Source organism: Scyliorhinus canicula, chromosome 4 (genome assembly GCF_902713615.1).
Source record: "Scyliorhinus canicula chromosome 4, sScyCan1.1, whole genome shotgun sequence".
Taxonomy (NCBI): Eukaryota; Metazoa; Chordata; class Chondrichthyes; order Carcharhiniformes; family Scyliorhinidae; genus Scyliorhinus; species Scyliorhinus canicula.
In genome coordinates, this window is record NC_052149.1 from 8,872,605 (window position 1) to 8,944,693 (window position 72,089).

The window sequence follows — 72,089 nt, forward strand, 5'->3', positions numbered from 1 at the left end:
AAAATGCATTAGCGATGATCTAATTGAATGATGGGAAAGCCTAGAGGGACAGAATGGCCTCCTCCAATTTCTATGTCTCCAGAAAGAAGTGGGGGGGTGGGGGGAAGCCTCAACAATCAGGATGGGCGATAGCTGTCCCTGTCAGAGCCCAGTAGCTGAGTACCAGTGTAAGCCTAACCTGGCATACTAGCTCTTCCATCCAACGGGCACTGCCCTGGACACCTCAGGGGAAGCTTTGCTCCATATTTCGTTTCACCAATTTGGCTGTTGCAGGTCTGTGCAGGACCTCGCTGCCCGCTGAACCAAGAATTACGCTTTGTCATTGCAGATGTTTTCATCGTCTTTTATGTTTGCGCCTCAGTTAACTTCGAGACTGCTGCAGGAGGCATCACCTCGTGTCTCCCAATCTGCAACGCCCAGCTGCAATAAACAGGTTACCGTAGGAATTGCAAACCAAGAGAGGACCCGGGTCCATCCAGTTCGCTTTCCGTATAATGATCAGGTTGGAAGCAGTGAATTAGCTTCCCTCTCCTCAACCTCCTTGGCTGGCTCACAATGAAAGTTAATGGGCGCGATTTTCCCCGCTTCCCCGCGACGTGTTTCGCAAAAAAACGTTGGCAGGGATTTTCAGGCCGTGGGTTCCCCAGCGGCGGGATTCTTTGACACTGCCACTGTCAATGGGGTTTCCCATTATATGCCTCCCCCCACCCACCCACCACCGGGAAAACCACGTCGGACGTTCACCGCTGGCGGTCGCAGAGGATCCCGCCAATAAGGACGGCCGGAAAAATTCCTGTTAAAAGATTTTTTTTTCTCTCGCAAGGATGTGCCTTTTCCAAATCAGAATGTAGAACATACAGTGCAGAAGGAGGCTATTCAGCCCATCAAGTCTGCACCGACCCACTTAAGCCCTCACTTCCAGCCTATCCCCGTAACCCCTCCCAACCTTTTTGGACACTAAGGGCAATTTATCATAGCCAATCCACCTAACCTGCACGTCATTGGACTGTGGGTGAAAACCGAAGCACCCGGTGGAAACCCACGCAGACACGGGGAGAACGTGCAGACTCCACACAGACAGTGACCCAGCGGGGAATCGAACTTGGGTCCCTGGCGCTGTGAAGCCACAGTGCTATCCACTTGTGCTACCGTGCTGCCCTGTGTTTAAGGATTGAAGCTGTGAGCAATAAGAAGCCAATCAATGAAGGTCTCCTTGAGTGAAAGAAAGAGTAAATTTATTAATCAGCCACTCTGAGAAAGACAATGAAAGCGTAACCTCAAGCACACACACAAACACACACGCGCCCATCCATGCACACGCAAATGAAAATGAAAATCGCTTATTGTCACAAGTAGGCTTCAAATGAAGTTACTGTGAAAAGCCCCTAATCGCCACATTCCAGCACCTGTCCGGGGAGGCTGGTTTGGGAATTGAACCGTGCTGCTGGCCTGCCTTGGTCTGCTTTAAAAGCCAACGATTTAGCCCAGTATGCATGTAGGTATTAGAAATAAGGGGCTTTGGAGTCTAATCAAAGAAGGTATAAGTATCTATGGTTACCTGTCCAGTGATTGTCCTTGAAGTGTAGATTTTAAGCATTGTAGCCAATTTAGGTTGGCTGATTTCCTGCATCCAGTCAGATATAAGAGATGTTGGAATTATTACGAGATCGCTGTTCGCTAGTAGGTTTCTGGTAGTGTTGGCTTCTCGAACCGGGTGACACACTTACTGCAAAAGAGCGATAGGGCGAAAGAGCAGTTTCCAGCTTGTTTCCTCTGATGAAGGGGTCCTTGACACCCGCTGTGTCACTGGAATCTCTCTATAGAGGTTGGTTAGGCTTGCTTTGAAGTAATTCACCGATTGTGCATTTCCAAGGGGTTTAGGGGTGTGACTGCCTGTGGCTGTTATTGTTTCAATCCCCAGGAATTTGCATTTTTAACTTCTCTTCCTCAGGCAGCTACGTGTTTTGATGGGTGCCTGGATTAGAGGAAATGTCTCTCTCTTCACACTCCCCGTGGGTGATTGTTGATTTCTCACCTGCCGCTTGCAATGTGTCCTTGCAGTTTTAAGCAGTTACCTCTGTTTCAGTTCAAATTGCAAAACTTACAGTGTGTGAGGTTTAAAAGTTATATTTTGGAAACTAAAGGGACATAGCCTCATAACAATAGTCACATAATAATAAGAATAAATAATAATAACCTTTATTGTCACAAGTAGGCTTACATTACGCTGCAATGAAGTTACTGTGAAAAGCCCTTAGTCTCCGCATTCCGGTGCCTGTTCGGGTACACGGAGGGAGAATTCAGAATGTCCAAGTTACCTAACAGCGTGTCTACAGGAGGAAACCCACGCAGACACGAGGAGAACGTGCAGACTCCGCACAGGCAGAGACCCAAGCCGGGAATCGAACCTGGGACTCTGGCGCTGAGAAGCAACATTGTGTTACCATGCCGTCCTATGACAACAGTGATAATGGCATTGTTAATTAATTATAGCAATCAATCTATTTCAAATTATTGACGGCGGATGCAACAATAAGATGGGGAAATGGACTGCGATGGGAAGCATTGGAAAGAGTCAGTTCAAAGTGACCTTTTCCTCTCCATCTTGCTATATTTCCTATCTTAAATTGCTCAAATATATCATGCCAAAGTATTATTTTCTGAAAGACATGCATCTAACCTGTATTTGAATGATCTGTTTATCCATCTACCTATAGGGATCCTGCTCCTAAGATTTACAGCTCACGCATTCACAAGAAATCATTTCCTGTAGATTAGTTTCCACCCTAACCCTCTTTCAGCACAAGCTATTTCCTCCGGTTCTATTATCCTGGACACAACCAAGCCACTGGACATGGTTTACATTATCTGGCTGTTTTATAATTCGAGAAACAGCAATCACACCACTGTCACTCATCTCGTTAGACTAAATGAAATGCAGATAATTTCCCTGACTAACCCTTTGCTCAAACATTCTGGTGGCTTATTTGCGTATCCGGTAATATCTTTTTCTTGGTGACCAGAATAGAACACCGTATTCGAAATGCCGTGGCAACAGTGATTTTTACAAAGTGACAGGATTCACTCACAACTCCAACTCCACATTAATCGTTTAATACATCCCAGAATGAAGATTTGCTTCGCTCACTTGACAAGGAGCATTGTTGTAATAGTGCTTTCAATGTGGTGTCAACCGGAACCCCTAGATCTCTTTCATTTTCTTGAATCAATCACATTAGCAGCACAGTAATAGCTTTCCAATTAACAGTTCTTTAAAAAACACTCCCTATTTACACCTGCCATGATATACTCCAATTACACATCTGAATACAGTTCAAATGCCATTTATAAATAAAGTTAGCAGTCAAGGTTACTTGCTTGTCTGTGCAGATCTTTGGACCGAGACCCTTTCAGGAATAACCTGAAAATCCTACTTGTCACAATCAATTCCAATGGCGAACTTCTATTCAACTTATTAAAATGCTACAGACAACTACAAATCTGCAGACAGACCTGGCTCATCCCATTAATTATATCAGGCTGAGTTCTTCACCCGCGACGCTTGCAATGCAGACCGTGATCAGGCAGAGAATTAGGTGTCGGGCCGAAATCGATATTCGTGCCATACACCAAACCGATCGTTCTGCACTGATCCCCTGCTGGTGGGGGATTGGGGTTCACATTCGCACACCAGCGGGAAGTTGCTGATAGATGAACATGAGCTCTAATGGCCTGTTTGCATCCATTTAGTGGGCTCAGTAATAGAATCTCCTGACGTTTGCGATTCTCCGGTCCTCCGGGTCAGGAATCATGTGAGCACTATCACTACTGGTATTTATTAGCGTGACCCTGACGTGGTGGACCTTGCGTGGTCCAAGGGGGTAACCGCTTAAACGAGTTTCCCGCAAAGGCCACCTGTGGGCCACCCTCCCCCCACAATGCACAATCTGTCCACCCCTCCCCTCTCAGACCACCCAATCGTGCCTGCCAAAGACCCCCGAAAATGTGAAACACCTCCAGAGACCCCTTAGATAGTGAGACCCCCCAGAGAGACCTCCCAGATAGGGAGACCTGCCCGAGAACCCCTGGATAAGGAGACCAGCCCCGAGACCCCCTGGATAGGGTAGCCCCCCAAAGAGACCCCCTAGATAGGGAGACCTGCCCTGAGAACCCTTGAATAGGGAGACCTGCCCCGAGCCCCCCAGGATAGGGTAGTCCCCCCAAAAAGACCCCCTAGATAGGGGGACCACCCACAGAGTCCTGACATATAGGGGAACACCCTAAGCCCCCTGGGTAAGGGGACCCATGACACCCCCTGGATAGGGGGACCCCCCTGATACCACCTGGATAGGGAGACCTTCCCAAAGACCCCCTGAGTAGGGTGAATAGGGGTCTCCCACAGAGATAAAAGCAAATTACTGCGGATGCTGGAATCTGAAGCCAAAAGAGAAAATGCTGGAAAATCTCAGCAGGTTTGGCAGCATCTGTAGGGAGAGAAAAGAGCTATCGTTTCAAGTCCAGGTGACATTTTGTCAAAGCTAAAAAACAGAGAAAGTGGGAGATATTTATACGGTGGGGTGAGAGAATGAAAGATGAGTCATAGCCACGGAAACCAAGGCAAAAAGAGCGTGAATGGCAGTCCCCAGAGAGAATAAAAGGTGCAAGAGACAAAACAGCAGGGAAACTAATGTCAGAGAGTAAACTGTGACAGATGTAGATGTGGGGAGGGGGGGGGGGGGGAGGGGGAAGCAAGGGGCAGACACGGTAAGGAGAGGGGGATACGATAGGGGGGGGGGGAAATATATGTATAAAGAAAGACAAGAAAGAAATAAAAGGTAAAAGACAGTTGAAATGAAATGGGATGAAAACAAAGGGGTCGAGGTGGGGTAGAGCTAATCATCTGAAGTTGTTGAATTCGATGTTGAGACCGGCAGGCTGTAGCGTGCCTCACCAGTTTGCGTTGACCTTCACTGGAACATTGCAACAGACCCTCACAGACACCCTGGAATTGGGAGACCCTCAAGGAGACCCATCAATAGGGGGCCCCCACAGAGACCCCCTGAATAAGGGGATCCACCACAGAGGCGTGCTGAATAGGGGGATCCCACACAGAGACCCGTAATAGTGGGTCTCCAAGACCATCTAACTAAAGGGACTCCCCAGAGACCCCCAAAATAAAGGTACCCCAAGAGACTCCCGAACTAAAGTAGCGTCTAACCAAAAGGATTCCCCAGAGGCCCTGAATGAAAGGACCCCCCTCACAGAGAAATCCTAAATAAAGGGATGCCTCCAGAGTCCCCCTAGCTAAAGGAACCCATCCCCCACCCACAGATCCCCGAGAAGCTAGAGAGAAGTCCCTAAAGGGGCAGTGAAAGAAATTGCTGTTGCAACACTCAACTCGGCAATACACCTGCTGGCTCAGACAGAGGAAGCATCACCTGTCTATTGTTGGAAAGAAAAAATCAGTGACCTGTGTTTATACCCCTCAGATTGTTTAGCTGCAAGCTGCCAGCCATTCATTAATTTCTTCCAGTGAACTATGATTGACAGCTTCTGGAAACACAGGTATCAGCCTTGTATCATTCATCTACCTTAATGGATGAGTACCTCTAGGTGCTGTAACCACAATGTTTACAAACATCAACCACATCAAATTGAGTTAAATGCATTCCAACCACCTTCCTTCATGTTTCAGTGATTTTGAAGTGCTGAGCACAAAATTGACAGCACTTAGCTCTCTTTGAAGTGGTTTATATTTATAAGTGGGGTGGTTACAGCACTTAGAGTTACCCAACCATGATGGAAATTCCTTCTCATCTCACTTTTCAGTAAGGAAAGAACGATTTGTACTTTTAAGCATCTTTCTCATCCTCAGGCCATTCAAAGTGAAGACTGGGGTGACGGTAGCATAGTGGTAATGTCGCTGGACTGGGAATCTAAGGGCCCAAAGTGATCACTCTGTGGAAACAGGTTCAAATCCCACCAGGACACCTGGTCGATTTAAATGTCATTAATAAATCTGCAATTGAAAGCTAGTTTCAGCCATCATTGATTGATGTAAAAACCCATCAGTTCACTAATCAGTCACCCTTATCTGCTGTGGCCTACATGTGACTCTAGATCAACAGCAATGTGGTTGGCTCTTCACTGCCCTCTGAAATGGCCTGGCATGCCACTCAGTTAAATGGCAATTAGGGATGGACAACAAATTCCGGCTTTGCTACGATGCTGACATTCCATGAAATAATTTTAAAAAGCCTAGTCATTGTTTAATGTGAGAACCCATACAGCTATTGGAATCTCCCCAAACAGCTGTCCCCCTGAGGAAACATAGTTTGATCGACAGCTTAGGCTCTCTGATCTCTGTGGTCAATTTCACAATGTTTGTTAACTCAAGTTAAGTGGTTTCAAGGTATTGTGGTTCATGGTTTTTGACCTTCAAGGGCCTGAATGATTGACATTTTTATTAGCTTGCACTCCAGACTTTATCTACAAGCATAGGAGAATATTATCAATGGATTACTTTTTCAAAGCTTCTTTTTATACATACAACCATACACTATGGTGTCTGTTGGTTACAGAATGTTTACAGTGGATCAATGTGTATGGAAATACCATAGCGTAGGACAAGGCTCATGAAGGGCAATAAGGGGTAGATAGAAGGACATAGGGGGCATGACGGGCCTGAGGGAGTGGATGGAAGGGTAGAGCTTGGCACAGGAAATACAAGGTACCATATAGAATGGATGTGGCATGAGCTGACATGGAAGGGGCATGGGGAATGTTTGAAGAGTGAAGGGGATGCGAAGGGTGAGTGCCTGAATGGTCTTTGTGTTGTTACCTCTCACTGAAGCGGGCCTTCTAAATTGCCTGTTTGCAACCGGCAGCCTCTGTGGCTGTCCCCCACCACCTTCCCAGGTTGGCTGGCTTGCCCAGTTTGTGTCTAGCGCCCAATAATAAGGATCCCGCCTTTTCAGGCACTTCCCCCCCTGAGCAAGCGATCTGAGCCAGGGATTTTCCTGGCTCCCCCATATCTGCCTCAAATACGAAAGTCCAGGCCATGATCTGATTGAAACATATATGAGTCTGAGGACGTTTGGCAGGATAGATGCTGAAAAGATGTTTCCCCTGTTGGGGAAATCTAGAACTGGTGAATACAATTTAATAATAATAATAATCTTTATTGTCACAAGTAGGCTTACATTAACACTGCAATTAAGTTACTGCGAAAAGATCCTAGTCGCCACATTCCGGCGCCTGTTCGGGTACACGGAGAGAGAATTCAGAATGTCCAATTCACCTAACAAGCACGTCTTTCGGGACTTGTGGGCGGAAACCGGAGCACCCGGAGGAAATCCACGCAGACACGGAGAGAACGTGCAGGCTCCGCACAGACAGTGACCCAAGCTGGGAATCGAACCTGGGACCCTGCGTAAAGTCATCCATTTAAGATGGAGATGAGGAGGAATTTCTTTCCTCAAGAGGGTCGCTGGTGTTTGCAATTTTCATCCCCAAGGAGTATTGGAGGTCGGACCATTGAATAATATTGAATATTAGACAAACTTTTTTGTCTGAAGGAGTCAACGATTATGGATGGGGAGGGGGGGGGGAGGGGGGAAGAGAGTCAGAAAATTTGAGATCACAATCAGATCAGCCACGATCTTATTAAAGGGTGGAGCAGGCTCAAGGGCCAAATGGTCCTCTCTTGCGACTATTTCTTCTGCTCTCATTGACTAAGAAGCGAAGAATAATAGGCGTGAGTCTGTGATGCCAAATGTCAGTTCATCAAAACCTATTGGCATTATCGGTTAAGGCTTTGTTAACACAGTGGGATTGAGGCTGGATGTTGGTCTTGGGCCCACTGCCTGTATTAACCATTTCCACACCATCCAATCATCTCCGGAGCAGCATCGACATGAGAACCTGCTCCATCTGATCTTCACGCCGGAAATAATATAATTGGAAAAAGTTTGAATTTATCCCCAAAACCGCCAGTTGGAAATCAGCGCTCCTTATTGCAAATAGCCTACTCCATTAAGACAATAACGATCTTTTATTCCATTAAGTCTTATTTTGTGTACTGGAAGCAGCAACTGTAATGATGATAATTTTGCTACAGATGATTATAATGATAGCACAGCAGTTAGTTTAACAACAGCCCTAACCTCCGCTGAATAGATAATAATGCTGGCAACCATCCTATTTCTGCAGATGTCTCTGGAGCTGTTCAGCTCTGCTTGGCAATACGTAATTACACTAAAGATTGATAACGTGGCACTGACTAAACATTTTGAGAAGTGAAAAAAGCATTCACAAATTCAATCTGGGCTGATTGTGCTTCCCTGATAATTGGCCTTTCAAAAGGTCTCGTTTCTTCATCTCCTTTGAGAAAATACTGAACGTTTTCATGTCAGATTTCACACAAGGACGCATTCCAGATGACAAACTCCGAAAGAACTATTAAGCGAGAAGTTAATTTGGACACATGTGCTGTTGAAAAGGCCATTTCACGTACAGATGAAGCCATGTAGGTTACAGCTGAATCCTTCTTCTTATTCACGTCCAATTATTCAATCCTTCGAACTCCCACGCTCTGCATCAACAATGATGATTTCACCGGAGATTAAAAGCCCTCCATACTCAACGGAAATCAAGTTCACCTCCTTTGAAGTGAAGGGTTTGTTGAAATCTCTTTTTTCTTTGTTGCAAGATGCCTTCCTTATCCTTTTTAACAGATTCAGAAAGCAAGAGAGGACAATGCATCTGACAATTAACTTTATTTATTAATGTTTCAAACTTTATACTTCGAGCTTCATACAATGGAGTTTACACTTGCCGTACGTGGAGTGAATTTATCTGGAATCGTGGAAGTGGCTTATCTAAGCCTGGTCACGTTATTTCCTCGTGAGTGCACTCAAAATTCCTATTGAGTGAAACTTTTGAATCTGTTTTTTTAAAACATATTTTTCTTTCATTGTTCGATTCTTGATGGGTTTGATTCTACTGTGTGTTTTATGACCCATAGATCATTGAACATGTTGCTAGACAATTACTGGAGGGGAGGGGGGGGTCTAATGTTCTGTTTAGCACTGTGGCTGTTTAGCACTGGGCTAAATCGCTGGCTTTGGAGGCAGACCAAGTAGGCCAGCAGCACAGTTCGATTCCCATAACAGCCTTCCTGAACAGGCGCCGGAATGTGGCAACTAGGGGCTTTTCACTGTAACTTCATTTGAAGCCGACTCGTGACAATAAGCCATTTTAATTTTCATTTCATGTTCTGTTATCTACGCTTCCTATCTTTGTTATTGCCAAATTAAAGCTTTTGTTGAACAAACATTTGACCTCTTATCGCTTGCAATCTCTATAATAAAAAGGAACATTACTTATAGCCAGTCATTTCCTCTTTTTACACTCTTGCTACTGCGATGAAAAGCCTGTCATTTAGAAGCCTTTGTTTCAACCTAACAATGAAGTGAAATCAACCTTATATTGTTCATGTGAACCAGCTTATTTATCTTATAATCTACAGTATGTCAGTCCTCAAAGAATGCGTTATCTTTGGCCCTCACATTTATTTTCTCTGCTGTTAGCAATGCCATTGAAGGTAAGTAGCAGACTTTGCCACCACGCTGTTCAAACCAATTCTGTTTATATTGGCAGTTCAGCCCTTGTCCTGCATTGGAGTAATGTGACAAAGAAATCTATGTTCCTACATTCCTTGCTCCGCAAAGAAAAAAAATCGATAGCCTCCTCCAGGCAGCGAATTGAGAATTTGGAAAGGGAGGGCAGTATTTCCTGCTGGACTTTCCATGTGGCAGGTTTGCCAAAGGCACAAGGCCTCTTTGATGATGCCCAACGTGGTCATTTGGGTCCTTTGTAGCAATGTGATGGATTGCAAGAGAGGGTCCCGTATAATTGCTGCACAGGAGCGCTTCCTCCATCAGAACTGAATGAAAATGGGCCATATTAAGAGAAGCCATGAGGTGGAGGTGCCGGCTGTGGACTGGGGCGGGCAAAGTAAGAAATCTTGCGACACCAGGTTAAAGTCCAACAGGTTATGTTTGGAATCACTAGCTTTTGGGGCGCAGCTCCTTAGTCAGGTGAGTGAAGAGGTGGGTTCCACAAACACATATGCAGACAAAGTCAATGATGCAAGATGATACTTTGAATGCGAGACTTTGCAGGTCATTAAGTCTTTACAGGTCCAGATGGTGCGACTGGATAAAGAGGTAATCACAGGTTAAAGAGATGTGAATTGCCATGAGGAATGAGTATGGTCACAACCGGGACCTTGGATTCATGTCACACTATATTCACCCCCCACCACCTGGCCTGGGATTGCGAAATCCTACCAACTGACCTGGGTTGAGACAATTAATTCCTCTTTAATCTGTGATTATCCCTCTCTCCAATTGCACCATCTGAACCTGTGAAGGCTTAATTATCTTCAGAGACTCGCATTCAATGTTTGGTTTTATTTGATTTGATTTATTATTGTCACATATATTAGTATACAGTGAAAAGTATTGTTTCTTGCATGCTGTATAAACAATAGATACCATACATAGGGAAGGAAGGAGAGATTGCAGAATATAATGTTACATTTATAGCAAGGTGCAGAGAAAAGATTAGCTGAATACGAGGTAGGTCCATTCAAAAGTCTGATGGCAGTAGGGAAGAAGCTGTTGTTGAGTCGGTCGGTACGTGACCTCAAACTTTGGTATATTTTTCCTGACGGAAGGAGGTGGAAGAGAGTATGTACGGGGTGCGTGGAGTCCCATATTATGCTGGCTGCCTTTCTGAGGCAGCGGGAATTGTAGACCGAGTCAATGGATGGGCGGCTGGTTTGCGTGATGGATTGGGCTACATCACGACCTTTTGTAGTTTCTTGCAGTCTTGGGCAGAGCAGGCTCCATACCAAGCTGTGATACAACCAGAAAAAATGCTTTCTGTGGTGCATCTGTAGAAGTTGGTGAGAGTCATAGCTGACATGCCAAATTTCCTTAGTCTTCTGAGAAAGCAGAGTCGTTGGTGGGCTTTCTTAACTATAGTGTCAGCATGGGAGGGACCAGGACAGGCTGTTGGTGATCTGGACACCTAAAAACATGAAGCTCTCGACCCTTTCTACTTTGTTCCCATTGATGTAGACAGGGACATGTACTCCACTACGCTTCCTGAAGTCGATGACAATCTCCTTCATTTTGTTGACATTGAGGGAGAAATTGTTGTGGTCGCACCAGTTCACCAGATTCTCTATCTCATTCCTATACTCTGTCTCGGCACTGTTTGAAATCCGACCCACTACGGTGGTGTCATCAGCAGTTGTTTATTTCACACTATAAATATAATGGTTTTCGACTCATAAGTCAGAGAGCTTTTTGCAGCTGGTGCAGTTCTCTCTCCACAAATGCATTTGTGTTAATAAATTTCCTTAAATCGAACCTCGAGGAATTTGTCTTTATTATGATTTCCATGACAAGGGGAATTTGGCCACACAGTCATAGATGTATAAGGAGTATAGTAGGGGGCTGTGGACACAGCCTTGTGGGGCACCAGTGTTGAGGATGATCGTGGAGGTGGTGTTGCCTATCCTTACTGATTGTGGTCTGTGGGTTAGAAAGTTCAGGATCCAGTCGCAGAGGGAGGAGCTGAGGACAAGGCCACCGAGTTTGGAGATAAGTTTCGTAGAAATGATGGTGTTGAAGGCTGAGCTGAAGTCGATAATGTATCACCTTACATCATTTACTTTGTCTATATATGTATTTATGGAATCCGCCTCTTCACTCACCTGATGAAGGAGATACATTCTGAAAGCTAGTGATTCCAAACAAACCTGTTGGAATTTAACCTGGTGTTGGAAGACTTCTTACTGTGCCCATATTAAGAGGAGCCATCACTTGTGACAGTCTGAGGTGCCAGCATTATTTGAACCAATAGGGTCCTTGGCATGTGGCTGGTTAACGGGTGAGGGTTGCCCACTGCAGCTGTGACTAAAGACCCTTTGGAAGACCAGCATACAGAGGCAGTGAGGCTCATATTTGCCCCCGAGCTCCAGTGGACCGGACCATTGATGGATAGAAATCCAGGAAGATCAATGGTGGCGATGTGGTGAGGTTGTAGGTGTGGAATGCCTTACAGCTCAAACAAGGTCTCGCAAGGGACCTCCATTTGCTACAGATAGGACAATTTCACCAGCAGCGATAAGTAACCATGGAATACAAAAACCAGGAGACTTCCCTCAGCAAAGGAGGTAGATATGAAGGGGGAGCAGGGAGAATGGTTGAAGGAGATATGTGGTTGTGGTATATTTTATATCTCAGATCAATACAAAGATGACACTAGTTTCTATGTGTCCAACAAGTATTAATTACAGTGATTCAAAATGTCCTTCTCATGCTCTTAGTGCTTTCTACAGTTTTGTTCACTTTTCTCTGAGTCCACACACAAGCTTAACCAATCAAGCACAGTAAGCATCAATAGCAAACAGAGTCACCTAATCAAACACAGAACAATCCAACATTATTGTAGCCATGGGGATTTGAACATTGATTATAAATGGACAGGGCTTTCACCTCTGTCTGCAAGGTGACCCCTGCAAGCATCATCATAATTAATTCATCAGAATACAGTGACCCTCCATTGCAACCATCAACATACCATAACCATTTGCCTCCTGCCATAAAATGCCACTCCTGGAAGAATATTTGGGATCATATTGAAGTAAATTAGAACCAGTTTATCTCCCCACCAACATTATACATTTCAACTATTTCCCGATTGCTTTGCCTCAGTGGCTGTTTGCCCACTGTATCTGTATGCGCGTGTGCTGTATCTGCGTGTGTTTGCGCATGTGTGTATCTGTATATGTGTATCTGTGTATGTGCGTCTTTGTATCTGCGTGTGCATGTGTGTATGTGTGCATGTTTATATCTGTGTGTTTGTATCTGTGTTCATGTGTGTATTTGTGTGTCTGTATCTGTATATATGTGCATGAGTGTACCTGTGTGTGCATATCTGTTTGTGTGTATAGCTGTGTGTGTATATCTGTGTATGTGGATCTGTATTAGGGGCTAGTTTAGCTCACTCGGCTAAATCGGTGGCTTTTAAAGCAGACCAAGTAGGCCAGCAGCACGGTTCGATTCCCGTACCAGCCTCCCCGGACAGGCACCGGAATGTGGCGACTAGGGGCTTTTCACAGTAACTTCATTGAAGCCTACTAGTGACAATAAGCGATTTTCATTTCATTTCATCTGTGTGGGTGTACATCTGTGTGTATGTTTATTTGTGCCAGTGTATGTTTGTATTTGTGTGTGTATGTGTGTGCATGTTTGTATCTGTATGTGTTTGTGCATGTGTGTGTATCAGGCTGTTTGTGCATTTGTCCATGTGCTTGAATCTGTGTGTGTATCTGTGCATTTGTGTGTGCATGCATGCTTGTACCAGTGTGCATGTTGTATCTGTGTGCATGTTTCTATCTGTGTGCGTATATGTGTCTGTGGGTGTGCATATATGTGTGTATCTGTGTGTGTGCGTTTGTATTGTGTGTGTATCTGTGCATTTGTGCGTGCACGCATGTTTGTACCTGTGTTGCTGTGTGCATGTCTATATCTGTGTGCGTGTGTGTATGCGTGTGAGTGTCTGTGGGTGTGTATATGTGTGTGTATCTGTGTGTGCGTGTGAGTATCTGTGTATGTGCATCTGTGTGTGGCCATGTGTGCATCTTTGTATGTGTTTATATATATTCATTTCATTTCATATCTTTGAGTGTGTGTTTGAACGTGTATATTCTATCTATGTTTGTGCATGTGCTTGTGGGTGCGTCATATCTGTGTGTCTGCGTGTGCGCGTATTTGTATCTGTGTGTTTTTGCACGTGTATGTGTAATTTGTGTATCTGTGTGTGTATCTGTGTGTGGCCGTGTGGTCTGATCATCTGGAACTAGCAGCCTCTGTTTTTCGAATCGGTGCTCCCTGCAATCATCATCAGAAGTGTTCGATCTGCAGCCTACACTGTTACCATTCGAGGAATAGTTAGAATTCTGCACGTGGTGCCACAAGTAGTTTCAATATCAATGGAATACAATGATTTACACTTTAAAACGATCTCCAAAATGACCGTTTCATGTATGCATTTGCACTTGAGAATGAAACCCTTGTGTGAATGCAGCATGGTCACCAGGAAGAGTCTCTTCAGAAACTCAACATTTAAAAAGTGTTACCTTCCGTGTGTTTTTTTAACAAGGATACAAAAGAGCCTTCTTAACATTTGGAATCCAACATTAATTCTTGAGTCAATACTTGGTGAGCACATTTGAGGGGGAGTTTTGTAAGATTTCTGATTGAATTGATGTTGGGTTTTTGAAAATAATCTCCCTAATCTATATACATATGAATAATAGTTTCTCAATGACTGCCGATAATGCACCCTTGAGCTGGCAGAGTGTCGGATGTAATTTATCCCATTATTGTTTCTTGGACAACAAGAGAAAGCAAAGCTAAATCAGAAAAGGCTTGACACCATCCAGGGCAAAGCACCCATCCATCACCTTAAAGCTTTGTTCCATCTGATGTGTTGGGTATGCTGGGTCTGCGACGACTGCGTTTACCAGAGCAGTGAGAGAGACAGGCTACCAACACTTGTAGAAGTACAACTCTATTTTATTTAAATATGAGCTGTTAAACATACTTGCACTGTGGGTCGACGCTATGTTAGGTTGACTGAAGACCTATGGCTAACCTGACCAGACTATACTGCTAGCACATGGGAGATGTTCGTGCTACTGACTGCGGGCTCTGGCTGTCTCAGAGGCTGCATCCCGAATGAGCGGGAAAACTAGTGCCCTCTGGCTTTATAGTGGCTGTGTCCTGTCTGGTGATTGGCTGCTGTGTTCTGTGTGTTGATTGGTCTTTCAGTGTGTCAGTCAGTGTGTGTCTATGCACCACCATATACTTGTGTGTATATTATGACACCGTCCACATGGTCTTTACTGTCTATAAGCTGTGCTGCAGCAACTCACCAAGGTTCAACAAACCCACAAACTCTACAGGACGAGGGCAGCGGGCGGATGGCTACACCACAACCTTTGTTTTCTTCTTTCACAAGGTGCGGGTGGCAAAGGCGGCAATTGTTGCCCGTCCCCGATTGCTTGTTGTACTGAGTTGCTTGCAAGGTTAAATTTTCAATAATAATCTTCATTATTGTCACAAGTAGGCTTACATTAACACTGCAATGAAGTTACTGTGAAAATCCCTCAGTCGCCAGATTCCAGCGCCTGTTCGGGTACACTGGGGGAGAATTCAAAATATCCAATTCACCTAACAAATTCTTTCAGGACTTGTGGGAGGAAACCGGAGCACCCGGTGGAAACCCACGCAGACACGGGGAGCACGTGCAGACTCCACACAGGCAGTGACCCAAGTGGGAATTGAACCCGGATTTCAGAGGGCAAGTAAAAGTCAAACACAGTGCTGTAGCGTCTGAAGTCGCCTGAAGGTCAGACCAGGTAAAGACAGCAGAGTTCCTTCCCTAAAGTGGTATTAAAGTAGCTAGTGGTGTCCCTCAGGGATCAGTGTTGGGCCCACAATTGTTCACAATTTACATAGATGATTTGGAGTTGGGGACCAAGGGCAATGTGTCCAAGTTTGCAGATGACACTAAGATGAGTGGTAAACCAAAAAGTGCAGAGGATACTGGAAGTCTGCAGAGGGATTTGGATAGGTTAAGTGATGGGCTCGGGTCTGGCAGATGGAATACAATGTTGACAAATGTGAGGTTATCCATTTTGGTAGGAATAACAGCAAAAGGGATTATTATTTAAATGATAAAATATTAAAACATGCTGCTGTGCAGAGAGACCTGGGTGTGCTAGTGCATGAGTCGCAAAAAGGTGGTTTACAGGTGCACCAGGTGATTAAGAAGGCGAATGGAATTTTGTCCTTCATTGCCAGAGGGATGGAGTTTAAGACTAGGGAGGTTATGCTGCAATTGTATAAGGTGTTAGTGAGGCCACACCTGGAGTATTGTGCTCAGCTTTGGTCTCCTTACCTGAGAAAGGACGTACTGGCGCTGGAATGTGTGCAGAGGAGATTCACTAGATTAATCCCAGAGCTGAAGGGGTTGGATTATGAGGATAGGTTGAGTAGACTGGGACTGTACTCGTTGGAATTTATAAGGATGAGGGGGGATCTTATAGAAACATTTAAAATTATGAAGGGAATAGATAGGATAGATGCGGGCAGGTTGTTTCCACTGGCGGGTGACAGCAGAACTAGGGGGCATAGCCTCAAAATAAGGGGAAGTAGATTTAGGACTGAGTTTAGGAGGAACTTCTTCACCCAAAGGGTTGTGAATCTATGGAATTCCTTGCCCAGTGAAGCAGTTGAGGCTCCTTCATTAAATGTTTTTAAGATAAAGATAAATAGTTTTTTTGAAGAGTAAAGGGATTAAGGGTTATGGTGTTCGGGCCAGAAAGTGGAGCTGAGTCCACAAAAGATCAGCCATGATCTAATTGAATGGCGGAGCAGGCTCGAGGGGCCAGATGGCCGACTCCTGCTCCTAGTTCTTATGTGCTTATGTTGAATGAAGCAGATGGGCTTTTACAATCATAGTTTCACCGTCATTGATGCTGAGAATAGCTCTCAGTTCCAGATTTTTATTCATTAATTGAATTTAAGTTGCACCAACTACCAAGGTGGGATTTGAACCCATGTCCCCATAAGCCTTGACCTCTGGCTTATTAGTGCAGTGTGGAGTGCGCCCATCTCCAAGTCGCACGCATTTCTAATTCCGAACTACGGGTATGGTATTCTGGGCATTCTTGCCAGCGGGATCGCTGACAATGAACACCGCACCCCCTGCCCCCCGCCACCGCCCTCTGCGCTTTCCCAATGGCACTGGGCAAATTCAATGGGAAAACACACTGCGGGAGAGGCGTGGAACCCCCCCCCCCCCCCCCCCCCCCACACACACACACACACACACACAACACACACACACACATCAGCACTCCTTTAGCATGACTGGATCAAAATCCTGGAACTCCCTCCCTAACAGCAGTGTGGATGTACCTACACCACATGGACTGCAGCGGTTCAAGAAGGCAGCTCGCCACCACAAGGGCAGATGGGTAATTAATGTTGGCTTTGCCTGCGATGCCCCACCAATGAATGTTAACAACCTTAACTGGGGCACAGTGACGATAGCCGTTGCTACGGAATGCTCACTCACCTCCTGCAGTAATGGTTTGGATGGTGTTCTCTGTCTTTTGAGGTGCGAATCTAGATGTGAATCTGAAAACAAATAGACAGCTTCACTCAAAAAAAGAACCAAACCAGTTGCATTTCTATAGCACCTATCATAATAATAAAATCATAGAATTCCTACAGTGCAGAAAGAATCGACTCGGGCTATTGAGTCTCCATGGACCCTTCAAAGAGCACCCTACCTTGGACCACTCCACCACCCACCCTGCCTTATCCCCGTAACCTAATCTCTGGACACTAAGGGGCAATTTAGCACGGCCAATCCACCTAACCTGCCCATGTTTCGACTGTGGGAGGAAACTGGAGAACCCGGAGGAAACCCACACAGGCACGGGGAGAACGTGCAAACACCATACAGTCACCCGAAGCTAGAATCGAAGCCGCGTCCCTGGCTTAGTGAGGCAGCAGTGCCAAGCACTGTGCCAGCGTGCTGCTGTCCCGTGGTGAGTCACAATACTTTGTTGCATTGGAAGAACCGTGGCAGGTAAGTTGTGCACAGCAAGCTCCCACAAAGTGATAAAGACCAGGTAAGTTGTTTTTGAGACATTGTTTGAGGGATAGCTATTGGCCAGGGCACCAGGGATAACTCCCATGAACATTGAAACAGTGTTATGGGATCACTTACATCCACCTGAGATAGCAGACAGGGCGGCAGTTTAATACATCATCTGTAAGACAGCACTTCCGACAGTGCAGCACTGCATCAGAACTACATTGGAGTACCCTCCTCAATTGTTACGCTCAAGTCCACGAGGGGGGCCTGAACCCACAACCTTTTGATTTGGAGGCACGAGTGCTACCCGTAATGGAGTTAAAAGGTGGGTCCTCCAGCCCTGCTGTGGCACGTAGTCCAGCGGCAGAGTCGGCTCGCTATTGGCCACTGGCACGATGTTCGGGTTCCTCTGCTGTCCACGGCGATTTGTCTGGCTTGCCCGTCCTGCCCACATGGAACCTGGTGTGAGGGGAGGGGCGGGCATCCTCCGCAGGACCGGAAGGCCACGCCAGCGTGAAGGGCCAGCAAAACCCGGGCAAAGTCAGCAATGCAGTCCGGCTGGATGCTCAGCCGGGAGGATGGCAAAACATGTGCGATGTGGTGGAGCTTGAATTGTTGTTTTGTTGGATTCAACCTTGACATCTCTCTCTTCTAATGTATATCATCCTTCATTTCTTCCCTGGTGCGGCAAACAAAAACTAATCAGCAAAATAGAGGGAAAAAATTACTTGTTAAGTGCATGGGAATTTAATTGTTGGATCTTTGATGCTGCGCTTTTAACCTTTGTTTTAAATTTTTTTCATGCTGTGATTTAGCCCCACAATTCCCTCCCTTCCCCGCCTGAGCACAGCAAGAGCCTTATGAGCACGCAGGATATTCTTGAGTTCACTTAATATTTAAGGCTAAATCTGATGACACTTAATATTCAAATTACAGCATGTGTGCTGGGGCGACCGTCTCCGGAGTAATACTTTAATAGATATCAAAAATCACTGGAATTTTAAAACTTATATCCGAATCATATTGCCTCTCTTCAGTAACCGGCAAGAAATTAATAAGCGAGACACCTTTCTCCTGCTGGGTGCTCTACGGACTCATTGCTGCCAGAATCAATGAATCTTGGCAGGTGATTCAATTTTGATACGTTCAGGGCGTTTTAAAAGTTGCAACAACCACCCACAATTACAATAGAATTTCTAGACAGTAAAGACACAAAGGGGTACGGGGTTAATGCAGGAAAATGGCACCGAGGCAGAAGATTGTCATGATCTAATTAACCTAATTATCTAGATAGTCCGGTGGAGCAGGCCCGAGGGGCTGAATGGCCACTCCCGCTCCCATATTCTGTTTTCTTTGGTAAAATGTCCCAAGGGCACTTCATGGAAGCATAATCAGATAAGGTTTGAGTCCAAACCTTGTAGAGGTTTTTTTTTTGGTCACTCTTTAATGGGATGTGGGCATTGAAATGAAATGAAAATTGCTTATTGTCGCGAGTAGGCTTCATAGAACAGTGCAGCACAGAACAGGGCCTTCGGCCCTCAATGTTGTGCCGAGCCATGATCACCCTACTCAAACCCACGTATCCACCCTATTTTTTTTTTTTTTTTTAGAACAGTACAGCACAGAACAGGCCCTTCGGCCCTCAATGTTGTGCCGAGCAATGATCACCCTACTCAAACTCACGTATCCACCCTATACCCGTAACCCAACAACTCCCCCTTAACCTTACTTATTAGAACACTACGGGCAATTTAGCATGGCCAATCCACCTAACCCGCACATCTTTGGACTGTGGGAGTAAACCGGAGCACCCGGAGGAAACCCACGCACACACGGGGAGGACGTGCAGACTCCGCACAGACAGTGACCCAGCCGGGAACCGAACCTGGGACCCTGGAGCTGTGAAGCATTAATGCTAACCACTATGCTACCGTGCTGCCCTATATCCGTAACCCAACAACCCCCCCATTAACCTTACTTTTTTTAGGACACTACGGGCAATTTAGCATGGCCAATCCACCTAACGCGCACATCTTTGGACTGTGGGAGGAAACCGGAGCACCCGGAGGAAACCCACGCACACAGGGGGAGGACGTGCAGACTCCACACAGACAGTGACCCAGCCAGGAATCGAACCTGGGACCCTGGAGCTGTGAAGCATTTATGCTAACCACCATGCTACCCTGCTGCCCCTGCTTCAATGAAGTTACTGTGAAAAGCCCCTAGTCGCCACATTCCGGCGCCTGTCCGGGGAGGCTGGTACGGGAATCAAACCGTGCTGCTGGCCTGCTTGGTCTGCTTTAAAAGCCAGCGATTTAGCCCAGTGAGCTAAACCAGCCCCTATTGGTGACAATTCAAGGCCAGCATTTGTTGCCCATTGATATTTATAATAATAATCTTTATTAGTGTCACAAGCAGGCTTACATGAACGCTGCAATGAAGTTACTATGAAAAGCCCCTAGTCTCCACATTCCAGCGCCTGTTCGGGTACACAGAGGGAGAATTCAGAATGTCCAATTCGCCGAACAAGCACGTCTTTCGGGACTTGTGGGAGGAAACCGGAGCATCCGGAGAAAACCCACGCAGACACGGGGGGAGAACGTGCAGACGCTGCACAGGCAGTGACCCAAGCCGGGAATCGAACCCGGGACCCTGCTGCTGTGAAGCAACGGTGTTAACCTCTGTGCTGCCGTGCATCTGTCTGCTTGCGCTGAGTGGCTTGGGGGCATTTCAGGGGGCAGATAAGAGCCAACTTTATTGTTGTGGGCCTGGAGTCAGGTGTACCCACCAGGTAAGGATGGCAGATTTCTTTCCCTGAAGGGGATTAGTGAGCCAGCTGGGTTTGTCCAAAAATTAGTTATAGGTTTAGAACATAGAACAGTACAGCACAGAACAGGCCCTTCGGCCCTCGATGTTGTGCCGAGCAATGATCACCCTACTCAAACCCACGTATCCACCCTATACCCGTAACCCAACAACCCCCCCCACCTTACTTTTTAGGACACTACGGGCAATTTAGCATGGCCAATCCACCTACCCCGCACATCTTTGGACTGTGGGAGGAAACCGGAGCACCCGGAGGAAACCCACGCACACACGGGGAGGACGTGCAGACTCAGCACAGACAGTGACCCAGCCGGGAACTGAACCTGGGACCCTGGAGCTGTGAAGCATTTATGCTAACCACCATGCTACCCTGCTGCCCCACCATTTACGGCCACCATTACTGACACTGGCTATAAATTTATTTACAATTAATTGAATTTATATTCCACCGATTGCCATAGTGGGTTTTGAACCCATGCCCCCCAAAGCATTAGCCTGGGCCTCTGGATTTCTGCCATCTGGGTTTACACCGCCATCTCGTAAAATAGGTGGCCAGCCATTTGGCCAAAGGGATTGGTTCCTAGTAATATCTTAAAGGAAAAGAGAGACGTGTGAAGGCAGAGAGTTTAGGGAATGAATTCCAGAGGTTAGAGGCCTGACGGCTGAAGGCGTGGACATCAATGGTCGAGTGATGAAAATTGGGAATGCTCAAGTCGCCACACTGGAGGAGCGCGGAGATCATATCCTGGCGGGGCTGGAGGATGTTGGAAAGTTAGGGAAGGACGAGACCATGGTGGGATTTGTAAACAAGAATGATGATTTTATAACTCAGGAGTTTATGGACAAAGAGTTAACGGACACAGTGATGGGTGAACGGGTCTTGAGGTGTGTCAGGTTTTAAATTGAAGCGTGTCCACATGGGAACAAGACTAGATTTTCTGGCTGCACATGAAGGTTGGACAAGAGTTCTCCCAATACCTGGACCAATATTTCTCCCTCAGTTATCTTCAACAACAGCATTGAACTTGCACCTCCTTCAGTGGATCTACTGATTCACTGCTTCCGATCAGGTCTCCACTACCTCACAGAGTCGCAGAGCTCTAAGGTGGAGAAGGAGGCCATTTGGCCCATCGTGTCCGCACCGTCTCTCCAAACTAGCACCACGGCTTAGTGCCGTTCCTGCCTTTTTCCCCGCACCCTTGCAGATTGTGGAGCCGAGGCGCGGATTGGGTGACCACTTTGTGGAACTTCTTTGCCTAGTTCGCAAGCATGACCCCACACCTTCCTGTCGCTTGCTAGTTAACTCACCATCTTTCTCTCATGCCCACGTGTCTGTCCTCGGCCTGATGCAATATTCGGTGAAGCCCAACGCAGACCGGAAGAACAACACCCTGCCTTCCGATTGGGGACAATACAGTCTCTGCACTCAGCATTGAGTTCAACAACTTCAACCTTGACCTTTCTCCTCCACCTTGAGCCTTTTTTTAAATCAATCCAAAGATTATTTTTGCCCCAATGTAACTCTCCCCTCCCCACAGGACCATCTGTCACTTATTCTTAAATTTTGCTTTCACTGAGTGCTGACTGTCGTCCTCCTATGAACAAATTCCGCTATAGTACCTTTATGTTGCTCTCAGCAGCTACTATAGCCACTAACGCTGCCATTAGCACTTCATTTGACTTGTGCCCTAAGCACCTCTGTGCAATCTCTCCTAGCTCATACCTATCACTGGCCTTCTAAATCGCTCCACTCCCTATTAAAAGGTACAAAATGCGTCACATTTCTCTCCCCCCTCTTTAGCACTGAAGAAGAGTCACAAAGATTTGAAATGTTAACTCAGCTTTTCCCTCTACAGATAGTACCAGCCCCTCTCAGCTTATTTGCAGCATTTTCTGTTTTTATTTCAGCAACACAGCAATCGCTGTTTTAACACCAGATTATGCTGGTGATTTGTTGTGTCTGCTGCCCGTGGATCTTTGTTGGCGTTGCAGCATTTGCCTATAAGAAAACCTCAGGGACCACACTCTGAATTTAATTCATTGGCCATGTGCCATTTCATCGGGCATTCTGGGAACTTAAGAGATGCTCTAAAAAAGACGCATGTAAGGCAGCGTGTGCAAGGCAAAAAGCATTTATTTGAAAAATGAAATGAAAATCGCTTATTGTCGCGAGTAGGCTTCAATGAAGTTACTGTGAAAAGCCCCTAGTCGCCACATTCCGGCGCCTGTCCGGGGAGGCTGGTACGGGAATCAAACCGTGATGCTGGCCTGCTTGGTCTGCTCTAAAAGCCAGCGATTTAGCCTAGTGAGCTAAACCAGATGGGAGCTGTCTGGTTTAACCTAACACGGAGTGGAGCCGGCCAAAATGTACATTTATTTTGAGATCAAACCTGAGTGATGATCTACTTTATATGCATCTTAACAAACTGATTGCGCTTTCAGCTAACCAGCAGCTTCAGTAACAAAGAGAAAATGGGTCAAGGTCTGGTGTGAGCTCGGGATACGACAGAGACAGTGCATAATCATGACCTTTGCTACCAACTATTTAAGTGACCCTCGGGAGAATTACCTTCATACTAATAATGGAAGTCCTGCTCAACCAGTCTCCACAGACGAGGGTGATGATTTATTTATTTTTTGTTTTAGCAATGATGCATGGTTTAAAAATAATTTGGCCACAACAAACACATTTATCTTATTGACATTTTTGTACCGGAGCTTGTTACTGCACATAGATGAAACTGGACAATGAAATTCATATGCTTGTGGAGGGCCACTGTAATACTTAAGATATTTCATTTGGGCCCAGCCACAAATTTGACTCCCTCGCCATTGACTTTGTCCCTCTCGCTTGTTTAGGCTGATCCAGGCCGTTTGTAATCCCTGTGACATATTCGACCCGGAGATGAGCCTGAGGAGATTGTGGAAGCAGATGTATTAATGGCCTTCAAAAGGCATCTCGACAAATACATGGATAGGATGGGTACAGAGAGATACAGCATTAGGAAGTGCTGAGGATTTTGGGCTGGTTTAGCTCACTCAGCTAAATCGTTGGCTTTTAAAGCAGACCAAGCAGGCCAGCAGCACGGTTCGATTCCTGTATCAGCCTCCCCGGGCAGGCGCCGGAATGTGGCGACTAGGGGCTTTTCACAGTAACTTCATTGAAGCCTACTCGTGACAATAAGCGATTTTCATTTCATTTCGTTTCATTTCAAGGGTGGTATCATGACCGGTACAGGCTTGGAGGGCGGAAGGGCCGGTTCCTGTGCTGTATTGTTCTTTGTTCTTCTTTGTTTGTTCTTCCAAGCATACATTTCTGCCGTCACTGAGATCACCTGCCTCTGTCTCTGAAACATTGCCCCATTCTGTTCCTGCCCCAGCATATCTGTGGCTGAAACTTTCCCTCACACCTTTGTTACCTCAAGACTTGACTATTCCAAAGTGCTGCCAGCTGGCCTCACACCTACAAACCCCCGTGAACTTTGGGTCACCCAAAACTTTGCCACTTGCGCCTTAACTTGCGCCAAGCTCCATCCACCCATCATCCCTATGCCACTGCCTGATGGCTCCTGATAAGCAACACCTTGATTTTACAATGCTCATCCTTGCTTTCGAATCCCTCCCTAGCTCGGTAATCTCCTCCAACTGCACAGCCCTCTTGAGATACCTGCCGCATCTTCTAATTCTGGCCCCTCGAGTATAGCCCACTCTTGACCTTTTCACCACTGGTAACCAAGGCCTTTGGCTGGCTGGGCCCCAACCTCTGAAATTCCTCCTCTTACACCTTTTCACTCCTCTGTCTCCCTCGCCTTAAAATCTACCTCTTTGACCAGGTTTTGATCACTCACCCTGAAATCACCCTGGACACTAGAGGGAGAACCAGAGACATCACACACACACACTCAACCAGTAGGTCAGTAAGATAGAACATGACCAATGGGCATTCACGATACACACAGAGGTGACACTACCACAAGGGGGCATTGCACCAACCCATATATAAAGGACACAGCACACATGATCTTCCTCTTTCCAGTGGAGGCACTCAGTGAGTACAGACACAGGGTTGATTCAACATCACACCCACCACCTGGATTGTAGCAGACTGGTTCTTTTGTGGCTCTGTGCAAATTTAGGCCGATAATGCTCCTTTGATGGTCCTTGGGGCAACTTGCTGCATTAATGGTGCAAATCAAATGCAAAGCTCTTGCTGACCCTAAAAGGAAAGTAACAACACTTTACCTTCATGCCAAGAACAATGATCTTGAAATAGCGCTGGCAGTGCAGCCAGACTCTGTGAATGCCGCAGTGGGAAGTCGGGAGAGTCCCCATTCACTAACAAAGCACCGAGGTCAAATTCATACCATACCGACACCTCACCCTCTTCCCTTCGAAAAAAAGGTTTGCTGATAAAAACAGTTCCATTTCGCTGTTACGCCTGCGAAATTCTTCATTTATGTTCCCCCAGGGAAATCATCAAGGCCCTGTTCTTAAAAGTTTAAAACTTTAACATTTACATACTATGCCACAGGCAGAGAAGTAAAGTGCGAGAGTAAGCCTGGCGATACATTAACATTCATTGCATTAGAGGTGCAGTCATTTCATGCACTCATTACCGACACGTACATTAGCTGCAATTCTACCAGAGGCCAGTCCACAGATTGGCACGGGATGGTACGTCCGGGTAACTTGGGTGAGGGGGAAAAAGTCAGCAAAATACGGCTAGATGAAAGAGGGGTGAACTCTGGCGTTTGAGGATGTGAACTGGGCTGCTGAGGACGTGAGACGTGCCGGGCATTCTAACACTGAAGTGCGCGCCTCGGAATTTGAAGGAATTAATTCGGATTAAAATACCAAGTTTGCAATTAAAGAAACGTGTCAAAATACAAAAAGAGAAAGACAAATTGCTTGGTGAAACAAAGCGCCGGGCCTGGAACCGCGACCTCAGAAGGATCTTAATTATCTTAAGCAAAAAAATGTACATGAGAAAGGCAAATTGATGTGAATTGAAATTAAAAGGTAAGTGATGATATAAATATCACTAAATATCATTGGAAAGGTCAGCATTTCAAACGGGGGAATGAGCAGTGAGGTAGAAAGAGATGCACAAGATCTGTACAACTTGAGGTGTAGCTGAAGGGAAGCTGTTGGAAGGAAAAGTCAACTTATGAAATGAATTCAGTGGAAAATAATTGAAACCCTACGCACAGGGGCCAGGAGAGGATGGGGACGTGGGTGGAGCAGCGTGGTAACCGAGGGAGCATTCTGTATCAGTGCTTTGTGCCGTGATATTGGAGTGCTTTTTGAGGTAATCTTGCAGCGAATATTCCCTGGTTTGGGTGGTGTCATAATATACACCAGTATATCATGGTGCAGACACACACTGATGGACACACACAGGGACCAATCAACATGTACAAACACCGCAGCCAATCACCAGTTAGAATACACACACTCTAAAGGCAGAGGGCACCACGGTTCCCGCTCATTCTGGGTGCTGCCTCTCAGTGTAACAGGAACTCATCCAGCCCAGCACAGACCTACAACACACGCTGAGAGAATCAACTGGTTCGGACAAGGCTTAGGTCTCTAGTTCAAGTTAGCATCATTTAGACCCACAGTCATCGTGTGTTCATTAGTTGGAAGTAGTTAATAAAATTGAGTTGAACCTTCATCAGTGTTGGAAGTGTCTGTTCATCTCTCAAGTCTACACTAGCCAACACTTCATGGTACCAGGAGTTGAGGGATGCTCGCACTTCTGAGACCTATCTTTCAGTGATCTGCCTTCCACCAGTCTCACGCCATCCTACAGAATGGACTCCGTCCGCCGCCTCTCCGCATTGCAGGGAATCTGGGCTCCAACTGGAAACTTTTCAAACAGCGCTTCCAGCTGTACCTCGAAGCCAGGGACCTGGAATCTGCCTCGGACACACAGAAGATTGCTCTCTTCCTCTTCACAGCCGGTGACCACGCTCTGCACAATTACAACTCACTCACCTTCGATGAGGGGGAGGACAAATCAAAGTTCAAGACCATAATTCTGAAGTTCGACAGCCACTGCGCGGACGAGGTCAACGAGAGCTTTGAGAGATACATGTTTCAGCAGCGAATTCAGGGTAAGGACGAGCCTTTCCAGTCCTTCATTACCCACCTCCGCGTCCTTGCGCAGTCCTGCAACTATGGGTCCACCTCTGACTCCATGCTCCGTGACCAGATTGTTTTTGGTGTTCAATCTGAGCCCCTGCCCCAGCAGCTACTAACAGTAAAGCAGCTCACTCTCTCCACGGCCATTGAGACCTGTGTACTTCATGAACATGCCTCCACACGCTACTCCTGCATCCAGGCTGCTGAAACGGCGCGGCAAGCCCCTTACGAGGCAGAACGGGTCCAAATGATTAAATCTTTTCAGGCTCTGGATCTGAACGATGGCGGCCATTTTGCGCGCTTTTCGCGGAGTCCCGTGCTTACACGCAGCGAGCATGCCTACGTCACGGACCGCTTCGCGCAGGTGCTCGCTACGCTGGATTGCCCCCCCCGCATGTGCGGTGGCGCGACGAACATCCCGATGCCCCGGCATGCGGCAGCTGCGGCTCCGCCCACTTAAAGCGGCAATGTCCCGTGAAGTCCCAAAGCTGCCTGCAGTGTGGCAAACGAGGCCTCTACACTGCAATGTGCAGATATTCCCTGCCTGCTGTTTTTCGAATGTCCACCCAGCCCCACAGAGACGTAAGGGCTATCCAGCCTGCCATTAATGAACTTACTCTAGACCTCGGTTCCGACTGTTCCTGCAATGACCCACAGGTCCCGTTCCAAATCGGCTTCGTTACTACGAACAGGATGTCCCGCAAGCGTGGCACTGAACCTGTCCACATCCACAGCGTCAGCCAGGATGATGAGTGGTGTGCCACCCTTACGGTCAACCAGACTTCGTCGCCCACCTCAGAGACTGTACTTATGAACTCTGTACACATGTGGACTCTCTGAAATTTTTTTTTTCTTTTTTCCTATATCCTTTATTGTTGCATTCGTTATCCAGTGATTTGTAAATAGATTCCTTGGTTGTTCCAGTTCATGGTAGTCATCTGCACCAGGCACCTTCCTCTGTAAATAGTCTTGTTCCCTGTATATAGCTTTGTACATATGTCTTCACACCTCACACGTAGCTAGGTACATTCTCCACACACCCACACTATTTATTATCACATGCCTATATCTACATTGTTTTTATAAAAGGGGGATGTCATGATATACACCAGTATATCATGGTGCAGACACACACTGATGAACACACACAGGGACCAATCAACATGTACAAACACCGTAGCCAATCACCAGTTAGGATACACACACTATAAAGGCAGAGGGCACCACGGTTCCCGCTCATTCTGGGTGCTGCCTCTCAGTGGAACAGGAACTCATCCAGCCCAGCACAGACTCACACCACGTGCTGAGAGAATCAACTGGTTCGGACAAGGCTTAGGTCTGTAGTTTAAGTTAGCATCATTTAGACCCACGGTCATCATGTGTTAGTTAGTTAGAAGTAGTTAATAAAATTGAGTTGAACCTTCATCAGTGTTGGAAGTGTCTGTTCATCTCTCAAGTGTACACTAGCCAACACTTCAGGTGGTAGCACTCGTGTCTCCGGGTCAGAGTGCTGTGGGATCAGGATCCACTCCAGAGGCTGGGGCACAGCATTTAGGCTGACTCCCCCACTGCAGAACTGAGGGAGTGCTGCACTGCCCGAGGTGGTGTCTTTCAGATGACAAGTTACGGCGGGACTCTGCCTGAACCCTCACCTGGCTGTAAGGTACAGCACGATGCTATCTTGAAGAAGAATGCTGGAGATCTCCTGGTGTCCTGACCAATATAAATCATTTACTAAAAACAGATAATATTACCATTATCATTCGGCTTCTTTTGTGGGAACTTGCTTTGCGTTTCCTACATTACAGCAGTGTGTACACTGACAGAAAGTATTTTTGCCAGTATGGATTTTTAAGCTTCCCTTCAGCTACACCTCAAGTTATACAGATCTTGTGCATCTCTTTCTACCTCACTGCTCATTCCCCCGTTTGAAATACTGACCTTTCCAATGATATTTAGTGATATTTATATCATCACTTACCTTGACAAACATGGCTGAAGTGTTCGATTCCCGGCTTTGGTCACTGTCTGTGCGGAGTCTGCACGTTCTCCCCGTGTCTGCGTGGGTTTCCTCCGGGTGCTCCGGTTTCCTCCCGCATGCCCCGAAAGACGTGCTGTTAGGTGAATTGGACATTCTGAATTCTCCCCCAGTGTACCCGAACAGACGCCGGAATGTGGCGACTAGGGGCTTTTCACAGTAACTTCATTGCAGTGTTCATGTCAGCCTATTTGTGACAATAATAAAGATTATTATAATATTAGTAATGGACATGGGTTGCCCATGCATATTAATTATATGAACTTCCATAAGGCATTTGATAAGGATCCTCAGACAAAGACGGATAGCTGAAACTAAAGCTAATGGAATTGAAGGCTAATTATTGACTTGGATTGACCGGGATTTGCAGGTCCCGTTTCCCACAGGTGGAAAATTTGGCAGACTGCTCAAAAGTTCTTTGGTCCTTGCTGGGAATTTCTGGTCGTATTAACTGTGAGATAAGACCCCTCCCCCTCCCCACTCTCCCCCACCCCCGCCAAGATAAGGGAACTGAGCAGCAGTAGACAGGCAATGGACAGGTACTCTAATTGGCAGCATGTGACCAATGGCACCCCATTAGAGTTTTTGCTGGGCCTTGACTGTTCCCTGAGTTTGCTGGGGAGCCACTTATACAAGTTTGCCAATGACATAAAGATAGGCCGCATTATAAGCACTGGTGATGGAAGTAGGGCGGCACGGTAGCACAGTGGTTAGCACTGTTGTTTCAAATCACGCCAGAATACAGGAGGAAGATAGAGAACCTGGTGGCGTGGTGCAACAACAACAACAATCTATTCCTCGATGCCAGCAAAACTAAAGAGCTGGTCATTGACTTCAGGAAGCAAAATACTGTACACACCCCTGTCTGCATCAATGGGGCCGACTTGGAGATGGTTGAAAGCTTCATATTCCGAGGGGTGCACGTTGCCAAAAATCTGTCCTGGTCCACCCACGTCATCGTTACCACCAAGAAAGCACAACAGCGCCTATACTTCCTCAGGAAACTAAGGAAATTCGGCATGTCCACACTGACTCTCACCAACTTTTACAGATGCACCATAGAAAGCATCCTATCTGGCTGCATCACAGCCTGGTATGGCAACTGCTCGGCCCAAGATCGCAAGAATCTTCAGAGAGTCGTGAACAAAGCCCAGTGCATCACATGAACCTTCCTCCTATCCATTGACTTCATCTACACCTCCCATCTTCCTCCACCTCTCGATTCTTCCATCGGGATGGAGATACAAAAGTCTGAGAACACGCACGACCAAACTGAAAACCAGCTTCTTCCCCGCTGTTACCAGACTCCTAAATGACACTCTTATGGACTGACCTCATTAACACTGTATCCCTGTATGCTTCCCCCGATGCCGGTGTTTATGTAGTTACATTGTGTACCTTGTGTTGCCCTATTATGTATTTTCTTTTATTTCCTTTTCATGTGCTTAATGATCTGTTGAGCTGCTCCCAGAAAAATACTTTTCAGTGTACCTCGGTACACGTGACAATAAACAAAACAATACAAAACAAACATCATCTTGAAGGCCTGGTCATTGGCTATGATGTTGTACTCCGAACCTGGATCCAGTGTCGCAAAGATTTGAAGACCTTCCACCCTCAGGCAGGGGGAGTACTGCTTCCACTTGGGCCGATGTCTTTGTTAGTGACAGCACATGTAGGTGCTCAGGGATGTAAAATGCAGAACATCAGAAGCAAATCATGTGCCTTGATAGATCATGGCTGTCCTGTCATTTAATGAAATCGTGGCTGATCTGTGTCCTGCTTTTGGTCCATATTCCTTAATATCTTTGCTCAACAAAATTCTATCTCAGATCTAAAATGAATGTGGTGGCATGTTGGAGGGCGCTAATGGAACCACTTTTTCCCTGTACAGGAGAAACAGTTACATAATTCACTGGAGTGAGGATAGACTAGTGGGAGATACCAAACCTACTGATCATCAGTCGTGTGGAGGAACATGCGTGGGAAATGGCCAGGTCCACAGGTCGCAGAGAGGCAGGGCTTTTTTTTTGCTTTTTTTTTTTTTTTAATTTTTTTTAGAGTACCCAATTATTTCTTCCAATTAAGGGGCAATTTAGTGTGGCCAATTCACCTAACCTGCACATCTTTAGGGTTGTGGGGGCGAAACCCACGCAGACACGGGGAGAATGTGCAAACTCCACACGGACAGTGACCCAGGGCCGGGATTCGAACCCGGGTCCTCAGCGCCGTAGGCAGCAATGCTAACCACTGTGCCACCGTGCTGCCCAGCAGAGAGGCAGGGCTGACCGGTGAGGGTAAGAATCCAATGGAAAGGGAAGAGATTGGTTTAGTAACAAAGAGATCTGGGACTGTCGCTATGAGACCGAGATCTGGGGCGGAATTCTCCGACCCCCCGCAGGGTCGGAGAATCGCCCGGGGCCAGCGTAAATCCCGCTTCCGCCGTGGCCGGAATTCTCCGCCACCCGGGAATCGGCAGGAGCAGGGAATCAAGCTGCGCCGATCGGCGGGCCCCCCGCGCCAATCGGCTGCCCCTGGCGGCGGTTCTCCGGCCCGCGATGGGCCGAAGTCCCGCTGCTGATAGGCCTCTCCCACCGGCGGGAATTGGAGCACCTCTGGTGTCGGTGGAAGTGGCAGCGCGAGCGGGCCCCCGGGGTCCTGGGGGGGGGCACGGGGCGATCGGACACCGGGGGGTGCCCCCAAGGTGTCCTGGCCCGCGATCGGGGCCCACTGATCAGCGGGCGGACCAGTGCCGTGGGGGCACTCTTTTTCTTCCGCCGCCGCCACGGCCTCCACCATGGCGGAGGCGGAAGAGACCCCCCTACCGCGTATGCGCCGGTGGTGACGTCAGCGGCCGCTGACGCACGGCCCATGCGCGAACCGGCGAAGGCCTTTCAGCCAGCCCCGACGCCGGGCGGCGGGCATCAAAGGCCGTTGGCGCCGGTTTTGGCGCCAGTCGGCATGGCGCCAACCACTCCGCCGCGGGTCTAGCCCCTAAAGGTGCGGAATTCTCCGCACCTTTAGGGGGGAGGCCCGACGCCGGAGTGGTTGGCGCCACTCCGCTATGCCGGGACCCCCTGCCCCGCCGGGGGATTTCAGAATACCGGCCCTGAAACGCATTTATTCCTGTTGCTCGTCCATTCGAAAGCATCTGCTCATGTGTTTGTAAAAGGAAAGCAGACTGCATGCACTCAGGCTTCCTAATGATGGCCGATGCTGGCATTTTTGTTTGCTCCCTCAGATTCCTCACCATCGCGACTCCAAGGATACCTTGAGGACCGATGTTCGACCCCTGAGGAGGAACATCTGCCAGGTGTACCAGCGTCACAGCCTCCCTCTGCACCATCCATCTGCCAGGTGTACCAGCGTCACAGCCTCCCTCTGCACCATCCATCTGCCAGGTGTACCAGCGTCACAGCCTCCCTCTGCACAATCCATCTGCCAGGTGTACCAGCGTCACAGCCTCCCTCTGCACCATCCATCGGCACCGAGGCAGGCACCCTGGTGAGCATAGGTATTTCAGATCAGATGGTGGTGCACATTGGTGAAGACACCTCACACTCGTCAGAGGTGCTCACGGAGGCAGTGAGTCCACAAGGGGCTGGAGTCGGAGGAGAGCTGGCGACATGGATGACGCTGAGTCTGAGGCAGGTGATGAGCCTCTGGAGTTGCCCATCAGGTGGCAGATGCTGGCTGCCCAATGTGGGCAGGAGACTCTGGCAGTGATCCCGGAGGGTCTGCGTGCCACGGTGTCAGTCTCGGAAGAGCCCATGCGGAGTGGGAGTCCTGCGTTGACCCAGAGCTCAGAGAGCACAGCCTCTTCCATTGGGGGAGTGGCGACTATTGTGGAGATGCACCTCCAGGGCCTCAATCAGGGGTTTCTGATATTGAGTTCAGATTTGTGTGCCCACACACTGGCATGAAGCTCAGCAGGTCAATGCCAGTGTGGGAGATGGACGAGGGAGAGAGTAACTCTGCTCGTGGTGAGCAGAGAGGTTTAAACAAACCTCCTGTTGACGGATAAGCTGTAGCTCACAACAGCAGGCTCCTCTCCTGGGCTCTCGATGATGGCAGCACCTCCTCCACCCCTCGACCAGTGACCATTGCATCTGGTGGGACAGCAATGACTGAGGAGTGCCCAGCCATGGCGCTGAATTCTCCTGCCTAGACAGTGCCAACACAATGATCAGAGGTTGGCCACAAAGGTCACCCAGGTTGTTTGGACATCAGAGTCAGCAGGCAGCCTCCAATCCAACTGCCAGTGAGGGGGAAGGACAAGGGTACAGCGCACAAAAATGTATGTCTGATTCACTCGGATCCCATAAAGGGTTGTCATGGGTGATTTATGTCTCCTTGGCATTTGTGCACTGGTTAATTTCTACATTTACCGTCATCAGCAAAATTCGTCATTGGGTGGAATACCGCATAACCCACTGCGTGTTTCACTGCGGCGGGAGGCGGGCAGTCAGGGGTGAAACCTCTGGCCCCGCCATTGTCAATGGGGATTCCCCTCGCTGCTGAGAAACCCACGGCGGGGGGGTGGGGGGGGGGGGGGGCACCATCGATGGGACTGGAAGATCCTGCTGGATTAAACGACTGGAAAGTTCCAGCCGTTGGACAGGGTTTTCTGTGCCCCGTGGCACGTTCTGCGGTGATAGAGGTGGCCCGTCGGTGGGTGGCCTGTGGCGGCATCCTCTGGTCCAGCCGCTGTCAACGGGCCTTCCCGTTATCTGCATCCTCTGCTGCCAGGGAATCCGCAATGGCCTTGGTAAGCTTCAAACATTTGACAGGAAAGAGGCCTGGGAGTCACTTGTGACACACTGGAGTGTCCAAAAAGTTTACTTCAGAGGTTAGACCTTGTCTTCAGGGTGACAGAACGCTTCATCCGGAGAGGCCAAGAAGGTGGTGGACCACCTGACTCCTTGCTTTGCTCATCCAGCTGAAAGCCCTCTGGATTAAGGCCTCCCTCATAATAATAATCTTTATTATTGTCACAGCTTGCATTACTGTACTGTAATCTCTATTGTACTCCCTATACACGCATGACTGTGTGGCAAGATTTAACTCCAACTCAATCTATTGTTATGGGAGAGGTGTTTTCAGAACCCCAAAATGTATCAGGGAGTTCAACCAACCCCCACCTTTAATGGATTGTTGCTTTTGAAGCACACGGCTTGTTCCCCAGGTGTAGTATTGCAATTATGGACACGTGGTTTTTAAAACAAAACAATGTTTATTCCATGAACTCAAATTAACCTTTTAAATAAACATTGGATCTCTTAACACCCCTTACTTCAAAGATAACCCCAAAAATAATACACTACCCAATCCTGCAAACTGTTCCTTTACACATCCAAAAGACTTCACCTCCACAAAAACAGTAATACACCGGGTTACAGTTAATATATATTTTCTGTTGGATGGCAGAGATATATCAGCTTGGTTGACTTCAGCTCCAGAACCTTGCTTTTCTTCCTGCAGCTCACAGCCACAAAAACACAGTCACACCCAAGCTGCTGTCTCAAACTGAAACTAAAACTCCCAAAACTAACCTCAAAATGGCTGAACTGAGCTCAGCTCCACCCAGTCTCTGACATCGCTATTTTCTTAAAGGTACATTGCTTCAACATCCATTTCTTAAAGGTACTCTCACATGACACTGTACGTTTGCGGATGTGGTGGGCCGTATCTCAAACAACGACGAATCATACTACAGGAGGGAGATAAATCACTTGGTTGCATGGTGTACCGAAAAAAACCTCTCTCTAAATGTCGGAAAGACCAAGGAACTGATCATTGGCTTCAGGAAGCGCAGCACGACACACACTCCTGTCTACATAAATGGCTCCAAAGTGGAGATGGTCGCAAGCTTTAAGTTCCTGGGGGGTCACCATCAGCAACAGTCTGTCCTGGTTCACTCACGTTGATGCAACAGTCAAGAAAGCCCAACAATGTCTCTACTTCCTACGGAAGCTAAAGAAATTTGGCATGTCTGCATCGACTCTCACAAACTTCTACAGATGTGCGATAGAGAGCATCCTATCCAGCTGCATCACAGCTTGGTATGGCAACTGCTCGGCCCAAGATCGCAAGAAACTGCATCACACAAACTTGCCACCCCCACATTGATTCTGTATACACCACCTTAGGAAAGCAGACAGCATTATCAGAGACCCCTCCCACCCAGGCATTGCCTTCTTCCAGACCCTTCCTTCAGGCAGAAGGTACAGAAGTCTGAAGACCCGCACATCCAGACATAGAAACAGCTTCTTCCCCACAGCTACAAGACTCCTCAACGCCTCCCCCTCGGACTGATCTGTTCCCTGTAAGAACACTATTCACGACGCCCTATGCTGCTCTTGCTGATGTACTTGCTTTGTTTGGCCTCTTGTTCCACGCTGTAACCAATCACTGTTTGCCGATGTACCATTTGTCAATGTTCTCTGTTGATTATTCTTTTGTCTCCTATGTACGTACTGTGTACATTCCCTCGGCCGCAGAAAAATACTTTTCACTGTACTTCGGTACATGTGACAATAAATCAAATCAATCAATCAATCAATTAACCCTGCAATGAAGTTACTGCGAAAAGCTCCGAGTCGCCACACTCTGACACGGGGAGAACGTGCAGACTCTGCACAGACAGTGAACCAAGCCAGGAATTGAACCTGGGACCCTAGAACTGTGAAGCAACAGTGCTAACCACTGTGCTACCGTGCGGCCCTCGTCTTCCGGGGTTACTCCGGCTCGTCCTCAATCCCAGTACTTGTGAGGTCCTCTGCCACCTCTGGATAAGGATTGTTGTCTTCATCGCCCAATCGGTACCCCCTTAACAGAGCCAGATCGTGCAGTGCGCAGCAAACAACAGTTAGGTAAACGCACTCAGACTGATATTGAAGTGCTGCTCCTGAACAGGACCTCCTCTTCCCATTGTCCTCTCAGTAACTGCCCTTGTCACAAAATGCCGCAGAATCAGTGAGTGACAGAGGATGTAGGCATCATGACAGCGTCCAGGATACCTGCTGTAAACCCCTAGTATCTGACCCCTGTGGTCACACATAACCTGGACATTAATGTCGACTGTCGAAGGCACCCGACTCCCATGCTGGTGCCTTGATGTCTACATGCATGCAATCAATATCTTCCTGGATCCGGGAAATCCTGCAATTGCAGCAAAGCCTCGCGTTCATGCAGCCTGGCTGGCCTCATTGGGCCTGAAGTGAATGAAGGTGCTCACCTTTCGGAACAGACCATCATTGACCAGCTTGTTGCAACTGTGGGCAGCCAATTGCTGACGCTACATAGATCTCCCAGTGACCCTTGGGAAGAATCTGAGACTAAAAAGGTCAGGTCCAGTCACCTTCAGAGACACTGGCAAGAGTGGCCACCGACTAAAGATGGAGGCGATCCCTGGAACAATCAGCTCACGTATGGAGTTGACAACCTTGCTGGAGAGGCAGAATCTTCTTCAGTATCGAACTTCACACATGTGCAGGTAACCTGAGTGCTGCCTGTTGACCCTGATGGATAATGGCGCCTTCTTCGGAGCCTTCTCCCTTGCACTTCCTGCTAACCCTGCACCGCTCTCAGTCCATAGGTCGGTCCCACTCAGGAATGAGGCCTGCGGGAAACAGACCTCCTCTCTCTTCTGGCCCTCCCCTCCTCTACTGAGGAGGTCCCACCAGCAGAGTCCCCATTTCTCTGCAGATGTTTCTGGAAGTTCGGCATTGATTGGCCTTATTGGCAAAAAGCCTCTGGAAATGATCACAAAAAACTGAGTTCTTCTCATAGAATTTACAGTGCAGAATGAAGCCATTCGGCCCATCGAGTCTACACTGGCCCTTGGAAAAAACAACCCACTTAAGCCCACACCTCCACTCGATCCCCGTAACCCAGTAAACCCACCTAATCTTTTTGGACACTGAGGGCAATTTAGCATGACCAATTCACCTAACCCGCACATCTTTGGACTGTGGGAGGAATCCGGAGCACCCGGAGGAAACCCACGCAGACACGGGGAGAACGTGCAGACTCCACACAGACAGTGACCCAAGCTGGGAATTGAACCTGGGGCCCTGGAGCCGTTAAGCAACTGTGCTAACCGCTGCACTACCGTGCTGCCCTGAACAACATAAAAATACCAGAAACTATCTATAAACCAGGTCCAAACCGCTCACAGCCAAACTCCTAACTACTCATCTTTGGAACTGCCTGTGTTCCTTTTATCCCGCTCTGCATATAGAATCCACCCTAACCGAGTGACCTGTGCGGCGAGGGTAATGAAAATCGCAGTCAATTGCCAGTTACCCTTAATTGGCTCTTTACCTGTCAGCGGGCATGGATCTGACTTCCCCTAGTCTGCACTCCCTTTCAGTTTCTTACCAAGGTTTTGTTTACACTTCAGCCCCACGCTCCTGATCTATGGGCACCCAGTGTGGAGAGGGGCGGGGAAGGCGGAGATCCTCCTTGAGAACCTGCTCCAGGGCCTGGAGAAACTTGCCATTAACAGGTAAGCGGGCAACCGAGGAGATGGTCCGACCGGACCGTCCGCCCCTCTTCCGCACCCTCATTCGCGGCCGGGTGTCTCTGGAGAGGGAGCATGCGGTGTCCACGGGCACACTCGAGGCCTTCCGTGCTCGGTGGGCACCGCCGGGGTTGGGTTGTTTTATTGACTCTTCTTTGCACACGTTGATTTGATGTTTTTAAGTTTCCGTTTCTCTTTTGTTATTTTTGGGCTGTGCACCTACAAGGAGCAGCCCCTTTTAATTTGCCCCTTGGTTCATTTCTGTTAATCTATTCAGTTGCAATGCCCAATAACATCATGCACCCGACTTCCACATGTGCCCACCAGCTGAAATATCGCGAAGCAGCGTGATGACATCAGGGCTCCCTCCCAACGTCATAGTGCGCCACTTCATGAACGATCGGGACTGCCACGCCACATGAAATTCTGGCCATTGTCCTCCAGGAAGATAAGAGTATTGTATACAATGAAGAAGAGCACCTCCCTGAGGTGTCTCAGCTGGTGCTCCATTGATAACAGTCTCGTCTGGGAGCCAAGAGGCTGTTGGTTCATGCTCCACTTCTTCGGCACGTTACATAGGCCAACACTCCACCACAGTCCTGAGGGGGTGCTGCCTTTCAGATCAAACATCAGACTGAGGCGCTACCCGCCCTCCCTCAGCGATGCTATAAAAGCTCCTCCGGCGCTATTTTGAAGAAAATGAGCAGTGGCAGTTCTCCCTGCTGCTGTGAGAGGCACCAACCAGCATCAATAAAATAGATTTGTCGCCTCAGTGTATGCGGAATCTTGCTGTGTGCACATCGGCTGTCGCATTTCGTACACGGTAGCACAGTGGTTAGCACTGTTGCTTCACAGCTCCAGGGTCCCAGGTTCGATTCCCGCTTGGGGCACTGTCTGTGGGGAGTCTGGACGGTGTCTCGCGTGGGTTTCCTCCGGGTGCTCCGGTTTCCTCCCACAAGTCGCGAAAGACGTGCTTGACAGGTGAATTGGGCATTCTGAATTCTCCCTCTGTGTACAGTAACTTCATTGAAATGAAATGAAAATCGCTTGTTGTCACGAGTAGGCTTCAAATGAAGTTACTGTGAAAAGCCCCTAGTTGCCACATTCCGGCGCCTGTTCGGGGAGGCTGTTACGGGAATCGAACCGTGCTGCTGAATTGCCTTGGTCTGCTTTCAAAGCCAGCGATTTAGCCCTTGAGCTATACAGCCCCAGTGTTAATGTAAGCCTACTTGTGACACTAATAAAGATTATTATTATTGTTATACCAATCTTCAAAAGGTGCTGAAATGGCCGTGAAGTGCTTTGGGTTATCTGGAGGTTGTGGAAGGTGCTATGTAAATGCAAGGTCTTGATTTCCCTCTGCGGCCCTCCATTCGTTTCTGTTTAGTAGCTTCAGGGCCGCAGCACTAAAGTGGCCATAATTTGGCCTTAATTAATAGCAAACTGCTTCAAAAGTCATGACATGTGACGTGAAGAAATGCCAAGCTGGTGTGTTGAAGTTGAGCTATTGTTGGGCTTTGCTCTGTTCCTAGCCATCGTGACCTGAGAGTGTTAGATACTGAATCAAAAAGGTGCCGGAGCTGGGGAACTGTTCGATTCCCACAACATTTACATCCCTCACGTTAATGAACACATAAATTCACATCATAAAGAACAAGGAGGCAACTCTTGTGCAGGAAAATGAGTCAGTGTGCGGGCAACATTAAAATTACGGAGGGAAGTCAATGTAAAGAATTAAATGGGGGACACAGATTAAAGCTTGACAAGCCATGAATTCAACAATTACAGTGCTGCAATTTTAAAATTAATATACTGCAGAAATTGTCCAGTAAATATTAAATCCATAATATGTTTTTATAATATTAGTCGTGTAATAATGGCTCTTTAGCAGCATTCTAAATATCTAAAACACAGTAATGACTTGCTGACAAAATAACGATTAGATGTGAATAATTAAGCAATGATTTACCATCTACAAAAAACAGCTTTTGTGAGCACCGGCCCAGTAAATTGTCTATTACCTTTTATTAATGCAAGTTCTTGAAACAATTACACTTATTTTGGTAAGTCATTTACATATTGATTTAATATTCACGTCCGGTGATCAGAATGAGTAATTATTTTGTTGCCGTCGTGCAACTCCGTTTTTATAATCGCTAACAAGCCACCTTCATCAACGCTTTCTCAAATTCAGTTTAATCGCAAAGAGGGTTGCATTGAAGAGCACCTGAACACAGACGTAGGCACCACAATGTGGGATTAGCCCTTCAACTGTATCCACAGCAAGCCAGGAGGTCCTCCACATGCACGCTCGGGAGGGACAGGTAGCCGTGGAGGTCAGCGGCAGGAGTCGTAGCCCGAAAGACTTCGATGCAGTGCCTCAAGATGTTCAATGACCTTCCACGAGTGGTTGAGGTCAGCAAATGTATCTGCAACTATCGAATCCCAACAACTACACCATTAGTCTCAGCTACACCTCAATTCACCCATCACTTACTGAGCAATAATCTCGTATCAATCCTGACTCGTACCTGACATTTACAACGTTACAATTAGATATGAATAATTATGAACTAATTCACCATTTGCAAAACAGCTTTCCTGAGCACCTTCCAGCACCCACAGTACTTTGTTTTTATTTGAGGGTCGATTCACTGCGCTTTCTCTTGCAGGTATGCCTTCCTTAACATAACCTTCATTCGTGTCACAAGCAGGCTTCCATTAACACTAATGAAGTTACTGTGAAAATCCCCGAGTCGCCACACTCCGGCGCCTGTTCGGGTACACAGAGGGAGAATTCAGAATGTCCGATTCACCTAACAAGCCACGTCTTTCAGGACTTGTGGGAGGAAACCGGAGCACCCGGAGGAAATCCACACAGACACGGGGAGAACGTGCAGACTCCGTACAGACAGTAACCCAAGCCTGGAATCAAACCTGCGTCCCTGGTGCTGTGAAGCAACAGTGCTAACCACTGTGCCACCATGCCGCCCGCAGCCCCAATGATGCATCCAAGTAACTCCTCAAATACCTTTGTGTACTTTCTCAGAAGTGGTTGAAGATCATTCATTGAATCAACAAGCTGGTTCAAAATGGCCCAGTTTAGCTTAGAACATAGAACATATAACATGCAGTGCAGAAGGAGGCCATTTGGCCCATCGAGTCTGTACCGACCCACTTAAACCCTTGCTTCCATTCCTATCCTCACAACCCAATAACCCCTTCTAACGTTTTTTTGGACACTAAGGGCAATTTAGCATGGCCAACCCACCTAACCTGCACGTCTTTGGACTGTGGGAGGAAACCGGAGCACCCGGAGGAAACCCATGCAGATACGGGGAGAACGTGCTGACTCCACACAGACAGTGACCCAGTGGAGAATCAAACCTGGAACTCTGGCGCTGTGAAGCTACAGTGCTAACCACTGTTAATCTTCCTTAATCTTCCTTTACCAAGCTTAATCTTCCTTAACCAAGATCTCCCAAACAATGCTGGAATGTTTATTTGAACAATATGAAAATGCAAGTGCATTTTCTGCTCGTTAACTTTCACAGTCAACTTGATGGAACCCTTCAGCTCTATAATCTCCTCTGTATATGTCCTTAAGGCCACATCAGATGGTTGCAATTGCAGATAGCCATGGAGGTTGTGGCATAGTGGGATTGTCACTGGAATCATAAACCAGCAACTCAGAGAACTGTTCTGGGGACCCAGGTTCAAATCCCGCCACTGTAGATGGTGAATTTTGAATTCAATAAAAAAAATCTCGAATTAAAAAAGTCTAATGATGACCATGAAACCATTGTCGATTGTCGTAAAAACCCATCTGGTTCACTAATGTCCTTTAGGGAAGGAAATCTGCCGTCCTTACCTGGTCTGGCCTATATGTGATGTAGAGAGGTGTTAGACTGGGATGGGCACAGTAAGAAGTCTTACAACACCAGGTTAAAGTCCAACAGGTTTGTTGGAAGTGCAGCTCCTTCATTTGGTGAGTCTATATATGTTTACCAATACAAATATAAATACCTGAAAACTACATTTGTTTTCCTAACAGCAGGACAAGGCAGCCTACGTGATTGGCACTCCATTCACTAACATTCAATCCCCCAACCACCGATGCATATTAGCAGCCATATGTACCATCTACAAGATGCACTTCAGGAACTCAGCAAGGTTCCTTCGACAGCACCTTTGCTGTATCTCATCACACCATTAAGCTGGTTAAATTAATGTTGGTGGGGGGGGGGGGGGGGGGGGTGTGAGGGGGTGGGGGGGGAGGGGACTGGAGGATGTTGGCCGTTTGACGGGCCTCTGTTCTTGTCTTTTTGGTCAGATAGCCTTCCAAAAGGTAAAGGCAGAAGGGACGTGACCAGCCTGTTGGTTTGAGGAGTTACACAATAGGAAGTGAGGGAGTGGGAGCGCGGATGCCAATGAGGATGCCTCCCAAATGCCGCGGCTGTGCCCGTAACGGATGAGGCTTTGCAAAACAGGGCACCCGTGATGTTTCTGCCCTGTACTGTGCTCAGAAAGTGGGTACTGGGGGCAGTTTGCAGATGATGAGCCCTGGTGACAGTGCAGGCAATGACGGGTCGTACTGAGAGTGTGGATTGTGACTGGTAGCTGAGTAGCTGCTGACGGGCACCTCTAACAGTGCAGGCCAGAATGAATCAGTGACCCCCCAGATCATATGCCTAAATATGTCCTTAAAATAGCAATTTTATCGTGAAAAAAATATGGCACTGCTGTGACTTGGAATATCTGGAAACTGTTCAGCCATTTAAAGTTTGCGATGCAAAAACTTATGCATTTTAACGTGGTCACTCATGACTAACTCGGAATATATTTTTCCATTAGGTTTAAATGGGCTGAATCATTTTTGCGAGACAGAAGCTTCATGAGATTGCGCGCAGATGCTGTCATAATAATAATGATATTTCTGACAGATTGAAAATGTAATTTAAAGCATATCTTTGAAACAATTCCACAAAAAAAAAAACACATAGTTACTACAGAAATTATAGCAAAATCAGAGCACTGTTGACAAGCTGGATACGCTCAAATTGTTTCAGTGGAATTTCAGTGTTGGAGGATTACACTGCTGGGCAACGGAACACCTTCAACATTGCTCAAGCACGTTGCTATGGGATCAGTGTGATCTCAATTCCGTTGTGCATGCCAGGATTGTTCTCTCCATTAATTAAAACAAACTTGTCATTCTGTAATCTTTAAAAAAAAATTAATTTGCAGAATGTGGGAGTCACTATTTGTTGCCCAACCCATTTGAGAGTCAACCACATTGCTGTGGGTCTGCAGTCACATATAGGCCAGACCAAGTAAGGATGGCAGATTTCCTTCCTTGAAGGGACATTGGTGAACCAGATGGGTTTTTACAACAATGGCTTCATGGTCATCGTTTGACTTTTATTTCTAGATTTTTATCGAATTAAAATTTCACCCTCTGCCTTGGTGGGATTTGAACCTGGATCCCCAGATTTTGCCCGGGGTCTCTGGATTATTAGTCCACTGAAAGAAAACACCACACCACTGCCTTTCCTCTGGGTCTACAGCACTGCCTGCCTGGGGAAAGAATTAACAACCCGGATAGAGGAAAAATGTAACTTCCCTTCCCCATATATTTCTCTGCCCTACTATCTGTTGAAGCCCTCCGACCACTCAATCATTCCTTCCTCCTGCAATCTTCAGTATTTCAAAGGCTTCCTGCTTTTGAAAGAAAGAATCTGAGGCGCAATCGTGCTGGCATGTAGAATCAGAGGTAGAATGGATTCAAACCATTTGCCAGAGGGGATAGTCGGAAGCAGTTGAGAAGGTGATTAAAATGGCAGACCGAGCCCTCGGCTTCCTAAACAGAGAAATGGCGTCCAAAGGCAAGGAAGCCTTGACGACATCGATTTGGCTTCAAGTGGGGTATTGCTTCCAATTCTGGGGGTGAAAATGAAATGAAAATCACTTATTGTCATGAGTAGGCTTCAATGAAGTTACTGTGAAAAGCCCCTAGTCGCCACATTCCGGCACCTGTCCGGGGAGGCTGATACGGGAATCGAACCGTGCTGCTGGCCTGCCCTGGTCTGCTTTAAAAGCCAGCGATTTAGCCCAGTGAGCTAAACCAGCCCCTGCAATGCAGTTGGAAGGATGTGAAGGCTTCAGAGAGGGTGCCGAAAAGATTGACAATGAAGGATAGCTTTGAGAAGCTGGCATTGTTCTCCTGAGGGAAGAATAGGTCGAGAGGAACATTGAAAGAGGGGTTTAGAATCGTGAGGGGAGTTTTTTGTTTTTATTCGTTCATGGGACGTGGACGGGGCCACATTATTGTGCATCCCTAAGTTCCCTTGAGGGGGCAGTTCAGAGTCAACCACATTGCTGTGGCTCTGGAGTCACATGGAGGCCAGACCGGGTAAGGACGGCAGATTTCCTTCCCTGAAAGACATCAACGAACCAAGTGGAGTTTTACAACAATCAACAATGGTTTCATGGTCATCATTAGTCTTTTAATTCCAGATGTTTATTGAATTCAAATTTCACTATCTGTCGTGGTAGGGTCTGAACCTGGGTCTCCAGAGCATTAGCCTGGGTCTCTGGTTTACTGGTCCAGTGACAGTACCATTATGCCGCCTCCTCCTCATGTGCCACCACCTCCCCACATCTGGATCTGGGAGAGGAGGAACTATTCCCTTTGATGGAAACATTGAAATTGAGAGCACAGAGCTGGATTGGTAAAATGACGAACATGAGGGAGAAAGGGACACGAGGAAAAACATTCCTGTCGATGTGGTATATCTGGACTTCTGGAAGGCATTTGATAAGGTGCCACACAGAAGGTTAATTCACAAGGTGAGATCACATGGGATTAGGGGTGATTTATTAGTTTGGATAAAAGGCTGGCTGGCGGGCAGGAGACAGAGTCGGGACAAATGGGTCTTTTTCTGGATGACAAGATGTAACTAGTGAGGTGCCACAGGGTTCGGTCCCTGGGCCCCAGCTATTTACAATCTATATTAACGACTTGAATACAGGGATAGAAGGTTCTATAGCTAAATTTGCAGATGACACAAAAATAAGTCAGACAGTAAGTTGCAATGAGGAAATAAGAACCTTACAAATGGATATAGATAGGTGAGGTGAGTGGGCCAAAATGTGGCAGATAGATATTAACGTGAATATTTGTGAGGTCACGCACTTTGATCGATAAAATGAGAAGGCAACTTATTATCTAAAGGATGGAATCCTCCAGGTGCTCCGATGCAGAGGGATGTGGATGTCTTCCTGCATGAGTCACAGAAAACTAGCGTACAGGCACAGTAGGTAATAAGGAAAGCATATGGAAGTTGGCATTTATAGCAAAAGGAATTGAATATAAAGGTAAGGAAGTGTTGTTACAGCGATACAAGTCATTGGTGAGACTGCACCTGGAGTATTGTTCACAGTTTTGGTTCCTTTATTTGAGGAAAGATGTAGAGGCATTGGAGGCAATTCAGAAGAGGCTCACGAGATTGATTCCAGTGATCAGGGGTTTGTCGTTTCAGGAGAGATTGAACAGTTTAGGCCTACACTCTCTCGAGTTAAACAGAATGAGGAGAGATCAAATTGAGGTATACAAGATGCTAAAAGGTATGGATAAAGTAGGCGTGGAGCGGATGCTTCCTCTTGAGGGGCATGTTAAAACAAGAGGTCACAATCTTAGAATAAGAGGCCGCAAATTTAAAACAGACTTGAGGAAAAATTGACTTCTCCTTAGGGGTGTGAACCTGTGGAATTCTCTACCCCCAGAGTGCGGTGGATGCTGGGACAGTGAGTAAATTTAAGGAGGTGTTCGACAGATTTTTAATTGGTCATGGGTTGAAGGGTTGTGGAGAATGGGCAGGGCAGTGGAGTTTAAGTAAGGATGGGATTAGCCATGATTACATTGAAGGTGCTTAGCCTCAGGAGGCTAAATTGGTGACTCCCGCTCCTCGGTAATAAGTTCTAGGGAGGAGATGCTCTGGCTGATTTTGCAATCCATCCCTTGGTCTGTTGTATTGTAAGTAACAGATGAGGAAGATATCAGCCACAATCGAATGGTGTAGCAGACTCGATGGGCTGAATGGTCGAATTCTGTTCCCATATCTTATGATGTTTCATCATCCATCTGTATGGTGTATGATATTGGGCTTCTCTTTGTTAGGATTGGATTTGTTTATTGTCTCATGTACCAAGGTACAGTGAAAAGTATTTTTCTGCATGTAGCTCAAGCAGATCATTTAGTACATGAAAAGAAAAGAAAATACGTAAGAGGGCAACACAAGATACACAATGTTAATATCTAGACTCCGGCATCGGGTGAAACATACAGGAGTGGAGTATTAATTAGGTCAGTCCACAAGAGGGTCGTTTAGGAGTCTGGTAACAGCGGGGAAGAAGCTGTTTTGGAATCTGTGCGTGTTCTCAGACTTTTGTATCTCCTGCGTGGCTCCGTTGATGCTGACAGGGGTGTGTACAATACTTTGCTTCCTAGGATCATAGCTGGTACCCGTAGCTCCTAGCTCCCCCTCTCTCTCCCTGGTTCAATACTTGCTTTTTAGGGATTTTCTCCCTCCTAACAATTTATGCTTGTTGTCGTTTGACAATCTCTGAAATGTCAGGTGGAGTAAACAAATCAAACTGAGGTCGTAGTTTCCTGCTGAACAACAGCATTGCCGGTGAACTTTGCGTGGTAGCATGTACAGTGTTCCGATAAGATATTAGAAATTTGTTTACTCTTCTTGACAATGTACCCAGGTCCTTTGATGGATTGATAGAATACTCTAATGATAGTTCAAAATGTTTGTCCAATCTATTTGGTGCTGGATGATATGGTTATACCGTTCACTTTCAAGTAGTCCTCAAACTTCTTCAAAGTAAATTGCCTCAGGTATTAATGATACTGCTGTGCCTGTATCCATTTCCATTTTAATTTCATGATCTTCAAGTTTTAGATATGCCCAAAAATGTTGCTGATCACCTTGCATTGATAAAACACCTCGTTTTAGCTCTTGCACTAGTTGGTTTCACTCTCTTTTGAGTGATTCTGAGCTTCATCCACTAAGTTGTAGACACAACTAGATTGTTGAACTGTATTGTTCTTCTTGCACCTTCTTGGTGATGGAGAAGTTTCCTAAGCCCAAACTTCTCTTGTTTCAAGCCCCATAGCTGTGGCAACCTCCACTGCAGCTTTTAGAGTTAAATAACTTACCATAAGCGGCTTCCTCTTAATAGCTTCACTGCAGAGTCCGCAAACCAGCCTGTCTCGAAGGGTATCATCAAGTGTTGCACCAAGTTCACAATATCTAGCTAATCTTCTTGAAGACACTTCAAAATGTAAAAAGCTTTCACCTCTATCCTGACTACCGGGATGAAACCGAAACCTTTCTGCATTCAATAACGGTTTAGGAGGAAAATATCCCTCGAAGATTTTTATTAATTTACTGAAGGATTTATCTCCTGGTTTTGCTGGTGAAATAGATTCTGCAGCAGCATAAATGTTTTACGGCCAACTAAGCTGAGAAATGTTGTGACCTTTAGGTCCTCCAGTGTCTGATTAGCTTTTGGAAACAATTGGAATCTTTCTTCAGATTCCAATAATCCTCATCAACACGTCCATGGCACATGTTTTTCCCGCCATTTTGGGATCCTGGATCCGAGGATCTACACTTTCTCCCTTCCGAATGTGTTGGAAAATCAGACACAAATAGTCGCTTGAACACGTAACTGGGAAATCTTTTCCCTTTTTTCCCTCAGTATTTTGAACTGTCGGGTAGTGATCCCCGTAGGAGTGACAGACTTTGAAATCCCCATTTCTCGCAGCCCATGTAGCTTCGTCAATGCAGCTCAGACCCCATTCACTTCAACTCAAGCCAGTCTTCTCTGACTGTCGGTCTTCTTGCTCACAGCTGCTTTAGAAAATTTTGTTCAACCTTCACATCAGCGCAGCGCTTCACTTCACGCTTGTGTGTGTGCGGGTCCAGTCCCAGGAGTCTTTCACTGCTCCAGATGACATCCCACTAGGATTTGACGAAAATTTTCTTTTGAGTGATTTTTTTCTGCCTCAATCCTCGTCGCCCGTTTTCTCTCCTGTTCTATTCCTTTGATGCCTCAGAGGAAAAGCATGGAGGTGGCCACAATCTGTAAAACATGATGAGAGGTTTATTAAGAGCTGTTACTCGTACAATCAAGGTGGTGATCTGCTCAAAGTCCAGGAAAATGCTGTGCTGATGTCATTACACAACGCGCTCGCAAAGCCAGCAGGAATGTATTCCCAGACAATAACAATAATGAAGACCATGAAACTATGGTCGATCGTCATCAAAACAGACCTGGTTCACAAATATATTTTAGGGAAGGAAATCCTCCGTCCTTACCTGGTCGGGCCGAGAATGAGAATCTAGACCCACAATAATGATTGACTCTTAAATGCCCTCTGAAATGGCCTAGAAAGCCACTCAGGTCAAGGCGAGTATGGATGGGCAATAAATGCTGGCCCAGCCAGCATTGCCCTCATCCCCGAAATTAATTTTTACAAACCATACTTATTTTTGTCTCAATCAATCCTTTGTGCGTAGTTGGTGACTTGATGTTTATTTGTTTGTGAGCACGATAATCAAAAAAAACATGAGAGATCTCAGGTCAACAAACCAAAAAACATAGAACATAGAACATACATTGCAGAAGGAGGCCATTTGGCCCATCGAGTCTGCACCAACCCACTTAAGCCTTCACTTCCACCCTATCCCTGTAACCCAATAACCCCTCCGGAGCTTTTTGGACACTAAGGGCAATTTATCATGGTCGATCCACCTAACCTGCACGTCTTTGGACTGTGGGAGGAAACCGGAGCACTAGGAGGAAACCCACGCAGACACGAGGAGAACATGCAGACTCCACACAGACAGTGACCCAGCGGGGAATCGAACCTGGGGCCCTGGAGCTGTGGAGCCACAGTGCTATCCACTTGTGCTACCGTGCTGCCCCATGGTAAAAAGTGAAATATTGGCTGTGATTTTCTGGTCACACCGCTATTTCCCACCATGGGTGCAATGGACAGACAGAAGAAGGTAAATTAGATGCAGTTATCCGATAAAAATGTGTTTTGTAGCGATATGCAATTATCTGCATTAAAATAAATGAATTTGAGGGTGTGAAGTAATTGAATACTTGGGAGCTACATCACGGCAAAATGTGTTAACTCATTCAGAAGCTTCACGAAAATCTGTGGAACTCTTTGCCGCAGAAGGCTGTGGAGGCCAAATCACTGAGTGTCTTTAATTCAGAGATAGATAGGTTCTTGATGAAAAAGGGGATCAGGGGGTTATGGGGAGAAGGCAGGGGAATGGGGGTGAGAAAAATATCAGCCATGATTGGATGACGGATCAGATTCGATGGGCCGAGTGGGCTAATTCTGCTTTGCCTTATGGTCTTATGGAAAGACGCAGTATTTAATTGTACATCACAGATTGGAAAGAATTGGACATAAAATGTTTCTGCTTTTAAATTGGATTGGATTGGATTGGATTTGTTTATTGTCACGTGTACCGAGGTACAGTGAAAAGTATTTTTCTGCGAGCAGCTCAAACAGATCATTAAATACATGAAAATAAAAGAAAAGAAAAAGAAAATATAGAATAGGGCAACACAAGGTGCACAATGTAAATACATCGACACCGGCATTGGGTGAAGCATACAGGAGTCTAGTATTAATCAGGTCAGTCCATAAGAGGGTCATTTAGGAGTCTGGTAACAGCGGGGAAGAAGCTGTTTTTGAGTCTGTTCATGTGTGTTCTCAGGCTTGAGTGAGTAAGCCAGGTGGGAAGGATCTTTGATTATGCTGCCCGCTTTCCCCAGGCAGCGGGTGGTGTAGATGGAGTCAATGGATGGGAGGCAGGTTCGTGTGATGGACTGGGCGGTGTTCATGACTCTCTGAAGCTTCTTGCTGTCTTGGGCTGAGCAGTTTCCATACCAGGCTGTGATGCAGCGAGATAGGACGCTTTCTGTGGTGCATCTGTAAAAGTTGGTAAGAGTTAATGAGGACATGCCGAATTTCCTTAGTTTCCTCAGGAAGTAAAGGTGCTGTTGTGCTTTCTTGGCAGGAGCGTTGACGTGGGTGGACCAGGACAGATTTTTGGTGATGTGCACCCCTAGGAATTTGAAGCTGTTAACTATCTCCATCTCGGCCCCGTTGATGCTGACACGGCTGTGTACAATACTTTGCTTCCTGAAGTCAATGACCAGCTCTTTAGTTTTGCTGACATTGAGGGAGAGATTGTTGTCATTACAGGGAGTATAGTACGGGGCTAAGTACGCAGCCTTGCGGGACCCTGATATTGAGGACTATTATGGAGGAGGTGTTGTTGTTTATTCTTACTGATTGGGATCTGTTGGTCAGAAAGTGGAGCACTGAGTTGCAGAGGGAGGAGCCAAGTCCTAGGTTTTGGAGCTTTGCTATGAGCTCGGCTGGGGTTATGGTGTAGAGGACGGAGCTGTAGTCAATAAATAGGAGTCTGATGTCGGAGTCCTTGTTGTCGAGATGCTCCAGGGATGTGTGTAGGGCCAGGGAAATGGCGTCTGATGTGGGCCGGTTGCGGCGGTATGCGAATTGCAGTGGATCAAGGCGTTCTGGGAGTATAGAGCTAATGCGCTTCATGAACAACCTCTCGAAGCACTTCACAATGATAGATGTGATGGCTACCGGATGGTAGTCATTGAGACACGTTGTCTGGTTCTTCTTTCGCACCGGTATGATGATGGTCTTCTTGAAGCAGGTGGGGACCTCGGTGCGGAGTAGGGACATGTTAAAGATGTCCGTGAACAAATCTGCCAGCTGGTCCATGCAGGTTCTGAGTGCACGCCTAGGGATCCCGTCCAGACCCGTCGCCTTCCGAGGGTTAACTTTCAGGAAGGTCGATCTGACTTTGGGCTGTGATGGTGGGTATGGATGTGTTATGGGCTGCTGGGGCACTCGACAGTGGATTGTTGGTTTCCTACTCGAACCAAGCATAGAATGCATTGAGTTCATCGGGGAGGGGTGCGCTGCTGCTGGAGATACTGCTCAGCTTTCCTTTGTAGCCCATTACGTTGTTTAGGCCTTGCCACAACCGCTGAGAGTCTATAACGCCAGCCTGTAACTCTAGCTTGGTCTGATATTATTTCTTGGCATCTCGGATGGCTTTGCGGTGGTCGTACCTGGATTTCTTGTATAGGTCAGGGTCGCTTGACTTGAACGCCCCAGACCTGTCCTTCAGTAGGGGGTCAATTTCGCGATTCAGCCATGGTTTCCGGTTGGGGAATGTAAGTACTGCTTTCTTTGGCATGCAGTCGTCCACACATTTGCTGGTGAGCTGTGACAGTGGTGGCATACTCATTTAAGTTGGTCACTGAGTTCTTAAATATGGACCAATCCAGATTTCTAATTAATGTTCAGCTCTGTGCTAGAATGTATTACCTGCTATTGTCTGTTGTTGCAATAATTTGAAATAGACATTAAATTATTCTAGCATCGCCCCCCCCCCCCCCCTCCACCCCCCCCCCCCCCCCCCCTTCCCCCCATCCAATTTTACAGCACCTGACATCTCCTGTCACTTCACTCAACTGTCTCTAGGACTGATCCTGGGCAAGAATTGTCGTGGGATTGTCCCCATCATGAGGCAAACTGCAGCCCAACCAATTCTGTCCTCCCCTGTCAACCATACTTTCCTGAAAAGGGTCAATGGATACCAATTAGGAGTGAGATTGATTTTCTACTTGTTAGCTCAAAGGTGCTGATATCAACTGAAGCATCCCTACTGAGACAAACCAACTCATGTGGGCTTAGAATTGACCCGTTTCCCCATCACCACTGGACACACTGAACTACATTCACCCCAAGTCCATGTCCCACTCCAGGTCATGATGCCCACGGAAGGAGCATTCATAGCACTGCCAGACAGGTTGAGTATCAACTTGTAAATCTTTCCAATATATGCCAACGGCAAGTGGTAAAAGTGGGAGGAATCCTGGTCAGCAGTGTTCTGGTACAAGATTGGAGCCCCTACCATCACTTTTCACAGCTCCAGAATACAACATACACATTGCCACAGCAACACGAATGCCTTGGGGGTCGATTGACTCAGTTGTCTGGAAGGCTGGTCTGGATCATACTAATGTTAAGAGCACTGGATTCGATCCCTGTCCAGGAAAGGATGGATTTGGGACCTTCCTCTTTTCTCTACCCGTGATACTGTGAGTTGGAGCTGCCTTGGGGCAGAGATTTAAAGTGGATGAATGCATCTGGGTGTCAAACATTGTCTGGTTAATTCCTGCGAAGTGTTTTGGGATGTATTAACTTTGTTGAGAGCAGTATATAAAGCTAAGTTGCTGGTGGTGCGAAGGTCTCTGGCTCAGCTGCAACCTGTGTTCATCAACTAAGCCCTCTGAGGTCAGCGTTCAAATTTAGCAAATTGAAAATATAAGTTGTTGCTTGGCAACTTATTTCTAACTTAGATGCTCTTTAGCACCTGCGTAGCATCCCAATCTCACACAAGCCTTTGCTGCAGTTCCCTTGAATTGCCTTTGCTCGATGTTAGAAACAGTCACCCGATGGTAATACTTCAGTGTGTTCCCATTGCAAATTGGCAACTTGATATGAGGTTCAAATGCCACCAATGCCAATTTTGGAAGTCCTTCAGACAAAGTGATCAACAATTGGAAGGATATTGAGAAAGACGAAGTAAGGATTTCTTTGATAAATCATTGAACATTGTCGGGTTTTTTTTCTGGCTGGAGAGGAAGAGGGAGTGGTGCTACCTGATACATATCCATTTTGTGGAAACTCTGTTTTTATTTTTTGTACAGTAAAATGAGCCCCAGTATGTACTCCTTTTAAGAGAGTGGAAAATAAAGAGCACATCCTCATGCAGGGCCTTTGTACATTCTTACAGTGCTGAAGGAGGGAAGTCAGCCAATCAAGTCTTCACTGACCCTCTGAAAGGGCACCCCACGTGTGTCCATTCTCCTGTCCTATCCCCATAATCCCACCTAACCTTTGGACACTGTGGGGTAATTTTTACCATGGCCAATTCACCTAACCTGCACATCTTTGGACCTTTGGGCATAGTGAGAACACACCACTGATCTCAACTGTCACTTGCTATAAACGGCCCATATTTCTCACGAATGGTCATCAGTTGGCATCAGGGGGCAGCCCAAAGTACTTTGCAGCCAATGAAGTAGTTTTGTGATGTAGAATAGACACAATGAATTTGGACACAGCAAGTTGCCAAAACCAGCAATGTGATAACAGCCAGATAATTTGAGATGTTGATTGAGGAGTAGATGTTGTTCAGGACACAGCCCTGCTGCCCTTCTTCAGAATAACACCCTGTTTTCTCTGATATCTCAACTGAAAAGCAATACATCCAACAGTGCAGTGCTCCCTCAGAATGGTCCTGGAGTGTCCACCTTGTGACTTAGAGGCAAGAGAGACACAAACCAACTGTGCCGTAGCTGACATGTTGCGCATTGTAACACTGTGGGCTGAGTTTTCCGATTTTATTTGGCAAAATGTCAGCAACGTGGAAAAACAGGAAGTAGCCCGCCAACTGCCCAGTTGGCTGTTCCCGCCACATCTTTTGAAACTTATTTAAAAAGGCAGGAGGCAAGCGGGTCCCACAATGTCACGCTGGGACCACCCCTGCGCACCCCCCTCCCCTCTCACCACAGTGAAGAGTGCCAGAGAGAAAAAGACTGAACGGGATTCAGAGTCTGATACAAGAAGAGTGAGAGAGAGAGTGAGAGAGAAAGACTGAGACAAAGAAGAGGGATAGAGGGAAAGGAGCACAGACAGGGTGGCAGGGAGAGGAAAAGGAGGGAACAGCACACGGTGAAGTAGACAGAGAGCAAAAGTGGCAGAGAGAGATAGAGAGAATGTAAAAGGTAGAGCCAGAATTCCAGCCCGTTACAAAGTAACCTCAGGAGATGGGAAAATCTAAACTCCCCCCCCCCCCTCATTACTCCACGGATGGAAAACTGACATCCTCTACTAGCGAGGAAATGAGTTCAGCTTTGTTCCACAGGAAAACAAGCTTATTTTATGAAAATAAACCAGTGAATGTGCTTATGAAGACTCACTGTGTCCCACATGCTTTCTTTTGTAAGAGGAGAGCAGTTCAAGAGCAGGCTGTCATTTTGTTTGCAATTTCTAAAGCCCGTTTGACCGACTCAGCCTCAAATAGGTAAGAGCTCTGTGATAGTGTTCAGGTAATTTTAAACTGGTGCAATGAACTAGGTTAATTTTACTCAGTGTACTTTATGCAAACAAACTCCCATTCATCAAGTCAGGGTCAGTTTTCCACTTTAGCCACCCTAGCACAGAGCCTGATCTGTGGGCCACCACACCTGGGAAATTAAACTGGGGAGGGCAAAAATTGTCACTGCATATCTGCTGTCCATGTGTTTTCAGTTCTCTTCTAGATTATTAAATCCTAAAATCTACTCCAGATGGCTCTCTGGTGGAACTTCTACAGTCGTTTGCAACTTGATCGAGAGGTGATAGGGAAAGAACTTTCATTTCAAAGAATCATTGAATCATACCGGAAGCAAGGTTTCCATCTTCCCATGTTAGGGTTTAATGTCTGAAAGGGCTTTGCCATTAGTCCCACCGTATTAAATGGTTATCCAATAACTTTAGAAAATCTTTTGGAAAATTGAGCATTATGGAAACAGGTCCCCACTTATCAAGAAGATTCCTCCAGCAAGTAGCTGGGCTGACAATACACAGGATAGTGTAGGCCTCTTCAGCGCCGACCCTAGGGTTGCTGGCGCCCCGGGCAAGCTGAACATCAGCGCCCTTCGGGGGGGGGGGGGGCCGAGGCGGGCGGGGCGGGGCCGAGGCGGGCGGGGCGGGTGGGCCGAGGCGGGGGGGCGGGGGGGGGGCGAGGCGGGGGGGGGGGGGCGGGGGGGGGGGGCGGGGGGGGGGGGGGCAAGGGGGGGCGGACGGAGGGGGGGCCGCCCTGGGGGAGGGCGGCCACCGCGCATGCGCTGGTTGGCACCGGCCCAACTGCGCATGCGCGGGACCCGAGTCTCTGGCGCCCCCAAGCACATGGCGCCCCGGGCGAACACCCGAGTTGCCAATACCTTGGGGCGGCCCTGGGCCTCTTATCTCCACCACAGACCTGTCTGTGGCACAAGCTCTCATGCAAGACAAACATGACAAATATGGATCTCATGACCCATATGTCAGCTAACTGTCTGAGTAAAGTTTAAAGAGGATGCCTCAGCAAGCAACAAGCCACAAGGCAATTTAAAAAATGTATTCATTCTTGGGATGTGGGCTTCCCGGGCTAGTCCAACATTTATTGCCCATCTGTAATTGCCCTTGAGAAGGTGCTGCCTTCTTGAACTGCTGCAGTCCTCGTGATGCCAGTACACCCACCGTGCTGTTAGAGAGGGAGTCCCAGGATTTTGACCAGAGACGTTGAACAAACAGTGGTTTATTTCCAAGTCAAAATGGGTTGGGGTTAGGATTACTGCCCATTGCTGAGGCAATGGTCAGAAGAGAGTCTGAAATCATTAATGATATTCTCCTCACCTAGACCCCCTAATCATAGTCCACATCCTTAACCATCCTTAACCAATGCTCTCTTCTCTTTGTATGCATTTTTTTACTTTCCCTGACCCCCTGCGTTCACCCCCCTACTGCTTGACTCCCCTGTGCCTATTTCTTTTACAATGATGGTAATGCCATTGGATGTCAAGAGGCAATGGTTAGATTCTCTCTTGTAAGGATCTTCCTGTTTAAACCTTGTTCTCCCTGCATATTCCTGTTATTTTCCGTTGTTTTGGCTTTTATAATTTTTGTACCTGGACAAAAATTCACCCATTCCTTTAAGATGGACTTCACCCTAATTTAGAAAAAGGCACCTGGCCAGATCTGCTGGCATCGGTGATGATTCAACTTGATGGACTTGGCTGTTGGCCAATGATCTGTTTACTTTGCTGGGCACTCAGCTGGTCATCTACGCTGATTGGTAGTGATTGTTTCAGAATGTTCCTTTTCTCTGTGAGACTGTTTCCAAGTTAGTTTTGGTTTGAACTCGGAGCTGAAGAAAGCCCTTTGGAGTTTTCTCTGTCTCTTAAAAGGGTGGAAGTCCCTCAAACACCTCAGCTGGGGATCACTCCAGGTAAATGGAGCAGCTAGCTTTTTTTATCATAGAATTTACAGTGCAGAAGGAGGCCATTCGGCCCATCGAGTCTGCACCGGCTCTTGGAAAAAGCACCCTACCCAAGGTCAACACCTCCACCCTATCCCCATAACCCAGTAACCCCACCCAACACTAAGGGCAATTTTGGACACTAAGGGCAATTTATCATGGCCAGTCCACCTAACCTGCACATCTTTGGACTGTGGGAGGAAACCGGAGCACCCGGAGGAAACCCACGCACACACGGTGAGGATGTGCAGACTCCGCACAGGCAGTGACCCAAGCCGGAATCGAACCTGGGACCCTGGGGCTGTGAAGCAATTGTGCTAATCACAATGCTACCATGCTGCCCAGTCTCGATACAGCCTGTGAGTGTCTCGTTTTGATCACGAAGCTGGAGGGGAAAATCCCTGATCTCTCTCTTACCTGATGGACTCTGTCTAAAGGTTCAAAGTAAAGACCTTTCTCTCTCTGAATTGCATTTCAAGAGTTTCAGTCCAGCAACAGCTGCACAAAGGGCCAGTTGTTTAAAGAACTCTCTTTAAAATCTCGTGAGTGGAACTCTGTTTTTTCTCAGTAAAGATTGGGAACATTCAGGTGAAATTGGATAAAAATACAAAATTATACAGACCTGAGGCGGATCATCTGAATGAAGGCCCAGGTTAATAAAAATGAAAGTGACTCTCCCCAGAGGGAATCCCAAAGCCTGGGGATTCAAACTGAATGTTCCAGCCAGATGATCCTCATTAGCCATTCAACCAGTGGTTTCAATCACTGTTTCTTGTAAGGACAGTCAGCTGAAAAAAGATCTTCAAAATCTGAAGCAAGGGTACTCATCCTCCATCACACATTGATGCACTTCATTTCCCCTCCCCTACTCCCTCTGCAATTGTATGTCTTGTGAGTGTTTGGAAAGAGGGTGGGATGGTAAAGGGCGGAGGCGAGTAATAGATTAGCTGGCCGTTATTCTAGTTTAATCATCTATTAATTATCTCTATTGTTGTTATAAATAAACAGTTGTGGTTCACTGACAAATCTGTTGCCTGGAAGTCATTGGAGCAGTCAAGGGCCAAAGATCTCAGAAACCTCATACAAATGATTGGTTAATTCACTTGTGTTGGGACTCAGGGGCCTGTGGGGCTGGAATTGACTGTGCCCTAGCCCAGGATGTCGCAACATAAATTGAGGGTTCGTCCAGGACTTGAAATGTTAGACGGTGAATTTGGGTTGTAGTATAAATTGAAAAGAGGCACTAGGGCCGGGATTCTCCCCTACCCGGCGGGGAGGGGGGTCCCGGCGGGATGGAGTGGCGTGAACCACTCCGGCGTCAGGCCGCCCCAAAGGTGTGGAATTCTCCGCACCTTTAGGGGCCGAGCCCTAACCCTGAGGGGCGTGGCCCGCGCCGGAGTGGTTGGCGCCCCACTGGCCGGCGGGAATGGCCTTTGGTGCCACGCCAGCCGGGGCTGAAGGGACTTTGCCGGCCGGCGGAAGTCCGCGCATGCGCCGGAGCTTCAGCGGCTGCTGACGTCATCCCCGTGCATGCGCATGGGAGAGGGTCACTTCTGCAAGACTATGGCGAACACGGAAGGAAAAGAGTGCCCCCACGGCACAGGCCTGCCCGCTGATCGGTGGGCCCCGATCACGGGCCAGGCCACCATGGGAGAACCCCCCGGGGCCAGATCGCCCCACGCCCCACCCCAGGACCCCGGAGCCCGCCCGCCCCGTCTGGTCCCGCCGGTAAGGTAGGTGGTTTGATTCCCGCCGGCAAGACTGGCATGACAGCGGCGGGGCTTCGGCCCATCGCGGGCCAGAGAATCGCCGGGGGGGGGAGGGGGTCTGCTGACAGGAGCAGCGCGATTCCGGCCCCCGCCGAATCTCTAGTGCTGGAGACTTCGGGAGATGGTGGGGGCGGGAGTCATGCTGGCCCCCGGCGATTCTCCGACCCAGCGGGGGGGTCGGAGAATCCCGCCCAAGGTTTGTAGTGACACAACATGGTGGCTCTGAAAACTGCTACGCATTTATCACAGGTAGAAGACTTAATTCTGGTTTACTTGGAGGGGCTTCGCAAAGACCCGCTCGTCAAATTGGCAGGGAAATTAAAACGGGCTATACCAGCTGGAGCTAAGAAGGAAGATGCACATGAAAAGATTGCAAAACATTTAAATTTGATGGAGGTGCTTGGAGCACAGGGGAGTCGACCAGTTAGTGTAGCTTCAGGGATGTCTTTTGGTGGAGAGATTGAGTTGGAGAGAGTTTGGTTGCAGTTAAAGCATGAAAGGGAATTAAAACGAATAGAGATAGAAATGACAGAGCCTATCAGAGATGTACATGGTATCTTGTGGGTTGACTCAGAAGACGGGGACAATATTCTTAAAGAGTACTTTGTCTCTGTCTTCACTAAGGATAAGGATGGTACAGACATTCTAGCTAAAGAGGAAGAGTATGAAATATTAGATAAAATAAGTATAACGAAGTATGAAATACTGGAGGGACTGACATGCTTGAAGGATGATAAATCCTCAGAGCCAGATGGATTGTATCCCAGGCTGTTAAAGGAAGCCAGGGTGCAAATAATGGATGCTCCGAGGATCATTTTGCAATCCTTACTAGATACAGATGAGGTCCCAGATGGTTGGAGGTCTGTGAACGTTGTATCATTATTTTAAAGTTTGCGAACGATAGGCCAGAAAACTATAGGTCAGTCGATCTGACGTCAGTGGTGGCCAAATTGTTAGAAACAATTCTGAGAGACAAGATAAACTATCACTTTGAAAGGCACAGATTGGTCAGGGACAGTCAGCATCATTTTGTTAGGGAATATTCATGTTTTCAAACGTAAGAGAATTTTTTGAGGAAGTAACAAGGAGGATTGATGAGGGTAGTGAAGTGGATTTTGTCTGCATGGATTTCAGTGAGGAATTTGACAAGGTCCCACATGGCAGGCTGGCAGAAAGGTGAGATCTCATGGGATACAGGGTAAGGTCGCAGGCTAGATCCAAAATTGGCTTAGTGAGAGGAATCAGTCGTTGGGTATTTCTCATCAATGGAAAACTATTTCTTGTGGAGTTGGAGAGAACTCAGGGCCCTTCTTGTTAGTTGTATATATTAATGCTTTTGACTTAAATGTGGGAGATCTGATTGGGAAATTTGCAGATACATAGATATAGACATAGAACATACAGTGCAGAAGGAGGCCATTCAGCCCATCGAGTCTGCACCGACCCACTTAAGCCCTCACTTCCATTCTATCGCCGTAACCCAATAACCCCTCCTGACCTTATTGGACACTAAGGGCAATTTAGCGTGACCAGTCCACCTAACCTGCACATCTTTAGACTGTGGGAGCAAACCGGAGCACCCGGAGGAAACCCACGCAGACACGGGGAGAACATGCAGACTCCGCACAGACAGTGACCCAGTGGGGAATCGAACTCTGGACGATAGCTTTCGACTCCAGAATTATATCGATGGTTTGATTGCGTGGGAAAATGGCAAATGGAATGTAATCCAGAAAAATGTGAGGTAATGCATTTGGGAAGGGCAAACGAAGCAAGTGAATAATCAATAAATGGGAAGATATTGAGAGGGGTTGAGGAAGTGAGAGACCTTGAAGTGCGTGTCCACAGGTCTTTAAAGATGGCAGGACAAGCGGGCTGGGTGGTCAAGAAAGCATCTGGAATTTTTTCCTTTGTAAGGTGAGATATTGAATACAAAAGCAGGGGTGTAATGATGGAACAGCATAAAACTCTGGTTAGGCCACAGCTGGGGTTTTGCGTGCAGCTCAGGTCACCACATTACAGGAAGGGCATGGTTACTATGGAGAGAGAGCAGAGGAGATTCACAAGAATGTTGCCAGGGATTGAAAATTGCAGCATTGAGGAGAGATTGGGGAGGCTAGGGTTGTTCTCCTTAGAGCAGAGGAGGCTAAGGTGTGACCTTATCAAGGTGTACGAAATGATGAGGGGCCTAGATAAGGTCGACAAGGCAGATTTGTTTCCCGCTACCAGATTTAAGGTGATTGGTGGAAGGATTGGAGGAGACATGAGGGCAAACCGTTTCAACCAGAGTGGGGTGTCTGGAATTCGCTACCGGAGCTGGTGGTTGTGGCTGAAACACTCAACTCATTTAAAAAGGATCTGCATCTGAAGTGCTTTAACCTGCAAGGCTACGGGTCCGGTGCTGGGAAGTGGGATTGAAATGAGCGGCGAGTTTCTTTTTTCTCTTCCTTTCCTGCACAGACAGGGTGGGCTGAATGGCCTCTTTCTGCACCGTAACATGCCTGTGGTTCTGAGAACAAGGGAGCAGAGAGCAGCAGAAATCGCTGAGCACACCCAATGATTCAAAGTGAGCAGTTTAATTTCAGCTTCTCCAGGGTATATTTGGAAATTAATAGGAAATTGGCTGAGGTTAGAAATACATTTCGAGGGGGTGATGTCAGGGTTGCGGGGGGTGGGGGAGGGGGGGGGGGTGGTGATACTTTAGGCGGGTGTCCAGGGATCACAGTTTGCACCAACTCTGTTTCAACTTTACAGTAATGGCTTCGATTCCCAAACTCAAGGGAAATTGATCAAATTTGCCGACGTTATCAAACCAGAGGCCACAGGGGAATTGAAGGAGGCAGCTCAAAATCTACAAAAGGAATGGGGCAGAAGAAGAACAGATAACACTTAATACAGGCCTGAGCAAAGTATTTCACATTCGAATGTAGAAATGGGGGATGTGTGCAATGATATACAGCAACTGTGTATAAAACAGTGTACATAACAAAGGCATGCGGCCTCCGACCACTAGGTGTCATGCACGAGGAACAGGACACTGGAATCGGACAAAACCAGTCTTGATTAGAGTTGCAGGAGCTGTTAGTAGCATGGTTAGATGCTCCACAGTTTGGTTAGCAATAGTTTAGTCTACCCACAGTTTATTCAATATCAAATAACTAGTCTTGAAACTAGACGTTCTGTTGTACACTGATTCACGTATTATTATAGTATACGAACATAACAATGGGTTTTTTGGGAATGATGTTGAAAGAACCCAGGAGGAAGTCGGAACAAACCTGGAGTATCAGCAGGCCAAGGGCAATGCAACTTGAAGTGGAACCTGTTAGTGAACCGCTTCTTGGGAAAGCAGTTCAGCAAGTTAACTTAGCTGTCAGTTACATTTCTTCCTCCCTAAACTCCTCCGGTTCCGATAAACCTTCCCTAAAACACACCTTGAAGCGATGTGAGCCATGGCTCTGAGGCATAGCACTCTCGTCTCTGAGTCAGAGACCTGAAAACAAGCTCGAAGCGGTCTCTCCCACTGCAGTATCAAGGGAGTGCTGCACTGTCAGAGCTGATGCCTTTCCGATGAAATATTGAAGCAAATCTCTGTCTCAGGTGGGTGTCAACGGATTCGGAGCACTGTTTTGGAGTTCTTTGTGGTGACCTGGCCAATAATTTCCCCTGTAACAAAATCACATAGGAACCCTTCTTGGCCATTCTCTCAATTGTGGGTGCTTGCTGTGCATAATTTAGTTGTCACATTTCCTGCTTTATATTATCTGGTGGTCAAAAAACACTTGATTGTCTGTAAACATCTTTTGGATATCCAAAGGTTGTTGTGATAGGTGTATACAGCCTTTCTCTCACCTTATTGTTCGCAAAATACTAGTATGAAGAAGATTAATATTGGTGAGTCGAATTGTTAACTCCAGTATCAGTATTTCCAGCACTTTCTGCTCATATTTCGTTCATGTTTCTGGACAGCTCCCCCCCCCCCCCCCCCCCCCCACCCCCTCTACCCTGCCAGTATCGTGTCTGCTCATATCATCATAGGTCCCTGCAGTGCAGAAGGAGACCATTCGGCCCATTGAGTCTGCACCAACCCTCTGAAAGAGGGTCCCATCTAGGCCCACTCCCCCGCCCTGTACCTGTAACCCTGTAACCTCACCTAACCTTTAGACACTAAGGAACAATTTAGCATGGCCAACCCACTTACCTGCACACATTTTGGGACTTGTGGGAGGAAACCGGAGCACCTGGAGGAAACCCACGCAGGCACGGTGAGAAGGTGCAAACTCCACACAGACGGTCACCCAAGGTCAGAATCAACCTGAGGCCCTGGCGCTGTGAGGCAACAGTGTTAACCACTCTATCACCTTGCCACACCATGCCACCGCACCCTCCAAGGCTCTGTGAAACATTTTTCCACATTTAAAAGGCAATATGAATGTAATTTATTGCTGTTGTTGAGAGCGACAGCGAATGACTTACCTCAGCATCCACCTACTCACCGATTTTCAATTGACGGATTCACACCTTTCTGCAACCTGTCCGTGGTTTATAAGGCCGCGCGTTAACATTGTGCAGCAGGTCCTTGAAAAATTAAGAGTTACTTCAACTGCTCCATTATTTTAAGACTCGACTGGCTGTGATCTGAGGATCATTAATTCATCACATTGACTAATCTCAAAGTTGCCACACTCGGTATAACAAATAGCACAAAAAAACCAATCAAATATCCAATGCCACGTTTGCACAATTTCCGCGGCAGTTTCTTAATCATTATTGGTTTAAATTAACTCTGATGCCAACTCAGACCTTGCTGTTTTTAACTTCCAGTAGCAGCATGATGCAATTATAATCATGCACATTGTAAGTTTGCTTTTATTATCATTTATCAAAACTGACAGGTATAAAAATATACGCACGTAAATAAAAAGTGTTTGTTTGTGTCTGTCCCAGCTGGTAAGGGAGTATCAGCCGCTCGTTATCTTTTGTTCTTATCAGAATGGCCCAACAGGATCGACGGCAAAGTGAGCCTTTATTAACACTGGAACATGGTCATTTGGGCAGTTTCCAGCCTCAAATAGCCTCCTTCTTTCATGCAGACGTTAATAATAATAATCTTTATTCGTGTCACAAGTAGGCCTCCATTAACACTGCAATGAAGTTGCTGTGAAAATCCCCTAGTCGCCACATTCCGGTGCCTGTTTCGGTACACGGAGGGAGAATTCAGAATGTCCACTTCATCTGACAAGCACGTCTTTCGGGACTTGTGGGAAGAAACCGGAGCACCCGGAGGAAATCCATGCAGACCCCACACAGACAGTGACCCAAGGCAGGAATAGAATCTGGGACCCTATTGCTGTGAAGCAACAGTGCTACGGTATGTGGAATATTTTTACACTGGGTCTCTGTCCTATTTCCTGAAGATGTGGGGATTACTTTATTGGATTGGGCGGGGTTTGGGGGGGGGGGGGGGGGGGGTTGGGATTGCTGATTGGTGGATGACAGGATTGTGAATGTTCCTTGCACATCCTCATTGCTGTTATCTTTTTACAATGATATAAAGGCACCAATCACTTATAAGGGATTGAGTAAACATATTGTGGGTTCATTTATTAAGACCAGGAACATAAGCACACACACACACATATTATACTGGATTGGATTGGATTTGTTTATTATCACGTGTACTGAGGTACAGTGAAAGGTATTTTTGGATGGGAGGCAGGTTCGTTTGATAGACTGGGCGGTGTTCACGACTCTCTGAAGTTTCTTGCAAGCAGCTCAACAGATCATTAAGTACATGAGAAGAAAAGGGAATAAAAGAAAATACATAATAGGGCAACACAAGGTATACAATGTAACTGCATAAGCACCAGCATCGGATGAAGCATACAGGGGTGTAGTGTTAATCAGGTCAGTCGATAAGAGGGTCGACTAGGGGTCTGGTAACAGCAGGGAAGAAGCTGTTTTTGAGTCTCCTCGTGCGTGTTCTCAGACTTCTGTATCTCCTGCCCGATGGAAGAAGTTGGATGAGTGAGTAAGCCGGGTGGGAGGGGTCTTTGATTATGCTGCCCGCTTTCCCCCGGCAGCGGGAGGTGTGGATGGAGTCAATGGATGGGAGGCAGGTTCATTTGATGGACTGGGCGATGTTCATGACTCTCTGAAGTTTCTTGCGATCCTCGGTCGAGCAGTTGCCATACCAGGCTGTGATGCAGCCAGATAGGATACTTTCTATGGTGCACCTGTAAAAGTTGGTAAGGGTAAATGTGGACATGCCAAATTTCCTTAGTTTCCTGAGGAAGTATAGGCGCTGTTGTGCTTTCTTAGTGGTAGTGTCGACGTGGGTGGACCAGAACCGGTTTTTGGAGATGTGCACCCTCAGGAATTTGAAACTGCTCACCATCTCCACCTCGGCTCCGTTGATGCTGACAGGGGTGTGTATCGTACTTTTCTTCCTGAAGTCAATGACCAGCTCTTTAGTTTTGCTGGCAATGAGGGAGAGATTGTTGTCGCTGCACCACTCCGCTAGGTTATCAATCTCCCTCCTGTATTCTGACTCTTCGTTATTCGAGATCCAGCCCACTATGGTCGCATCGTCAGCAAATTTGTAGATGGAGTTGGAACCAAATTTTGCCACGCAGTCGTGTGTGTACAGGGAGTAGAGTAGGGGGCTAAGTACGCAGCCTTGCAGGGCCCCTGTATTGAGGACTATTGTGGAGGAGGTGCTGTTGTTCATTCTTACTGATTGTGGTCTGTTGGTCAGAAAATCGAGGATCTAGTTGCAGAGTGGGGAGCCAAGTCCTAGGTTTTGGAGCATTGATATGAGCTTGGCTGGGATTATGGTGTTGAAGGCAGAGCTGTAGTCAATAAATAGGAGTCTGATGTAGGAGTCCTTGTTGTCGAGATGCTCTAGGGATGAGTGTAGGGCCAGGGAAATGGCGTCTGATGTGGACCGGTTGTGGCAGTTTGCGAATTGCAGTGGATCAAGGCGTTCTGGGAGTATGGAGATGATGCGCTTCATGACCAACCTCTCGAAGAACTTCATTACGACTGAAGTCAGGCCACCGGACGGTAGACATTGAGGCACGTTGCCTGGTTCTTCTTTGGTACCGGTATGATGGTGGTCTTCTTGAAGCAGGTGGGGACCTCGGAGTGGAGTAGGGACAGGTTAAAGATGTTCGCGACCATCTCTGCCAGCTGGTCTGCGCAGGCTCTTAGTGCACGACCAGGGATCCCGTCCGGGCCCATCGCCTCCTGAGGGTTCACGTTCAGGAAGGCCGATCTGACTTTGGAAGCTGTGACGGTGGGTATGGGTAAGTTATGGGCTGCTGGGGTACTCGACAGCGGATTGTTGGTTACCTGCTCGAACCGAGCATGGAATGCATTGAGTTCATCGGGGAGGGGTGCGCTGCTGCCGGAGATACTGCTCGGCTTCGCTTTGTGGCCCGTTGTGTTGTTTAGGCCTTGCCACAACCGCCGAGAGTTTGTCTGTGACTCTAGTTTGGTCTGATATTCTCTCTTGGCATCTCGGATGGCTTTGCGGAGGTCGTACCTGGATTTCCTGTGTAGGTCAGGGTCGTCTGACTTGAAAGCCTCAGATCTGTCCTTCAGTAGGGAGTCAATCTCGCGATTGAGCCATGGTTTCCAGTTGGGGAACGTACGTACTGCTTTCTTTGGCATGCAGTCATTGACACATTTGCTGATGAAGTCTGTGACGGTGGTGGCATACTCATTTAAGTTGGTCGCTGAGTTCTTAAATATGGACCAGTCCACTTTCTTTAAGCAGTCACGTAGGATTTCTTCTGTTTCCTCGGACCAGCATTGCACGACCTTCTTAGCTGGATTCTCCCGCTTGAGTTTCTGCTTGTATGCCGGGAGAAGGAGCACCGTCTTATGGTCTGATTTTCCAAAGGGCGGTCGGGGATGGAACGGTAGTCACCCTTGATTTTTGAGTAGCAGTGGTCAAGAGTGTTGTCACCCCTGGTGGGACAGGAGATGTGCTGGTGGAATTTTGGCAGTACACTCTTGAGGTTGGCCATGTTGAACAAGGCCTCTGGGTGTTCTGTTTCATAGTTGTTTATAACTATGTACAGTTCGTCAAGCGCCTTCCTCACTTCTGCCTGGGGTGGGATGTAGACCGCTGTGATAATGGCTGAAGTGAACTCACATGGAAGATAGTATGGGCGGCACTTCACGGTCAGGTATTCCAGGTCCGGGGAGCAGTCGGTCGCCAGGGGCGACACATCCAATACATATACATATATATACATATAATATTATACATATATTTATGTATGTGTGTATGTATGTATATATATATATGTATGTCAGAATATATATATATATATGTGTGTGTGTGTGTGTTTGTATATATATATATATATGTGTGTGTGTGTGTGTTTGTATATATATATATATGTGTGTGTGTGTGTTTGTATATATATATATGTGTGTGTGTGTTTGTATATATATATATATATGTGTGTGTGTGTGTGTTTGTATATATATATATATATGTGTGTGTGTGTGTTTGTATATATATATATGTGTGTGTGTTTGTATATATATATATATATGTGTGTGTGTGTGTTTGTATATATATATATATGTGTGTGTGTTTGTATATATATATATATGTGTGTGTGTGTGTTTGTATATATATATATGTGTGTGTGTGTTTGTATATATATATATATGTGTGTGTGTGTGTGTTTGTATATATATATATATGTGTGTGTGTGTGTTTGTATATATATATATATATATGTGTGTGTGTGTGTGTTTGTATATATATATATATATATGTGTGTGTGTGTGTGTTTGTATATATATATATATGTGTGTGTGTGTTTGTATATATATATATATATATATATGTGTGTGTGTGTGTGTTTGTATATATATATATATATATGTATATATATGTATCGCTTGAATACATCAGCAAAAGTGTTGGGGGTGCTTGTCATAGGCCAAAGTGAAACTGAGACTTGATCACATGGCACACTTCCCTTCTGGTGATGTCTTGTTGCTATCCCTTAGAGGCATATTACAACTTCCCCCTTTCCTTTTACAGATACTTTCCTCCTTTTCAAAGAAGTATAACTATTTACAATGCATGTTCTTGTTTAGTTTCTGTCACATAGCTGAATATATGAGTCTGTAAAGCATAGATGTAATCTGGTGTTACGCCCAGATCTTGTAACGGTCACCTTATCTGGAGGTTTCTTTAATTACACATAGAGATCTGTGGGATTGTCACACTTGGACATTGTTCCTGTTGCATTTGAGATCTTATCCTTGATGCAATCGGTCTGCACGATGGTTGAGGATCTGGAATGGATCCAATTTGTCCTCTGTTTTGCCACACCATTGCATGTAATGACATCATAGGACCTTGGTTCCAAGCAAATCCCTGTCATCTTAGTGGGTTGCCAAATACCTTCTGTGGATTCTTGTTGTCCTTGCTGACAATTCTGCATTTTTATCATGAAATTTGCTCACCTTCTCTTGCAGTTTTATAAATTGCTCTCTAGTTTCTGAGAGATTCGAATGGGTAAGAGTAGGTAAATTCATACAGATTGATCTGCCAAACATTAGCTCTGCCAGTGATGGAAGAGTTTTATTTAAAGGCATCACTCTCAGATGTAACATTGCAATGTGTAGAACTTGCTTGGTGTGTCTACATTTGAGGATTCGGGACTTCACTGTTCAAAGCATTCATTTTGGCCGTTATATCTAAGGTAATGAGAAGAGGTAGTTTGATCGATAGTCCACTTCTGTCATATCCTGAAGTGGCTTACCAATACAATCGCACTATTAGGGCAGCACGGTAGCATTGTGGATAGCACAAATGTTTCACAGCTTCAGGGTCCCAGGTTCGATTCTGGTATGGGTCACTGTCTGTGCGGAGTCTGCACATTCTCCCCGTGTGTGCGTGGGTTTCCTCCGGGTACTCCGGTTTCCTCCCACAGTCCAAAGATGTGCAGCTTAGGTGGATTGGCCATGATAAATTGCCCTTTGTGTCCAAAACTGCCCTTAGTGTTGGGTGGGGTTACTGGGTTATGGGGATAGGGTGGAGGTGTTGACCTTGGGTAGGGTGCGCTTTCCAAGAGCCGGTGCAGACTCGATGGGCCGAATGGCCTCCTTCTACACTGTAAATTCTATGATAATCTATGATTATCCATAATGATCTCCCTAGGCACACCAAATGAACTGAAAATAGGACTTAGAGTGAGTGTGACAATGGTTATTGATATATTGGGCAATTGTCGAGTAATGGACTACTTGGTAAAGTAGTCGATGACGGTGGTGAAGTGCACTGGTCAATGGTTTTGCCAAATTATGTCCAGTGCCTTGTGGTCAGTCCCTACCAATAAACCTGTTGCTGAGTAGAAAGGTCTGTAAACATGTGATCCCAGAAACTAAGAGGAATGTTTCCTGCTCAATATTGGAGCAGTTGGATTGCATTACAAACAGAGATTTGAAGCAAATGCAATTGATTTGCCTTTTTGTAGGATGCAAGCTCCAAGACCATTCTGTGAGGCATCTATCCCCAGGCTGGTTGTCTCCCTGGGGTCCTAAAATTTCAAAACGGATGCTATCTACAGGTCTGCTGGTGACACGACCGGATTGGGTCGGAACTCAAACAACGAGTCAGAGTACAGGAAAGAGGGAGATAGAGACCTTAATGGCATGGTGCAATGACAACAATCTCTCCCTCAATGTCAGCAAAACTAAGGAGCGGGTCATTGACTTCAGGAAGCAAAGTGTCGTCCGCGCCACTGTGTAGGTGGAGATACATGTGACAATAAATTAACACCTACAAGTTGTAATGGGTATTTCAGTGCTTCAAAGAGGCATTGATGATCTTTGTACCACAGGAAAGGTACATTCTTTCTCAACAATTCCCTCAAGTGATGATGATTTCTGAGTGAAATTGAGGATATGTGGAGACAAGAAATTAATGAGACCCAGACATCTTCAAACATCACCCCTACCTTGAGGAGTTGTGTCATAATCCGCACGGTACTTATGAGGTGGCAATAATTAAACTCCTCGCCGAATATGAGGCCCTCTGTTAAAGGGGGAGGGGAACCCTAAACCATGTATAGTTAACTTCTGCAAAAAGTCGACCAGTTTGGGTCCGAACAGGAGAGACCAGACTGGGACCTTTCTTTGCTGAGCAAATAATAGTTATTGTAATAAAACTTTGTTTCCTATTAACAATTTTGTGTGGACTGCTTTGTGGTCTAATAATAATAATCTTTATTATTGTAACAAGTAGGCTTACATTAACATTGCAATGAATTTACTGTGAAAATCCCCCAGCCGCCACACTCCAGCGCCTGCTTGGTCACACAGAGGAATAATTCAAAATGCCCTATTCACCTAACAGCATGTCTTTCGGGACTTGTGGGAGGAAACCGGAGCACCGGAGGAAACCCACGTAGACACGGGGAGAACGTGCAGACTCCGCACAGACAGTGACTCAAGCCGGGAATCGAACCTGGGACCCTGGCACATTGAAGCAACAGTGCTACCATGCTGCCCATCTACTGGTCGACAAGAAGTTGCCATGTCTTTAATTCCCTCTATTTTACTTGGATTGGGACACTGATCAATTGATGGACTTGCATTCTCCTGCAAGTGTAATATTGCACAAGAGAGTTTCAAGCTCTCTTGAAACTACCAAATTTGTCAAAACATTCAGGATTATTCAATGGTCGACAATGTTGTGGTTTTATAATGCTATGAATATATATATATACATTTTTATGTGTCTAGTCCAAATAAAGTATTCCAAAACATGTTTCCACAATCCATTATGATTGAAATAGTGCATGAATAATGCTATGAATGTAGCCCATCAGGGTTCTGAGTGTGACCCATGAGACATTTTGTTGACTGTTGCCCACACGCAGAGTTGCCACATTCCGCTGGTTGCCATCCACATAGTTTATTTCCTGCTTGTCTGGCTGAAATGATCCACACCAAAGCAAGGGCGAGTGAAGTGAGGTGAGTGCTGATTGCTCGCAACATTGACTGTGAGTGCCATGCGCTTTCTCTGTATCCAACCAAACGTAGATTTTTCTCTTGATTTTATCATTTGGAGTTGATGACAGTTCTATTAATATATGAATGATTAAGAATTTTCTATAACTTGTTATTAAATATTCAATGTGTATTAAATGTATTCTATCTTACTGAAGGTTCATAGTTAGTGAATATGCCTGATTTCAATCTTGCAGCCCACTGAGATGATGGAGGGTCACTCATGCACCATTTCAATCATAATGGATTGTGGAAACATGTTTTGGAATATTTTATTTGGACCAGACACATAAAAACACGTATATATATAAGAGATAGGAAGCTTGAGGATATCAGCAGTAGGGCTGTGTGTGCTGTGTTCTGCTTATGGCCAAAGTGACACTGAGACTTGATTACAGGTCACCTTTTCCTTCTATAGACTTGCTGCTATTTCTGAAAGTTATATTACAACAGTTGTAACCTGCTGGCACAGGTGGAGGTGGATCTGCTGAAGTTCTGGTCAGCTTCACCATTTTTGCCCCATTTACCACCCTCCAGCTAGAAGCAGGGGAACAACACTGAAAATCATAGATTTTTGCTGAAGAGGTGTGTTGTCAACTTTTATTTTGAGTCGTCAGGACAAATGCAAGAATGTCAACTTTCAAACATTCACGATAATTTATATTGCAGGAGAAAAGGGTGTTGATTGTTGACTCTGATTGATGAGGCGTTGCTATGGAAAAAGTAACCGTAGTATTAAACTTTAACAGATTGGATATATTAATGTGTGATGTAGATGATGATACTCAAGGTTAGGCAGTGGCGCAGTAGTTTTGTCACTGTCGACATGTAATCCAGAGACCCAGAGTCATGCTCAGGGGACCCGGGTTCAAATCCCACCACGGCAGATGGTGAAATTTGAATTCAATAAAAATCTGGAATTGAAAAGTCTGAAGATGTTGATTGTTACTCATGTCCTTCAGGGAAGGAAATCTTCCATCCTTCCCTGGTCTGGCCTACATGTGATAACAAATCCACAGCAATGCGATTGACTCTTAAATGCCCTCAGGGATGGGCAATAAATGCTGGCCCAGCCAGCAACGAATTTTAAAAAACCACTTACTTCTTTTGCAAATTGCTTTAAAGCAGGAACAGTTTCTCCCCGACTACTCTGTCCAGCAGTCTCATGATTTTGAACACCTCTTTCAAATCTCCTCCAAGTCTTCTCCTCTTCAAGGAGAGCAGTCGCAACCTCTCCAATCCAGCCTCATAACTGAAGCTTCTCACCCCAGAACCATTCTTGTAAACCACTTCTGCACTCTCTCCAATGCAAGAAACAAAGTCTTTCCTCCTGTAAGTCTATGGTCTGAGACATACCTGCTCCACAGCACCTTTCCAATCAGCATGCCCCATGTGCACAAAGACTATTAGCCATACACACACACTGTTGAAAATTGGCTAACTCCAGTGAGGTCAGGCGCAAAGGTCAATAGATCATTGAAAACCTCACTCATGGCAAGGATCATTAGCTTTTAGGGTTACACTTGCAATGGCAGCTGAATAATTGGAAAACATTGGGCGCGAATCTCCGCACTCACGACGGGGCGGAGAATAGCGGGCGGCGCAAATTTTTACGGCGACGCTGGTCCGACGCCCTCCCGCTATTCTCCCCCCCCCCCCCACGCCCGCCCCCCGACACGAATCGTTGCTCGCCATTTTTCTATGGCGAGCAGCGATTCTCCCCTGGCCGATGGGCCGATTTCCAAGGCCTTTACGGCCGTTTTCACGATTTTTAATACACCTGCTATACCAGTTCGTGAAAACGGCCGCAAAGTGCCGTTCTGCCCAACCATGCCACCGATTGGCACGGCCGTGCCAAGGGTGGCATGGGCCCGCGATCGGTGCCCAACAATCGAGGGCAGCGGGTCCGATTCCCACGCTCTCTTTCTCCCTCCGCCGCCCCGCAGGATAAGCCCGCGGGGCGGCTGAGGGGCATTACGGACCGCGCATGCGCGGGTCTGACGCATATGCGCGGATGACGTCATCCGCGCATGCGCGGGTTGGAGTCGTCCAATCCACGCATGCGCGGCTGACGTCATCGTGTGCGTCAGCCGTCGCTAACTTTGGCGCGCGGGCTTAGCAAAATTCGTTAAGCCCGCGATGCCGGAGTTCACGGGGCCGCGATGCTAGCCCCGACCGGGGAGCAGAATCGGGTCCCGGGAGGGGGCGCGGAGGCTGCCGTGAAACACGGCCGGTTTCGTGGCAGCCTTCACGACTCTCCGCCTTTGCGGAGAATCGCGCCCATTATTTTTCTGTCAGTTGCCACTTTTAAATATAAAGGTGCCTCAAATGGTGCTCTTACAGCCAAGCACCATTCTCACGCTAGCAATTCTGCCCTTGTCGATCCCGGTCACAGGTCTTCCGCAACTTATGAAATGCTTGCCATTTCAACTCACCACCCTGCCCTCACATCCACATATCCATCCTTGGCCAGCTGCAATGTTCCAGTGAAGCCCAGCGCAAACTGGAGGAACAGCACCTCATCTTCCGACAATTCACTCCCACAATTTATGTTTCCACCTTGAGCTGTCCGCCATCAGCTGCTATTCAAAAGCCGAACAGAACCATCTGTTGGCAGTCAGTCACACACAATACGATAATTTACATCAGTATAACACCTTTAATGTTGTTAAACCGACCAAGGTGATTCACAGAAATAATTACTAGACATAATCTGGTGCTGATACTTCTCAAATCCAGGCAGCTGAATGTATGGCTGCGAGTGATGGAGCGAT